This window comes from Emys orbicularis (assembly GCF_028017835.1).
Source record: "Emys orbicularis isolate rEmyOrb1 chromosome 12 unlocalized genomic scaffold, rEmyOrb1.hap1 SUPER_12_unloc_2, whole genome shotgun sequence".
Lineage (NCBI taxonomy): Eukaryota > Metazoa > Chordata > Testudines > Emydidae > Emys > Emys orbicularis.
This window is the reverse complement of record NW_027045137.1, coordinates 88,776-155,915: the sequence shown is the minus strand read 5'-3', so window position 1 is coordinate 155,915 and position 67,140 is coordinate 88,776. Positions and strand designations below refer to the sequence as shown.

Below are 67,140 nucleotides of genomic sequence, written 5' to 3'. Positions count from 1 at the left end.
GGAATACAGTCCAAGACAGGTCTTGCAGGCACAGACAACAGGACCCCCCTCAGTTAGGTCCATCTTGGGGTCCCAGGGCGCCCCAGCCCCCATTGCGAGGTCAGAGCCCCGTCTGCCTCCCAGCCAGCTCCTGAGACTCTGCCTTCAGCGACCCCTCCCACAGCCTTTGTTCAGTTTCCCGGGCAAAGGTGTCACCTGGCCTCTAACCCCTTCCTGGGTTCTCATGTTACATGCTCAGGTATTCTCCGTCGGTCAGTCTCCCATCCCCCAATGCAGACTATCCTAGCCACACTCCCCTGTCAGCATTCAAAGACTACATTAAGAACAGTCCCAGTTCGTCACATATGTTAAACCCCTTTATTGCATCTTGTGCACCAATCACATCCTAGCATTACAAGCACTGCAATCCCAAGCATAGCAACAAATATTAGTGGCTTTCAGCTTCAAATTTCTGCCTCAAGGCATCCCTGATCCTTATGGCCCTGCGCTGCACCCCTCTAATAGCCCTGGTCTCTGGCTATTCAAACTCAGCCTCCAGGCACTGAGCCTCTGTGGTCCAGCCCTGAGTGAAGCTTTCACCCTTCCCTTCACAAATATTATGGCGTGTACAGCGTGCGGCTATAAGCATAGGAATATTGTCATTGGCCAGGTCCAGCTTCCCATAGAGGCATCGCCAACGGGCTTTTAAACGGCCAAAAGCACACTCAACAGTCATTCTGCACTTGCTCAGCCTGTTGTTTAACCGCTCCTTGCTGCTGTCAAGTTGCCCCATGTATGGCTTCCTAAGCCACGTCATTAAGGGGTAGGCGGGGTCTCCCAGGATCACAATGGGCATTTTGACTTCCCCTGTGGTGATCTTCTGGTCCAGGAAGAAAGTCCCTGCTTGCAGCTTCTTGAACAGGCCAGTGTTCCGAAAGATGTGTGCGTCATGCACCTTTCCGGACCAGCCTGTGTTAATGTCTGTGAAAAGCCCCCGGTGATCCACAAGCGCCTGAAGAACCATTGAGAAATACCCCTTGTGATTAATGTACTCGGTGGCTATGTGGTCTGATGCCAGAATTGGAATGTGTGTGCTGTTGTAGGAGCAGCAGTGATCTGTATGCTGTGTATAACCTGTATGCTCAAAAGGTCTGTTACACTCCCCGCCCCTTGTCTCCTCTCCCTCTTTGAATAACTGTGAAGTGGCTTTCCCCCACCCCTCCCTCCTTGAATGCTTGTGGGATGCATGGGCTGGTTGAACAGCTGGAAGATCAGAAGAGCTCCCAAGGTGTCTGGGACTCTAATTAGGCAGCGCTCACACACCCTATGCATGGACACTGCATGGACACTGGTTGAGCTGGAGTGTGACCAACCAGACGCAGCCAAGTCATCTCTAGTCGTAGGCCATGAAGAGCAGGTCCTTAAAAGGGGAAGGGGCCATGTGCTCAGCAGTGCACTCACAAGCTTGTACCTCCCGTGAAGGCGCTTCGCCCGGACCACCTGGCCAGTGGTTTACTGCGTTGCATTCCATTGTGCCTTGGGAAGACTTACCTTCATCACACCCAGGGTCGGCTCCAGGCATCAGCCCAGCAAGCAGGTGCTTGGGGCGGCCAAGGGGAAGGGGCAGCACGTCAGGCTGTTCGGCGGCAATTTGGCGGCGGGTCCCTCTTGGAGGGAAGCACCTGCCGCTGAATTCCCGCCGAAGAAGAAAGCGGAGCTGCTGCCGGAGTGCCGCTGATCGCAATTGCGATCACGGCTTTTTTTTTTTTTTTTTTCCTGCCGCTTGGGGCAGCAAAAACCCTGGAGCCAGTCCTTATCACACCATCCATTGCTGCGCTGTGGGACACTTACCTTCAAGGATCCTAACATCTCCAGTGCCATGCTTGTCCTGGGAGTGTGAGTATGCGAGTGTGAGTGTGACCCCCCCACACACACACACTTCTTTTAAGCTTAGCTATCAGTATAATAAACGTCCTGCTTTCTGCCAAACTCTGGTGGGTCATTAGTCCTCCCTAAGCTTACTAGCTGGCCCAATTTCAGGTAACATGTGCCATCTATCGCCCCTCTGCAGTTAGGGAAGCCCATTTGTGCAAAGCCATCCACAATGTCACGCACATTACCCAGAGTTGCGGTCTTTCGGAGCACGATGCAATTAATGGCCCTGCGCACTTCCATCAACACGAGTCCAACGGTCGACTTTCCCACTCCAAACTGGTTAGCGACCAATTGGTAGCAGTCTGGAGTAACCAGTTTCCACAGTGCAATCGCTACACGCTTCTCCAATGACAGGGCAGCTCTCATTCTCATGTCCTTGTGCCGCAGGGCTGGGGAGAGCTCATCACACAGTCTCATGAATGTGGCTTTCCTCATCTGAAATTCTGCAGCCACTGCTCGTCATCCCAGATGTGCATGACAAAGTGTTTCCACCACTCAGTGCTTGTTTCCTGAGCCCAAAAGCGGCGTTCCACTGTGATCAGCACCTCCGTGAATGCCACAAGCAATCTCATGTCATAGCTAGTACGTGTGGCGAGATCAATGTCACACTCCTCTTGCCTTTGTAGTTTAGGGAATAACTCCACTGCCACTTGTGTTGGTCAGAGCGAGCAGCATTCTAGTCAGCAGTTCGGGATCCATTCCTGCAGTCTAAGAAGCAGGAAGCGCAGTACACAAACCATTGAAAGATGGTGCCAAATCCGGACGAAAGCACAGGGATTTCTGGGATGCAAAGCAATGCATCACGGGGCATTGGGACAGGATCCAGGATGCTGCACGACCCCATCCACCTTCCCACAAGTCTTAGCGGCAGAAGAGAAAGAGGTGCTCTGTGGGATAGCTGCCCAGAGTGCACCTCTCCGAATACTGCTGCAAGTGCCGCAAGTGTGAACACGCTATTGCGCAGGCAGCTGACAGTGTGAACACAACACAGCGGTTTCCCTTCAACGCTCTCTGAGCAGTGCTGTAACTTTGCCAGTGTAGACGTGCCCTCAGTATCTTTGTTGCTTGCAGCATAGGTGGGGGGCAGGAGAAAGGCCTTGCATGGCCCCACAGTGTTCCATTTTATACTCTCAGTCCATGTGCTTGGAAAAACACAAGTCCAGGCATGTCTGGGAGGCATTGCTGAGTCTCCAGGCCAGGTTGAGCAGCAATCCCCCTGGTGTGGCCTCATGCAGGTGAGTCATTGCATTGTAGCTCCCTTGCTGGACAATGGCTGTTGATGGGCTGTTTCACACCCCGCCCGGGCGTTGATTACTCTCCTTGCTGTTGCCTCTGGGGAGCGAATATGTGGCTGATTCCCCAATTTACAGCATGTTTTAGTATAAGGGGGTAGCCCTGTTAGTCTGTATCCACAAAAACAACAAGGAGTCCATGCATCTGAAGAAGTGAGGTTTTTACCCACGAAAGCTTATGCCCAAATAAATCTGTTAGTCTTTAAGGTGCCACCGGACTCCTTGTTAGCATGTTTTAGTGACAACCATACAACACAATCCTCATAACTTTGCATGTATTAAAGATATGCATATATGGATAGAGAAATGACCTTCAGCAGATCATAATCTTTCCCCTGATACCTTACAAGGCATGCTTTATATGTAATATCACAATTATATACAGATGAGGAACCTGGGGGGTTACAGGATGCTCCCCCAACGTACAGAATGTCACAGTCCCCACGCCCCCTCACAACTTCCCCCCGCACAAGCCTCACACCCACACCTACCCCCACAAGCCACACACACACACTCCTCTCACACATATATATCATAGAATCATAGAATATCAGGGTTGGAAGGGACCTCAGGAGATCATCTAGTCCAACCCCCTGCTCAAAGCAGGACCAATCCCCAGACAGATTTTTTTATCCCAGTTCCCTAAAGGGCCCCCTCAAGGATTGAACTCACAACCCTGGGTTTAGCAGGCCAATGCTCAAACCACTGAGCTATCCCTCCCCCACAACACCCACAACTCCCCATAGACAGACTCCCCCACAGCCCCTTCACAATGCCCTCATTTACAGCCATACAAATACCCCTCACAACCTCTCCCATGTATACAGAAACACTCACCCCTCACAGATCCAGACACCCCTCAGACTCCCCCCACACAGACCCCCCCCCAATTCCATCCCACACGTGTATAGGCACACACAATTCCCCGCCCCCCATACACACCCTTCAGTTCCCCAGCCATGTGCAGCTGCATGGATAGCCCCCACATCCTCCCACCCACACAGACACCTGTCATTCATTCCTTTCATGCAGGTATACACACAGACCCCTCCCAATCCCCCTTCCACAGGCTCACACACACCTCTTGCATGTCCCTTTGGGTTGTGCACATCCTTCACACATTTCCACAACATGCACACGCTTCCCCAAGACACATTCCTAGAGAGGCACAAACCAGCCTCATATTTCTCCCCATACACCCCCTTAACACCCCCCCCATATGCACAGACATGCCCCTCACCCCCCCCCCGAAGATGGATGCACATACATGCAGATATATGCACATCACTCACCAGCACACCAAACACTCCCACGTGCCTCAGCAACTGCTTAGTAACCTCCTGAACTCCATCCTAAACCACAGAGAGGTTCTTCCCTTCTGGAGCTTGCGTAACATGGGCAGTTGGTGCCAGGGAGCCATCGGAGGTACAGGTCCTTCGGGCACTTCAGTTGTCTGCCTCTGACTCACCAGCTCCAGGGGTCATAGAAGAAGAGGAAGGATGTGGGAGCAGGGAGAGTGAAGGAGGCTGTGTGTATGGGGAGTGAGGTGTGGGATGGGAAGGTACATGCAGCCGCTAGGGAGTCCTTTGGGGAAAAGAGGCTGTAGAAAGAGGTATCCTAGGAGGAGAGTGGCGGGGGGGGAGGGGGAGGCTGAGATTGTGTGAGGATCCTTGGCAGTACTGCAGGCTGAGGCTGGAAGTGGGTCTGCACTATGAGGCATCAGCACAGTACGGGCTCCGCTGGGCACTGCTGTCTGGTGCATCAGGGAACAACATCAGCAAAGCCCTTCTTCAAGCACCAAGGCCCCAGCACAGACACACTGGGGTCCCTGCAACAGACCTCCAGCCCAGACACAGTCCCCCCTCTTCCCTGCCCAGGGTCATCTCCTACCCCCAGTTCCTGGTGTCCCCTGGTGACCTCAGCCCTTGTCACTCTCTTCTGCTCTCTAGACTCACAGGCTCCCTCTGGCAATGTCCCAGATGGGTACTGAGTTGGAGAGCCCATCCCTGGAGCTGTTCTCCGCCCCCACCCCCCAGCTAGTGCTCTCCCGTGATCCCAGTTGCATGAAAGGAATGCCCCAGGGGTGAGGGGAATTTGCTCCTCTGCTTAACCTCATGCTGCACAAGGTGTCAAGACCCCCCTGGCCTTCCCTCCTCCTGTCCTAATGAGCTTACACAGCAGAGGATTACAAGAGCTTTACGCTCTCCTTCCAGACTCACACTGGCATTGGGCAGAGCACCAGGACAGGAGACAGTGACAGGCAAGGTGAGATGGAGCAGAGTAAAAATGCAGGGCTGAGACAGCAGGGAAGCTGTAGGTTGGGACCGCGAGGCACTGCAGAGCTACAGGGGAGCCCAGGGCTGGGATAGGAGGAGAACTGTGGGATGGTAGTGAGGGACATTGGTAGAGCTGGGGTCAGACTGTGCAGCCCAGGGTGGGGAGAGTATGGGGACTACAAGTCATGAGCAAGGGGCACTGGCAGAACTTAAGGGAACCCCGGGCTGTGTTAGCAGGGAGCTGCAGGTCAGGAGTGGGGTATTGACTGAGCTGTGATCAGGATACGGAGCCCTCGGCTGAGAGAGCAGCGAATCTCTAGGTGTGGAGTGAGGGACCTTAGCAGAGTTAGGGGAGCCCTGGGCTGGAATAGCATGGGGCCTGTGGGTTGGGAGCGAGGGGCACTGGTAGAGCAGTGGGGCATGGAGAGTCCAGGGCTGGGAGAGCAGTGGCCTTCTGTGTCTGGACTGAGAGGTTTCAGCAGAACTGGGGTGGAGGGAGCCCAGTGATGTCTGGAGGAAGCTTGCACAGAAGCTGGCTGTTCAGTCTGATTCATGTCAGTGCTGTTCCTCGTGCCACATCCCTGCCATTATACCCCCATGCCCTCACATGGGCGTGACTGGGCTGTGGATCTTTAGGGGGCTTGCACTACTTTCTGGCAGATGGTAGCAGATTAGCTGGGAAGGAAATCCTCCTCCACAGCTGCCAAGACAGCTCTTTCCAGGGACAGAGCAGTCAGCAGGTTGGGAGGGGGTTGTGAGTGAGGGGGAGAAGTACCCACCAGCTGGGGTGGGGGGGCCAGAAGGAGAGCCTTATGCAGGATTAGTGCTGCTCCTCGTGTCTGGGGCAGGTGCCTCACCTGGGGACAGAGCAGACAGCGCAGATGTGGGACCTGGAGTGGAGGTCCAACCAAAGAGCTGAGCTGATCCCCCATCCCACCCCCAGAAGCACAGCAGAGGGAGGAAGCCACCTTGGTATCCCATATATCAATGGATATGTGAATGATTTGCCCCAGGCTAATGAGGCAGCTGCAGAGCCAAGCCCTGGTGGTCTTTCCCCACAAGTGTCCAAGCTGCAGCTCTGCCCCCTCCAGGCTGGGTTCACCCACTGTGGGACATGACTGGGGACTGGACCCCTGAGGGCCACCTGTAACTGCCTCTCTCCCTGCCTTCCAGACTGTGCTTCGCCTGCTGCTATGTCACTACTCCTGCTGGATGAGACAGCCGGAGACCTGCCTGTCAGAGACAGCAGCCCTCAGCCCTCAGTGATCACAGCTATTCAAGGTCAGGGCCACATCACAACAACAATGCAGGGATCCCAAGGAAGGGGGGGCACAGGGACTCCTTCTTTGACCTCCAAGGCCTCCTCCCTCACCCATCTAACCCCCCAATCCATTCTGCACCCCCTCACCCATTCAACCCTCCCTGATCCCCCTTCCTCTTCTCCTATTCCCCCTCATCTACCCCCATCCTCCTCACTTTCACTGCTGTCCCTGGGCTCATCCCAGCACCCCCGCTGCCCATGACAGAGTGATGCTCTAACTGCTTTCCTGGTGACTTCCTAGATGTGTCAGCCATTGCTCGTCCCACGAAGGCCCGTGGGCTGAAGACCCGGATGAGAGGTGAGCAAAGGGGCCCACCCCACACAGACAGTGAAGGGATTCAGGGTTGACACAGGCTGAGGTAGATAGCATGGCACACTAGAGAGGATGAGCCTGTACCCCCACCAGCACCCTATGTCACCACCCCATTCAGAGGGGGCAATGGGGCACAGACAGGGTACTTTCCCCAAGCACAGCTCTCTGCAGAAGACAGGTATCCCCCAGTCCAGAGAGGCAGTCTTTCTCAGGGATACAGTCCATTTCCCTGAAGTCTGAGTTCTTACTGGGGAAGTGCCTTTTAATGTGCCCACCTTCCTACAACAAAAACATATGGACCCACCCCCATCCTAGCTCCTGCCTGCTTCTGCAGCCGGCAAAACACCAGCCAGAACTTCACCAGTTGGGGGTGAGGGCTAGCGCTGCCTCCTTGTTTGGAGGAGCACAGCCCGCTCAGACAGACAAATACCGAGCTGGGGATCCACACCACAAAATGGACACAAACACTCAGTTTCACATCCCCTTTTGTACAACCTCCATCACAGCCCATAACAGACCCCACTTCAGTTCCTCTCCTACCCCCACTGCTCCCTGAATGACAATCTTTAGTCTAGAGTCAAAGCTGCCCTTCCCTCAGCTGTTAGGCCTAACATTGTGCTGTCTGCTAGCTTCCTAACTCTTCCTCCTGTGACTGCAGCCATGTGGGCCCCACACTTCCGGTGTATAATGGCCAGACTCTCAGCACAGGCCCTCTTTCTCCCCAAGGAGCTCAGTGCTTAGTTCTTTCTTTAAAACTGCAACCTCAGCCTCCATACCCTCCAGCTTCTCGTCCTTTTCTCTAATGGGCTGGCTCTGCAGGAAGATTTAGCTATAGCTCTTCCTCCCGCAGCAGCCACTGCTGCTTCCCATTCTCTTCCTTTACCCCTCGGCAGGCCAGGTCTTGCTTGCTCTCACTGACTGGTGTCCAAGCCCTGTCCCTTGAGGCGCTCCTGCAAGCATGCCACTATCGGACTCCGTAGATGGTTAAGTTCTGTCAGCCATGGGAACCACCTTCAGATCTTTCCACTCATGAACTGAGGTGGGGATTTGGGGCTGGGTTGCCTTCTTTTCCTCACAGAGGCCCAGCTGGTCCTGTGCTCCTCTGCATTGATTCCAACCTCACAACTGCTTGTTTCTGAGCTCACAGCTAGGCTCAGACCCCACTCCCCTCCCAGAACTCTGGAGAAAGCCCAGCAGTCCTTGGTCCTAGCCACTAGCCCTAGTCCCTGTAGAGTAGAATCTGTGCAAGCCCCTTGCCCCTCACTCCCTGATGTTGGGCTTTCAGAGCCAGTGGCATGGACATGGCAGCATGTGAGCCAGATGAACCGGGCAGAGCTGGAGGATGGGTTCCTGCGTCTACATGACGAGAACCTGGTGCTCAAGGAGTTTGCCTGCAAGCAGGAGGACAGGATCAAGAGGTACCAGCAGGGCCCCATGAAACCCATCACCCTCACCATTAGGATCCTAGGCTCCCAGAGACATGGTGGGGCAGAGGAGGGTATGCAGGGCTTGCAGAGGGAGCATGTGTAGGTGTCTGTGGTGATGCAGGAAGGGAGCCTGGGATTAGAAGATTCACAGGGAGTGAGTGGGTCTGTGCTCCCCACTCCCCGGGGGGATGTGTGTGTGAGACTCCCCCACAAGCAGGCACAGGCTGAGGGACGCACGGGGGGTGGGTAAGATAGGGACTGTGGCAGCGTGTGTGCGGGGATGGATTAGACGGAGGTTCGTTACTTGTGCTTCCTCCCCAGGCTGGGCACGAAGCTGCTGAGACGTACCCATGAGCGGGCACAGGTTGAGGGTCAGCTGGGTGCCAGGGCCAGGTGGTCAGGCCAGGACCTGGAGAAGTCCTTGGAGGAACTGCAGGAGCAGGTGTGGGACCTGGAGCGGCGCAATGAGGGGCTGCGGAGTCGTCTGCTATCCTACAAGCAGCAGCTGCAGCTCCAGGGGTGCAGGCGCCACTGGCCCTACGGCTACGTCCAACCCCGGGTGGACACCGGACTCCGGCAGGTTCACACCTCAGGCGGGAGGGTGACTGAGAGACATCACAGAGGTGAGGGGGATGGAGCAGGACAGGGAGTGGGGGAAAAGCACTATTCCTAGGGGTTGAAGGGCCTGGATCCTGGGGCAGTGCCTCCCCAAGAAAAGGGGTGGGAGCCCAGGGTCTGAGAGATCCCCTCCCTGAGAGCCGGTCTGGGGCAGCAGAAGCTCTGGTGAAGAGCCCAGGGGATGACCCATCCTGGCCTCTGGGCAGGCCCTTTCCCAGCTCTGCTTGTGTATTGGAGTCAGCTCTCAAGTGAAGGGAGTCTGCTGGCCTCAGCCCAGTCCCCTAGGAATCCTTTGCCCCTACAGGTTTAGCATCAGGAAGACACAAGGCCTCATCCCACCTTTTTCTCCTGTGCAGGGATGCGGGTGCACGTTCCAGAGGCCAGACCTACCCACACAGCTCCCCCAAGATACAGAGACCACATCACAGAGGGAGTACGAGCGGATATGGAGAGACTATCTGTCCCTCCCCCACCCAGCACCATGGAAGGGGTAGCAGCCCCTGAATCCCAACTGTGAGTGCCTCCACCACTCCACTATCGTCCACAGCCCCATGTCCTCTCCCTCAGATACCTTCCCTCCCTGGGTTCTGAACCGCTGATGGGCATGCTCAGGTGTTAGCCCCATTCTGATTCTGGCCTTGTTTTTAAAAAGTTCATAACTGTTCCCATGTTCCTTAGGCATTTCAGCCACCACCTCTGCTAAGGGTCCACTGAGCTGCAGCCTCAGCTCTACCATGTACTGGTGAACACAGATCCAAACCCTTGGATCTTAAAACAATGAAAAATTAATCAGGTTCTTAAAAGAAGAATTTTATTAAAAGAAAAGGTAAAATTTCTCTCTGTAAAATCAGGATGGAAAATAACTTTACAGGGTAATCAGATTTAAAGAGCCCTCTAGCCTTAGGTTCAAAGTTACAGCAAACAGAGGTAAACCCTCTAGCAAAAGGAACATTTACAAGTTGAGAAAACAAAGATAAAACTAACACATCTTGCCTGGTTGTTACTTACAAGTTTGAAATATGAGATACTTGTGTAGAAAGATTTGGAGAACCTGGATTGATGTCCGGTCCCTCTTAGTCCCAGGAGCGAACACACCCAAAAACAAAGAGCACACAAACAAAAGCCTTCCCCCAAAGATTTGAAAGTATCTTGTCCCCTTATTGGTCCTTTGGGTCAGGTGTCAGCCAGGTTACCTGAGCTTCTTAACCCTTTACAGGTAAAAGGATTTTGGTGCCTCTGGCCAGGAGGGATTTTATAGTATTGTATACAGGAGGGCTGTTACCCTTCCCTTTCTAGTTATGACAGGGTGCCACACCCCCACCATTACAGACTGCTCTGACACTTTCTTACTTGAGCACACCAACATGTACTTGCAATACAGTTCCTCAATCCCTCCACCACTAGATCCAGACCTCTGCACTGTTGTCCAGCTTTCTGGCCCCTCATCCCAGGGGGTGCATTGCAGGTGGAAGGAGAATTGTGGGGTGCTCAGAGAGCTCCCTCTTGCCAGGCTCTCCCAGCTTAGCAACTTCTATTCCAGAATCCAGCAGGCCTTTCCTGTGCTCTTTTCAAACCACTTGCCCATTGGCTAGTGAGCTCATTACCTTCCCAACCCCACTGGCCCAGTAATCAGGCACAGCCCTGACCAGTTAGACCTTGAGGGGGGGACTTAATTGGTGCTAATAGTGACCAGAGTGGTGCTGCAAGTGCTCTCTCCGTGCTCTGTCAAACTTCCTAATCCTGCAGTCTGCTTGCCAAACTTGCCTTCCAGCCCCCTGCTCCCTTTGTAGTCAATGTGGTATCACCCTAGCACCTGTGTCCTCTGATCCTGCCCCACACTTCCTTAGGGGTCAGTGCGTCAGCCCAGGTCCCTGCTCCCCACAGATCCCACAGCCTGGTGTTGGCAGAGCTGGAGCCTGAGTCACAATGCCTGGCATGGGGGAGAGAGATGGACCTCGATGGGGCCCCGTCCCAGCAGTACCACCAGCAGGCCCTGGAGCATCGGTATGGCACCCCTGCGGGTGCCCCCTGGGCGAGGGGGTGGCTCTGCTGGGCCTGGGGGAGAGTGGGGGTCTAGGCCTATATAGCCCTGGCGGGAAGAGGAAGTGACTCCGATTATCTTTGGGGCTGGACAGGGGAGAGTAAGGAAGGGGGGGCTGTGCCAGGCCCAGATGGTCGGGGGAGAGGTTGTGCCAGGCCCAGGTTGGGGGCGTAGGACAGCTGGAATGTGGGTCCCCTGCAGGGATTGCTGCTCTAGCTCAAGCCACCCACTGCTCCCCTTGCAGAGCCGCCATCCGGGGGAATGTGGAGCTGATCCGGCTGCAGCGGCTCCTGAGAGAGCGGAGCTGCGAGCTGGCCGTGACCAGAGGCCGATTCACTGACCTGCAGGAGGTGAATTAGTCCCAGTCCTGTGCCACCCGGGGGGGGGGGGGGGAAGGGGAGGAGACAAAGACCCCCCCAGCTGTCAGTTCCCCTGCCTGTGCCACCCGGAAGGGAGGGGCGGGGGGGAAGAGGAGAAAGACCCCCCCAGCTGTCAGTTCTTGTGCCACACAGGGGGAGAGGACAGAAAGACCCCCAGCTGTCAGTTCCCTTGCCTGTGCCACCCCAGGGGAGAGGAGAAGAGACACTCCCAACACCTAGGCCCCTGCCTGTACCACCTGGGGAGAGATACCCGAGCACCCAATGTGACCCCCCCACCAACCCACCCACCTGTGGGGATGAGTAGGGGCTTAGAGGGGAAGTTCTCCCTTCAGCCAACCCCATGGGGAGCTCCCGCCTTCACCCCCTCATGTCTGCGTCTGTTCCTCCAAGTGGGATCAGTGAACCTGCTTCCCGGGGTTGGGAGTGCAGGGGCGGGCGGGGGGGGGGGGGGGGGGGGAGGCAACAGCTCTGAGGGCCACTGGGAGAAGCCAGGCCCAAAGCCCTCCCAAGTCAGCGCTCAGCAAATAATAGGCTCCACATAGCAGCACTGATGCAGCTCTGTGATTTCTCTTCCCAGGCGTATGAGAGCCAGCTCCAGCAGGTAAATACTGATGTATGATGGGACCCCTCCCGCCCCAGAAGGGGAGAGTCTCTGTGCTGATGTGACAAGAGCTCCCCCCCAGTACCCTACTGGGACCCACTCCCCAGCAGGCAGGAGCTCTCCTGCCCACACAACCCTGATGGGACCTGCCCCCCAGCCCCCAGGAAGGGTGCGCCCCTTTTCACTGATGGGACAAGAGCTCCCCTCCCCCCGCTGGGACCCGTCCCGAGGGCATTGCACTCCAGATGGGGGGGCTGGGGCAAAGAGAGTCTCTCTGTATCCAGCCTCCACCCCCTTGTCCCTGGGTTCTCGCACTCGGTTCCGGGTCCCTCCATCCTGGCGGCCCTGCAGCAGGGAGGGGCCGGCGTCCCTCTCTCCTGCCTGTGCTGGTCTTTCTTCCTTCCCCTCCCTCACCAGAATCAGGAGACGTTGCGAACCAGCAGTGAGGCCCTCCTGGCCCAGGTGGAGGAGCTCACTGTGCAGCTGAAGGCGGAGACGCAGAAGGTGTTGGCGTTGGAGAGCAAAGTGGAGAGCGTCTCATTCCTGCAGGGGGCGCTGGAGGAGGTAGGGAGCCCCAAGCCCTGGGGACCCCTTTTTCCCTACTCTGAGGCCAGCTTCCCTGAAGTCAGTAGGGGGGTCCCTTTCTAACCCTAGAGAAAGAGCCTGACAGGCCCACCCCCCATTGGCTGGGGGAGCCAGGTCTGGGAGCTGATCTCTGTCTCTCTCAGTTTCAGGAGAGAATCAGGTCCCTGGAGAAGGAGCGAGACCTGTTGAAGGAGGATTATGATAAATTGCTGGAGAGGTGAGACTGAATGTGGCCGAGCCCCGCACCATGCAGTGGGACTATGCCATGGTGCCCAAGGTCAAGTGAGCAGTCTCAGCCCCCATTGATCCCCAGAGATGCCACAGCCTGGGGTCCAGTCACACCAGATCTGTCTGAGGCCTGCTCAGCCCCCTCTCTGGGCTCCATTCAGGGTCGGACTGCTGGGGCTGGGAGCTCTGGCCTGCAGGAGATAGGCAAAGGTCTGGAGCAGCCCCAGAGTCTGCCAGAGACAGGAGACTGATCCCAAAGGGCTGACCCTGGAGGATGGGGGTCTTGGGGGAGAGCCTTAGGAAGCCCTCTCCAAATCTGTTGTACAGTGTGTGTGGGGGCCTGGCAGAGCCATAGGGACACCCCCTCACCCTCAATCTGCCATGCCTGGGTGGGGCCTGGCAAAGAATTGCCCCAGCTATGCAGAAGCAGCTCCCAGGGCCCTGAGGGCTCAGGGCACCATGTGTGCTGGAGCCCCTCATAGAGGGTTGGGGTTTGTGGCCCTTGGGGTAACACTGTAGCATTGCCCCTCTTGCTGCAGCAGTCTGGCCTGTGAGCAGCGGCATGGGAACATCTCACGGCTGGAGGAGCAGCTGAGCTTGGAGCTGGCAGAGAAGAGGGGGCTGATGGAGGAGCTGGCGCAGGAGAGAGGTGAGGGGGCTGGCAGGACAGTGCGGGAAGGAATCTTAGTACCAGCACAGGGACACGGGACTGAAATTGCAGCTTCATCCCAATGGGGAGTTCTTGTGTCACCATTGACTAATCCCTCTCACTGGGGTGGGGGCATCACACGTGCACTGCAGTCGGGGGGGAGGGGTGCATGTGGTCTGGCCACGTGACACCTGAGGGAGGGGGTGGATCCTTGGTGTGCAACACGTGTGGTGGGGGGCAGAATGTGTCCCGGTCACACGGGGCCAGGGCCTGCTCTGTATCACAACCAGTTTGGTGACCAGACCTGACTCCTGTCTTGTCCCCAGCTCGGAGTGAGGAGCTGAAGCAGGAAGTGGAGAGGGGGAACCAAACTCCAGAGCAGAAGCCTGATCCGACCCTGTCCCAGGTGGGTACGAGCCAGGGAGGAGCCAGGGTTGGCTAATCTCCCCAGGCCCCTTCGTGGGGTGTAGTAGGTGCCCCATCCTCTAGCAGCATTTGGCAGGTAAAGGGCATAGAGCTGGGGCCTGTGCGGGGGGCGTTGGGGGTGGGGTGGGGCTGGTCCCTGTGTAGAGGAGTCGGGGGACTGGGCTGGTCTCACCCGTCATGGCAAGTGCAGGGAAGCCATCTGTCATGGCAAGCACAAGGCCATATGTGGGGGAGTCAGCAGGTCTGGAGTGGTCCTTCCTCTCATGGCGACTGCTGTGTGCTATGCAAAGCTTTTGATACGGTCTCCCATAGTATTCTTGCTGGCAAGATAAAGAAGTATGGGCTGAATGAATGGACTATAAGGTGGTTAGAAAGTTGGCTAGGTCATCGGGCTCAACGGATAGTGGTCAATGGCTCCATGTCTAGTTGGCAGCCGGTATCAAGCGGAGTGTCCCAAGGGTCGGTCCTGGGGCCGGTTTTGTTCAATATCTTCATTAATGATCTGGAGGATGGCGTGGGCTGCACTCTCAGCAAGTTTGCAGATGACACTAAACTGGGAGGAGTGGTAGATACGCTGGAGTGTAGGGATCGGATACAGAGGGACCTAGACAAATTAGAGGATTGGGCCAAAAGAAATCTGATGAGGTTCAACAAGGACAAGTGCAGAGTCCTGCATTTAGGACGAAAGAATCCCATGCACTGCTACAGACTAGGGACCGAATGGCTAGGCAGCAGTTCTGCAGAAAAGGACCTAGGGGTTACAGTGGACGAGAAGCTGGATATGAGTCAACAGTGTGCCCTTGTTGCCAAGAAGGCTAACGGCATTTTGGGCTGTATAAGTATGGGCATTGCCAGCAGATCGAGGAACATGATCATTCCCCTCTATTCAACATTGGTGAGGCCTCATCTGGAGTACTGTGTCCAGTTTTGGGCCCCACACACAAGAAGGATGTGGAAAAATTGGAAAGAGTCCAGCGGAGGGCAACAAAAATGATTAGGGGGCTGGAGCACATGACTTATGAGAAGAGACTGAGGGAACTGGGATTGTTTAGTCTGCAGAAGAGACGAATGAGGGGGGATCTGATAGCTGCTTTCAACTACTGAAAGGGGGTTCCAAAGAGGATGGATCTAGACCAGTGGTTCCCAAACTGGGGTTCATGAACCGTTACAGGGGGTTCTCAGGAAAAAATTCCCTAATGGCGGACAGAGCTGTCCCTAGGGACAGTGGGCAGCACGGGGCCAGCAGCCCGGAGCCCTGGACTTCCAAGAGCTAAGCAGATCAAAGCAAGCATCTCTATCACACTGAGAAGATATAAACTTCAAGACTTATAAGAAATGGAAAGGGAGATGGATACTTTTTGCTGTTTTTTAAATTAAATAGGCAGCTAGTATTGTTTTTAAAATTATTATGAAGAACAAGTTGAAGCTTTGTTGTAACGTGCGTTGTTTGCCTGGATTGCTCAAGCCCTGAATGCTTGTGTAGGAGGAACTCTTTGAGTTGGCTTCTTAAATGCCTTCCTGCTGTTTCACATCTGATACTCCTTGATGAAACATAGGAGCCTTGTCTTATAACAGGCTTATTCAAAGTGATACAAGCTACAAAAGTCAGATCTTGGAAGAGTGTTGCCGTTTTAATAATGTAATAAAAATACTGTATTGCTAAATAATAATTAATAAGTGTGTAATAAGCATGTCATAAAAACAAATTTTATATTTCCAAGATCACTGCTTTTATAATTTATACTCAGGTAAAGGAGAAAATCCCTGTAAATATTCATTTTTAGGAGTGGGTTCACGAGACTTGACATTTTAGTGAAAGGGGTTCACAGATTGTTAAAGTTTGGGAACCACTGATCTAGACTGTTCTCAGTGGTACCAGATGACAGAACAAGGAGTAATGGTCTCAAGTTCAGTGGGGGAGGTTTAGGTTGGATATTAGGAAACACTATTTCACTAGGAGGGTGGTGAAGCACTGGAATGGGTTACCTAGGGAGGTGGTGGAATCTCCTTCCTTAGAGGTTTTTAAGGCCCGGCCTGACAAAGCCCTGGCTGGGATGATTTAGTTGGGAATTGGTCCTGCTTTGAGCAGGGGGTTGGACTAGATACCTCCTGAGGTTCCTTCCAACCCTGAGATTCTATGATTCTATGGAGGGGGAGTTAAGCGTTTAGGGAGGCTGGGCCGGACCCCGCCCCCATCATGACAAGTGCTGCGGCCTGTGCTGGGAAGACAAGGGGGGGCTGGGCTGGGACCACGCATCCCGGCGAGCGCTGGTGCTACACGCGGGGGAGTTGCAGCCTTGGGGACTGTGGTGCTCCTACCTCATTCAGCAGGGTGGGCGTGGCTCTTTTCTGTTCACTCCTAGCCCATCTCCCGCCCATTTCCCTACAGCCCCCCTGCCTTGATAGGCTCCCCACCGAGACCGAGCAGGAGGAGCTGTTCCCCCATCAGAGCCTGAGCCGGAGACTCCGTGAGACAGAAGCTGCCCATGCTGACACCATCTTGGAGCTGGAGAAAACCCGGGACATGCTGATCCTACAGCATCGCATCAACCGGGACTATCAGGTGGGGAAGGTGGTGGTGCAGGGGGTGACTGACCCCACCTGGGTGCTATGTCAGGCTGAACTGTGGGATGAGCTGCTGTGTAACTGACCTCATGTGCTGTCAGGCCGAGCTGGAAGGTGTGATGGTGCAGGCTGAACAGGAGAAGAGGGGACATGAGGAAAAGCAGCAGAAAATGGCGCAGCTCCTGGATCTGCGCAGCACTCGCATCCGCCAGCTGGAGGGTAAGAGCAGAGCCAGCCCCACCTGCCCCTGGAGCAATTCTTGCCCCTGCCTCACTCATGACCACTGCTGGAAACAGAGCTGGGCAGGATGGGCCTTTGTCTGGACCTGTGCTCGCGTTCCCTGCCCCAAGAGGCTGTGCCAGGTCCCTGCATGCCCATGGCACTGTTCAGAGCGGGAACTGGCCCCTCAAGAGCAGCTGGCTTGCTGTACAGCACTTGGGCTGGCAGATGGCTATGCTGGGCTTGTAGCAAGAGGGGGGAAGACAGCAGACGGGCAGTGGGTCACTCCTGTCAGGAACGGATAGGGGAGGGGGACTTGTACAGGCTATGCCTTGGGGATAGAGGGGGGAGAAGATGGGGACATGCCCACCCCCACAGGCCCCATCTCCTCCCCCAGAGCAGCTGAAGGATGTGGCCTATGGGACACGGCAGCTCCCACTCCTGCCGACTGAGGGTGATGTGGACGTGGAGGAGGTCAAGGCCCCGGTGCTGCGGCGTGGTGAGAACCTGTTTGAGCTGCACATTGCAGGGGCAGTGCTGTCAGGGGAGGCACTGCAGCTGCTGGGGGAAGTCCAGCCCGTCACCTTCTGCACCTATGCCTTCTATGACTTCGAGACACACTGCACACCGGTGGTGCGAGGGGCCCGGCCCCGCTACAGCTTCACGTCTCAGTATGTGATACAGGCTGAGCCCCTCTTCCTGCAGTACCTGCAGAGGGCTGCCGCCCGCCTAGACCTGCACCTGGCCACGGCTACTGACCACAGCACTCTGGCTTCCTGTTGGCTGCGCTTCCGGGAGGTTCTGGGGAGCGGGGAGCGCATGCATGCCACAGCGATGCTACATGGTAAGAGCTTTCCCTCTCCACAGTGATGCTCTACGGCAAAGAGCTCCCTGTGCCCTCTGCCATGGCAGCTGCTCAGTGAGGGCGCCTGGCCTTGTCAGTGCCACAGCTCAGCTGCATGCACAGTAAAGGCTCTCCAGCCATGGGAGTGTATACGCTCATCTTCCCTCCCTGGGGCCAAGGCTCGCCCTGCCCCAGCCCTTCTGGCGTCAGCTTGGGGAATATGCCAGGTTTCTAACCATTCTTATGTCCCTGTGGCCTTCATGTCCTGTTACCTACTGCCCTAATTCCTTCTCGCTCCCCCAATCCCTATCCCCCGGCCTTTGTCCGTCCCCCCCCCGCATGTCCCCCCCGCCCGCTCCACACCCTCTAGGTCCGAGCGGCGAGAACTACGGGATGCTGGAGTATTGGATGAGGCTGTGCCTGCCCATGGAGCAGACCATACGGCTGCATTGCGAGCGCACCAAGGCCTTGGGCTACTTGTCAGCCTGCATGCCCCAGGCCAGAGCTGCCCAGCAGAGCAGGCAGCAGGACAAGGAGGGGGTGAGGAAGCAGGGGCGTGCATGGGGGAGGAGTATGTGAGGGTAAATACACACACTCTCACTGAAGGAAATGCACCCCAGAAAGGGGGAGTCTTATAGGGCCATGCCCACTGGTACAGGATCCCTGTATGGACATATGCCCCCACAAAAGGGGCTCCCCATGGTGGCACACAACCACAGGGCCTCATAGGGATATGTGCTCCACACTAGAGCTCTCTGGCACATGTCAGAGCAGGATCCCTGTAAGGGAAGCCTCAGGCACTCTGGAAACTAAAGTGCCTTTGTCATGGAGTGTGGGGGAGTTCGGGCCCTGCACTCACTTCCTGCGATTTACGTGACTTTCAGCCAGCCAGTAAAACGGAGGATTTATTAGACGACAGGAACACAGTCCCAAACAGAGCTTGTAGGTACAACCAGGACCCCTCAGTCAGGTCCCTCAGGGGGGAGGGAGCTTAGACCCCAGCCTTGGGGTTCCCTCCGTTTCCCCCAACCGCTCCAAACTGAAACCCCCTCCAGCCATCTCACCCAGCCTTCCCCCGGCTCCTCCTCCAGCCTTTGTCCAGTTTCCCAGACAGAAGGTGTTACCTGGCCCCATCCCTCTCCCGGCTCAGGTATTGTTACTCAAGTAAAGTCACCCCCTGCTATTCCATCCCCCATGCAGACAGTCCCAGTAAAACTAGACAACATTCCCAGGTCAGTTTGCCCCGCTCCCTACTGTGTCACAGCCTTCCATGTGGCAAAGCCCTGATTTCTATGGGATGCACTCTAGGCCCTCTGCTCACGCAGTTACCAGCCTTTCTCAGTCTCCCCCTCTAGGTCCTGGATGCTGAGTGGCTGTGGAATGAGCTGCAAGTGCAGATTGTAGGCTGCACGGGCCTGCGGGGTCGCTGGCTCAGCACCCAGCCCAGCCCCTATGCCATGTACCGCTTCTTCACCTTCCCTGACCACGACACGCCCATCATCCCCTCCAGCAACAACCCACACTTTGGAGACCTGCGGACCTTCCCCATGCACCCCACAGCTGAACTCGACTGCTATCTGCGTCTAGAGAGCCTCTGGGTGTACATCTTTGATGATGAGGATACAGAGCCAGGCAGTTACTTGGGCAAAGCACAGATCCCCCTGCTGCCTCTGGCACGCGGGCACTGTATCACAGGTGAAAGCCGCTGGACCCAGATCCTCTATTGCTCATGAGGCACATAGCTGGGCACAGTTCCCCTGCCCCTGGCCTCAGTGCCTTGTGCCCAGAGCCCCACCCCCTGTGCCCCCTTACGCCTCCATTTCTCTACTCTGCAGGAGATTTTGTCCTCACCGACCCGGCTGGGCACCCCAATGGCTCCATCAGCCTCAGCCTGGAGTGGAAGCGTCGGTACCTGCCCCCGGGGGCCGCCCTGCACCAAGCGGCCTGGGCCAGGAAACACCAGCGTGAGAGACCCTTGGAGCAGCTGATTGAGGAAGAAAGGGCTGCACTACACAACCAGGTACAGAACGACCCAGCAGCCCAGAATTCACACCTGCCCCATACAATATCACCTTCCTGGTGAGGGGTTTAGTGAGTGAGGGCTGGGAGTCAGAACTCCTGGCTTCTAGCCCCCGCTCTCTCTTTGCCATGCGGGGTGCTGCTGCCACTCCTGCACCCCAGTAGAAAAAGGAGCAGGTTAGTGGGAATGGGGGGAAGCTGCCAGGCTTTGGCGTGACTGTGCTGTTCTGACCCCTGCTCAGGCCCGGCTTGCTCCCAGCATCTCGCCATCGCAGCCTGAGGGCCAGAGGAAGAAGCTCCATATCTTGGCGGTCAAGGCTGATGGATGCAGGGGAAAGTGGGGAAGGTGGAATGGGGGAGCCAGCAGTCAGACTCAGCCTAATCCAGTGCCAGTATCCAGTGGCTACACCCTGGAGGAGGGAGAAGAGGTGGCTCCGGTGGGAGATACTGCCGAGGTGAGAGCTGGGGAGAAGGGAGCAGGAAGCAGGCAGTGAGGGTGCAGCAACCCAAGTCCCCTGCCCAACGCTCACCCCACACCCTGGGTAGTCAGTTATTTTTTGTCAGGGTCCAAATTTCTTGGGCAAGTACAGTTAAGATCCAGACTCCAGAGAAACAGTTTTCACATCACAATAACAATAAGTACATAAAAAGATACAATGGTCTGTTCATGAGCGTCTGGCAGTCTGGATTTGGTCCGCAGGCTGCCTAGTGCCCCACACTGAACCAGCATCCAACAGGGGGCAGTAATAATGGGGCTGGGCCAGAGCTCCCCAGGCAGTGAGCTGTTCCCTGAGCCTGATGGGGTTTGTCTATGCAGGGGACACTGGAGGGGAAGGAGGCCCAGGCTGGCGAGGAGGAAGCAGAACACTCAGCTAAGGACGCTGAAACCTCTGCCAGGACCCAGCGCTTGGAGCCCAAATCCCTTGCACTGGACGTAGGCTCCGCTCCTGAGGACATGGGTACCAGCTCCTGCCTCCCATGGGGCACCCAGCTGTCAGTGCCAACTGGCCAGGCTACCCTAGGGCCCTGCTCAGCCCCTCATGCTGTGCCAGATCTGACTCTAAAGGTCACACTCACCCATCCCGAGGTGGCACAATGTAGAGCCATAGACAGGGGCATCCAGCCATCCAGCTGTGGATTGGGGCTCACTGTGGTGGTGGAGGGCGACATGGCCATCCAGCTGCAGAGCAGGGTCCCTGTGTGAACAAACTTAGAGATGGGCATAGGTGCAGCCCTGACAGCTCTCACTGCAAACAGCCCCAAAGCAGGCTGCAGCCATACTCTTCATGGCCCATGGTCCGGGTGGGAGGGCAGGGGGCGGGCAGGTCCCATTCTAATTCCCCTCCCAGTAACAAGTACTCTGTTCCTGCCAGCCCCCGAGGAGGCCAGTGAGCCAGCGCTGGAGAGCAGCAGCGATGCACAGACCACAGACAGTGACGAGATTGTGGTGGGGACCAGCCTGGGGAGCCCTCCAAAGGTGGTAATGCCCCCACCCTGAGGCAGTGCTGGAGGAGAGGGTGCACAGACCCATGGGGGAGGGGGGGGAAAGCCCTGCCAGGTACAGGAGAATCGGGCAGCTACAGCTTGTAGTGACATTGCTGAGCCCTGCTGGGTTCCAAAGTGGGGTGAGTGGGGGGAGATGGGAGCTTGGCTTGGCCAGCCTCCCCTCCCGTGCCCCCCCACAAGAGTTTGGGGCACTGCTTCCCGCCCTCTCAGGCCCTGTATGACCTGCTCTCACCTCATCCTGTCAGGACATGGAGCGGATCCACATTGAGATCGTCTCTCTGAGTCTGCACCCTGAGGCTGAGGCCATGGCCAGTGAGCACATCCAGCAGCTGTACGTGGAGTACCACTTCCCAGGGGTGCCCCTGGCTGAGACGGAGACCCCCCTGTCCCTGCGCAAGCCCCAGGGCAGCGAGGAGATCTACTTCCACTTCAGCAAGGGTGAGCTGCCGTGGGGAGGGTCTGGCTCTCGCCTGTCCCACAGCCCTTCCCCCCCCAGAGGCGGGGCAGGAGTCTCATGCCTTGTGGGGACAAATGGGTGGAGAGAGGAAAAGCATCTTCCCCCGCCCCAGGACAGGGCTCATAGCTAGGCCTTTGGGCCAGCTGTACAGTGGATAACTCCAGGCCCAGAAGCGCTGTTGATGGGAAAGGGAGGCCATGACTGGTTTAATAGCGCCCCTTTCCCCAGCCCCCTCCCAGGGACTCAGCTCCCCCACTGACAGTGCAAGCTGGCAAAGGCCCCACTGCCCCAGCTCATGCTGCACCACTCCATGGGGTGCTGAGCAGCACAGCCCAGGCCCGCCCCAGTGGGCTCCCTCCCAACAGGGAGAATGTGGCGCTGGGGGCTGGACCACTAACAGCTTGGGAACCGGAGCAACACTGGGGAGCTTGGAGATGGGTCGACTGTCACCCTCTGACCCCAGGTGAGCATCAGCTTGTTGCCCTGACTCCTCCCTTTAGTGCCCCCCCCCGAGCATTGCCCTCACTCCTCTCCTTGGTGCCCCCCCACCCTTCAGTGAGCATCGCCCTGACTCCTCCCCTTGGTGCCCCCTGCCCCCCCGAGCATTTCCCTGACTCCTCCCCTTAGTGCCCCCCACTGCCCAGTGAGCATCGCCCTGACTCCTCTCCTTGCCCCCCCCAACTGAGCATCGCCCTGGCTAACAGCCTTGTGCCCCACCACAGTGATTCAGCTGGACACGGAGGGGGTGAGCAGCCAGCGGGAAATCCTCTTCTCCATGTTGCAGGCAGAGGAGGCAGGGCAGAGCTGGTGAGCAGCCTGGCTGGGGACAGGATTCCAGTCCCTTCCCCCTCCCCTCCCCGTACAGGCTCTTACAGAGCATGTTCCTGTAAGCGCCTGAACGCTGCGACCACTATCCGCCCTGTGCTTGTTCTCTGTCCTGGGTGGAGCATGTGCAGGGGAGGGCTTGCAGCACATGTGGGTTATATAAGAACATGCACTGTAGGTTAGAGAAGGTAGCTCACAGGAACGTGCCGGTCGGTCTGTGATGGTCCTTAGCTCTTGGAGGCGTTTGTTTCACACAGGCCCAGCGTGCCCCCTCCCCAGGCAGCTCTGTCTCCCGCGGACGAGCTGTACACTTCCCGAGAAGGTTCCCTGGGCCAGAGCAGCAAAGCTGGCAAGCACAACCCTCCTCCCTGAGGTTTTGGCTCCTTGAGATCCCCTGTGCCCCCGGCCCATGAGCCCTTCAACTTGGCTTTTCTATGGGGAGCCAGGCTAGGATGGGCTGGCTGCAGGTGCAGGATCCAGACCCACTGCCCCCCATTGCAGGCTGCAGTTCGTGGTGGTGAGCGAGCCCCTGCCTGGGACAGGAGGCGAGTGCGAGGACGTGGGCTTTGCCTACATAGACCTGCGTGAGATCCTGCTGACAGGCAACGACGTGCTGGAGCATGACCTCGATGGTGAGTGACGGAGCCAGCAGCACCCAAACGAGCGGTCTCCTGTGCCCCTGCATGCTACCTGCATGAAAGGGGGCCAGGGGCCTGGCCACTGAGCTGGGATCTATACCTGGGAGCCAACCGCCCTCCAGGTCCTGGGAACTGCAGCAGTGCAAGTCCTGTCCCTTCCCAGGGCTGGGGGAGGCAAGTCCTACACCAGGCCCAGCCAGAGAATGGCCCTGGAGAAACACGGACCCTTCCCCTCACCTCTGCTCTCTTACCCACTCCCGGCAGTTGTCAGCCCTCAGGACCGCTCTGCCATCGGGAGGCTGAAGGTCTCTGTGGAAGCAGCTGCTGCCCTCTGCACCATCTATTGGGAGGGGAGACGAAAGGCTGAGGAGGAATGAAGGACCCATCAGCTCCCACAAGGCATGCAAGGACTTGGCACAGTAAGGTTCAAATGGGGACCTCCCCCCACCTCAAAGCTCACTGGTGAAGGATGCCGCCCCGCCTGAGCACTCAGCACATGACTCAGATTGTGAGCTCCTCGGGGCAGCGCCTGGCCTGTCCCTGCTCTGTCTATACAGAGCCTAGCACAAGGGGGTCCTGGGACATGCCTGGGCTCCCAGGTGCTGCCGTAATACAAACGGCAATAGGTGACCAGCGTCCCATCCCCGCTGACTGAACAGACTCAGCACCTGGAAAAGGTGAACTTACAAAAAAACATTTTATTGTTTCAATTCTCCAAAGTCGAAAATCCAAGAGCTACCGGCTATGAAAAAAAAATTAGAGCCCTCCCCTGCCCCATCACCTCCCAGTGGCCTCCCTCACCAGCAAGGGCAGGTGATGGAGGCCCATGGGAGATGACATGATAAAACCCCCCAAAACAAAAGCATCTCTCCTGCCAGAGGCTTGACTTGGCAACTGAGGAAACGAGATAAATACGGGACAGAGCCAGGCGAGTAAAAAACAAGAAGCTGGATCTTCTCAGGGCTAGACCACTCCCCCCATGCACCCCGCTCCCGGCAGGGCTGGGCCACTCCCAACCCCTCCAATGCTGAGGAAGGCAGCAGTAGGGATGGGATGGACCTGTAGGCGCCAACCCTGCGCAGTCTCCCCCCAGCCTTGGTTACCAGCACCCTGAGGATGAAGTCCGAGACACTCAGAGATCCTCTGCGCTGGCTGTCTCTCCCCAGAGCTGTTGGGAAGGAGGGGATGATTCCATCGCCAGATACTCCCAGGGGGAGAAAGCACCAGCCTGCGCCATGGCCATGCCTACGCCTCACAGGGGAATGTGGGGGTGACTAAGGAGGGACCCCAGGAGGGAGTGAAGGGGGTGTGGGGAGCACATCACTGACATCAGCGTCCTTACTCCGAGAGTCCTCTTCATTGGCAGTGCTCATGTCCATGGTTACAGGCAGGCGGGGCCTGGAATTCTCACAGCTGATTGGTCCGTACAAATGGCCAGAAAAACTCAAGAAACAAAATGGGGAAAATTGAAAACAGGAAAAGACAAAAGTTTGTGGGTGAGGCATGGTGCCCCCCCAACCCTGGGATTGGCTGTTGAGCAGGGTCTGGTGCCCCAGGCTTGGCCACTGGAGAGGGTCAGAGTTCACTGCCTACTTCCTCTTCTTCTTGGGGGGCCCCGAGCTGCGGCCTGGGCTGCGGCTGTGGGAACTGCGGCGGCTGGAACTGTGGGCTGGGCCCTTCCTCTTCCTGCTCAGGCTGCGGCTCTGCTCCTCCTCTTCCTCGTACCGGCTCTCCCGGTCCGCTAGGGGAGTAAGACGCGGGTCAGGGCATGGCTGTGTAACCCACCCTCCTCCATCCACCCAACTGCTGGACGGGTGAGAGGCTGGGTACCTATCCCCACCAACACCCTCCACTACCAGCTCTCCTGTCCTACTGCAAGGCAATAGGAGGTGCAGGGCTCTGTCCCCTGCCACCATACCCATTAGGGGTCAGAGTGAACAACGTGCCACAAGGAAACCCAGATCCCATGGCCCTGGTGTGCATTTGGTGAGATGTCTCAAGGGCTGGCACTCACCTTTCCTGGCCTCTTCCTCCAGCTCGTCCCAGTCCTTCCCACTCTCCTCCTCGCTGCCCATGGATTCCTTGGAGTAATCTGCAAATGGAGACACGAGCTCAGAGGATGGCCCAGTGTGCAACCCCGCCCCCCAGCTCAACCCTCTGTCCAATGGGGGGGAACTGTCCCCCTATACTGGAACGACAAGGGTCCCATCCCCACCTCACCCCACCCCTCAGAATGGGAGCACAGGTGGGAGGGGAAATCAGGCAGTGTGTGGAGGAGAAGGGAGGGCTCCCAGGAGAAGGGGGTAGGGGTGACTCCCGCTGCCCAGCAGTTGAGTACTCTGCCAGGTGACCCCTCAGGGTCAGACCCCCAGCGCAGAGGCTGGTGCCAAGAACCCCTCCACCCCCGGCCTAAGCTGCAGGGGCCTCCTCACCTGATTCCTCGGCCTCAGAGGAGTAATCTTCATCACTGTCCTCTTCCTCCTCCTCATACTCATCCTCCGACGGGTTAAATGTCTCATCCTCGATCTCTGACTCTGACTCCCCGACCTCGGCATCACTGCCCTGGGGAGAGATCCCAGCCAGGAATCAGGACTCCTGGGTTCTATCTCCAGTTGTCACTGATTCACTGGGTGATCTTCAGTGATTCCCATAAGTCATGGGGGCAGAGAAGTGGGAGTGAGATCAGATTAATTAATGTTCATTGGGCTCAGATACTGGGATGTCCAGAGGAAATCAAAAGAATCCCCCCCCCCCCCCAACTACCATCCCTTTGCAGGGGCCCCTCCCCTTTGCGAGACAGAGCCCCCACCACCACCCTCCAGGGGAGTCAGAGTCCCCCCTCCCCCCATACCTCTCCCTCGGGCTCCAGGAACGACCAACCCCCCTGCTCGAAGAAGCCCTCAGGGTCATCCACAATCGTCTTCATGATTTTGGTCCAGTTGAGGGACTGCACCCCCTCCGTGTACTTCAGGTCACAAGAGCTAGGGAGAAAGGAGAGATCAGTATCGGGTCCCGGGGATGAGGGGACTGGGGGGATGGTATCAGGAGGCTCCAGAGTGGATAAAAATTGATGATTTAAAATAAATAAAGTCAGATTTTTTATTTAAATAGGATTTATTTTATGTAAAACTAAACAGGTTTACTTAAAAAAAATAAAATAAAGCTATTTAAAATTATGACAACCTATGTTAAGGCCTAAATTTACTATAATCGAAAAAATATTAAATTTAATATAAATAATCAGTAAATGTTTGCTACCAACTTTTAAGGAAAGTTAAACCACTGAACTGGTGGAAGTAGCTGGTCAAGCACTTGGAACCAGAGTTTGTTGAAGGCCTAACAGGCTTTTAATAGCAGTAGCCTCTTCTGCAAGTGCAGAGAGAATATTTTCTTCATTTCAGTGCATTCAAAGTTCAGTTCAATGACTAGTTTTCAAAGTTGAAAAACCTACTGGGAATTGGAAAAGCTTCCTTTGCTTAATTGGTTTTAAATGCAAAACATGTTTAGATAAACTTTGATATACTTTTTTTGCATGTATCCAGCACATTAAGACAGTTTATTTAACTAATAAAAAAGCATTTTACAATGGTTTTGTGCATTTTTAAATTGAATTTGAATTTCTATCCAAACAGAGCCTGACATTAACCAGAAGTAAAAAATCATCTTCAAGATATGGATCAGTCACCATATTCTCACAGAATAAAAAATGTAAAATTAAGAATCTGAATGACATGTAAATTGCTATCATTGCTTAAAAAACTGTGTATAGATATAGCTAGTATGTCCTCCTGGGTAGCAAAAAGAACTAAATGTAGTGTAAAGGCGGTATTCAGTTGCAGATCAACTTGTTTTAATGGTTACTAGCCAATGAGAATCAACCTTTCTTTAGGGGGAAAAAAACCCTAAAAAGCATGAATGCAAAACACGATTAAAAATTGATTTAAATCATGATTAAAAACTGGTGATTTAAATTCCCTTGATTTAAATCAGAGTCCTGGTGTGTGTGGGGTAGGCACCGGGAGAGGCGGCCCGGGGGCGGAATCCTCGGTGGGGACCCATTTGATGACGTTGGTGGGTACAGTATGGAGGCTGGGGGATCAGGATCCTGGTGAAGTAGGTCTCAGTGGAGGGGTTGGGGGGGGTGTCACTCCTCAGTGGGGACCCGCCAGTAGATGGAATTGGTAGGTATGGTGGGGGATCGGTATCCTGATGAGGTAGGTATTGGGGAGGGGGACGATGGGGTCACTCACTTGAGCCACTCCTTGATGGGGTCGAGGGAGGCCACAGGGATGGCATTGATCATGGTCACTTTCTTGCTGTAGTCCTTGTAGACGATGACCATGTCAAAGTTCTTCAGGTGGAACTGGACCCGCTCAAAATGAATGAGCTCCACCTCGTCCAGCGTCACCACGAACGGAGGCTGGAGGGGAAGGGTGGGGTCAGGCCCAGAATAGAGAGCCTCCCACCAGCCCTGGGACAGAGACCCCCTGCCAATGGGGCCAGTAATCACAGGGGACGGAGCTGCACTGCATCCCTTCCCACCCTACAGTGCCAGCGCTTGCCCTGAGCTCCGCCCACCCCCATAAGCACCCAGGCGGGTCCCTTGGGACACAGGTTTGTGCCAGGCGCTGAGGAGGGCAGGGACTGGGATGGGGCACAAACAGGTCCCCCATGGACACTCACCCACTCAGTGCAATTCACCAGGGCACTGCTGGTCGGCTGGAGCAGACAGGTGCTTCTGTAGGGGGCGCCATTGAACCTGCCAGAGAGAGCAAAGCCCAGGTCAGTGAGAGCCAGACCCAGCGTGGGGGGGAGGAGCGAGGGGGCAGACTGAGCCCCTGGTGGGCATCTTGTGACACAGACTGTGTCCATGGGGCCCAGGGCCACAAACCCCCAGGTCCTGGAAGGGCACCTCCATGTCCCTGATCCCTCCCAAAGGTCCCGCAAGGGCACCCTCCAAGCCCTTACTCCCCGACAGGTCCTGGAAGGGCACCCGCCATGCCCCTGCTCCCCCCAACCCTAGGGGTGCTGGAAGAGCACCTTGATGCCCTAGTTCTTCCCCTTACCCCAGGTCCCGAAAGGGCACCTCGAACTCCAGCTCCTCCTTGGTCAGAGCCTCCACCTTCTCGATGAAATTCTTAAAGGCCGTTTTCAGCTTGTGCCTCATCTCGCGCTCCATCTGCATGGGGCACAGGGACATCAGCCAGGATCCCGGGGAGAGACCCCCCTTCTGAGCCCCCCACCTACTCCCTCGCCTCCATCTGCATGGGGCACAAGGACATCAGCCAGGCTCCCGGGGAGAGAGCCCCCTAATGTACCCCCTCGCCTCCATCTGCATGGGGCACAGGGACATCAGCCAGGATCCCGGGGAGAGACCCCCCTTCTGAGCCCCCCACCTACCCCCTCACCTCCATCTGCATGGGGCACAGGGACATCAGCCAGGATCCCGGGGAGAGACCCCCCTTCTGAGCCCCCCACCTACCCCCTCGCCTCCATCTGCATGGGGCACAGGGACATCAGCCAGGCTCCCGGGGAGAGAGCCCCCTAATGTACCCCCTCGCCTCCATCTGCGTGGGGCACAGGGACATCAGCCAGGCTCCCGGGGAGAAAGCCCCCTAATGTACCCCCTCGCCTACATCTGCGTGGGGCACAGGGACATCAGCCAGGCTCCAGGGGAGAGAGCCCCCTTCTGAGCCCCCCGCCTACCCCCTCGCCTCCATCTGTGTGGGGCAAAGGGACATCAGCCAGGCTCCCGGGGAGAGAGCCCCCTAATGTACCCCCTCGCCTCCATCTGCGTGGGGCAAAGGGACATCAGCCAGGCTCCCGGGGAGAAAGCCCCCTAATGTACCCCCTCGCCTACATCTGCGTGGGGCACAGGGACATCAGCCAGGCTCCAGGGGAGAGAGCCCCCTTCTGAGCCCCCCGCCTACCCCCTCGCCTCCATCTGTGTGGGGCAAAGGGACATCAGCCAGGCTCCCGGGGAGAAAGCCCCCTAATGTACCCCCTCGCCTACATCTGCGTGGGGCACAGGGACATCAGCCAGGCTCCAGGGGAGAGAGCCCCCTTCTGAGCCCCCCGCCTACCCCCTCGCCTCCATCTGTGTGGGGCAAAGGGACATCAGCCAGGCTCCCGGGGAGAGAGCCCCCTAATGTACCCCCTCGCCTCCATCTGCGTGGGGCACAGGGACATCAGCCAGGCTCCCGGGGAGAGAGCCCCCTAATGTACCCCCTCGCCTCCATCTGCGTGGGGCACAGGGACATCAGCCAGGCTCCAGGGGAGAGAGCCCCCTTCTGAGCCCCCCGCCTACCCCCTCGCCTCCATCTGTGTGGGGCAAAGGGACATCAGCCAGGCTCCCGGGGAGAGAGCCCCCTAATGTACCCCCTCGCCTCCATCTGCGTGGGGCACAGGGACATCAGCCAGGCTCCCGGGGAGAGAGCCCCCTAATGTACCCCCTCGCCTCCATCTGCGTGGGGCACAGGGACATCAACCAAGCTCCTAGGGAGAGGAGCTCCCTAACGTACCCCCTCGCTCTCCAGCTGCAGTGTCAGCACAGCCTCCTAGGGACAGAGACCCCTCAGCCCAGTCCCCCCTCATCTGGCACTCAATCTGCAGGGGCAGCAAGGTCAGCCTGGAGGCTGCCCCCCCCAAATCGCAGCGTACCCCGGCCCCACATCTCACCTGCTCGGCGTAGAGGTCGTCGCGGTCATGCATGTGCTGGTGCTTGCCCAGGTCTGTAGTGATCTCGCCCACCTCAGTGTAGAACTGCACATCCGTGTGCCGCTTCTTCCCAAACATGATGGCGTTCTGGGGGAGTGGAGGGGAGGCATGAAGGCTCCACTGTCTCTCACACACCACACCATCCCCCAGGTCAAACCCTGCAAGAGACCTCCCCAGCCCTGCACAGAGCAGGGCAAGACCAGGCCAGGAGGTGGTTCCTGGGGGCGCAAGGCCCTACCTTGAGGTGGAAGTGCAGCACGATGATCATCTCCCCGTCGCAGGGCTGGAACAGCGCGTGTTTGATGTTGTTGTACAGAATGTCGACCTTGTCTCCTCGCACGGATGTGAAGCGGAAACCTGCCCAAGAGACAGACAGTGAGAGGGGACCCTTGGGCTGGCACTGAGCGGGCTGGGGAAAGGGCCCTACCATTGACGTGGGCCTCCAGCGAGCCTTGCATCCTCTTCTGGGCGATGTTGGGCCGGATGTACAGGTCCTTTAGCTTGGGGTTGCTCCGGTTCAGGTTAATGATGAGCGAGTCTTGCTTAACTATGCCCTAGAGAGACATGAGGGGAGCCAGGGAGTGAGATGCCGCGGAGCACAGAGCCCCCCGGGTCTGTTAGTGTCTCTGCCCGACACCAGGATATGGGGCCAGCTTTCCCCAGGCTCACCTCCTTCTCCTTCTCCTCCGCCTCCCGTGTCTTGTAGCGTTTCTGCACCTCCTTGATGATGCGGAAAGCGTTCTGCAGGTTGAGTGCCGGCACTGTCTGCTCACCCGGCGTCTTCATGTTGGAGGCACGATACGTGCTGGGGGAGGCGCGGTGAGCAGTTACTGGGCGTAACAGCACTGCATGTATGCAGCCCCTGCCCCCACAGGGCACCAGGGCGCCCAGCCCCCACAGGAAGCTGGTGCCCAGTCTCCCTGCTGCCCCATACAGCAGGCTGTCAAGCTCCCCCATGTACAGAGGCCAAGAGCCCAGGTCATACAGCCAGACTGTGCCAGAGCCAGGAGTCCCGAGTCTCAGCCCAGCCTGGGGCTCGAGGGGGCTGTAGGGCAGGGGTTGGAGAGCCCCCCCGGGGCAGCACGGGGACTGGGGAAAGTCATCCACGCAGTGGGCAGAGGGTGGGGGAGGCAGAAGGGGGCACTCACATCTCCTTGACGAAGGTGGCCTCGGGGTTGGGGAAGATGTTGCCCTCGTTGCGCCCCAGGGCACTGCCCGGGCAGTAGAAGTTGATGCGCAAGTAGGTGTAGTCACCCTCCACCGACATGCTGATGTTCTGCACCACGGGGAGGTGGGGGGTCAGTCAGACTGTGCGCCCTGAATGCAGCTGGGGCCTTCTCTGTACCCCACAACCACCTGTAAACCACCCCCCTCCCCAGCTCCACTCCCCAGAGCTCCTGCCTGTAACCCCCCCACTCCCCAAGGCAACTGCCTGTATGGCCCCTAGAGACAGGGCCTCTGGGGGAAATGGCCCCCACTTTCCTTCGAGCTGAAGAACCAACACCCCCCTCAACCCAACAGGTTTCCTAACCCCCTCCCTGCCCCGTGTGCTGAGGAGTCACCTCCGTGCTGACGGTGGCCATGTAGAAGCATGCAGGTTCCCCATTACCCAGCCCCCCATACCTTGATGGTGGCGATGTGGAAGGGCGTGGCGATGCCAAAGACTGGCATGATGACAGTCTCGTATTTCTTGTCAATGTAGATCTTCATCTCCCGGATGTGTGGCTCCTTGGGCATCAGCGATGGGTTCTTGTAGGAGACGTTCGATTTGCGGGCCCTGGGCGGGGTGGGGGAAAGATGAAACACCGCACAGCCCCCCCCCCCTCCCCCCCAATATCCAGCAGGCACACACAGCTTCCCTCCAAAACACAGCACAGGCCCCCGGGCCCCCCGATATCCAGCAGGCACACACAGCCTCCTCCGAAACACAGCACAGCCCCCCGGGCCCCAGATATCCAACAGGCACACACAGCTTCCCTCCAAAACACAGCACAGGCCCCCGGGCCCCCCGATATCCAGCAGGCACACACAGCCTCCTCCGAAACACAGCACAGCTCCCCGGGAGCCCCCAGATAACCAGCAGGCACACACAGCCTCCCTCCGAAACACAGCACAGCCCCCCGGGCCCCCAGATATCCAGCAGGCACACACAGCTTCCCTCCGAAACACAGCACAGCCCCCCGATATCCAGCAGGCACACACAGCCTCCCTCCGAAACACGGCACAGCCCCCGGGAGCCCCCAGATATCCAGCAGGCACACACAGCCTCCTCCGAAACACAGCACAGCCCCCCCCCCGCCCCGGGTCCTAGATATCCAGCAAGCACACACAGCCTCCTCCGAAACATGGCACAGCCGCCCGGGCCTCCCGATATCCAGCAGGCACACACAGCTTCCCTCCGAAACACGGCACAGCCCCCCGGGCCCCCCGATATCCAGCAGGTACACACAGCCTCCTCTGAAACACAGCACAGCCCCCCGGGGTCCTAGATATCCAGCAGGCACACACAGCCTCCTCTGAAACACAGCACAGCCCCCCGATATCCAGCAGGCACACACAGCCTCCCTCCGAAACACGGCACAGCCCCCGGGAGCCCCCAGATAACCAGCAGGCACACACAGCCTCCCTCGGAAACACAGCACAGGCCCCCGGGCCCCCAGATATCCAGCAGGCACACACAGCCTCCTCCGAAACACGGCACAGCGCTCCTCGTCCGGCACCACATCTCCAAGGAACCGCAGATCACCCACAGATACAGCGCTCAGCCAGCCCCTCTCTCTCTCACACACACCCCTCCCCGACAGGTAGCACACCCGAGGCCTACTCCACTTCTGGATCCACTCCCTTTTGGATCCACTCCCTGCCCCTCCGGGCTCCCCTCCCACTCACTTCTAGAGTCACTGCCCTCCCTGCCCCCCGAGTTCCCCCCCACTCACTTCTGGATCTGCTGCTCGCCCTTCTGCTCCGTCAGCCGCCGCTTGGCCTCCTCGTTGAGCTGCATGGCCAGCTCTTTCTGGTGGGCTCGACGCTTCTCCTCCGCCGTCAGCTCATTCTGGGGGGAGCAGGAATGCGAGTGAGGCCCAGACCCCAGCTCAGCAGCCCAGCCACCGCCCTGCCTTGAGCCAGCCCGCAGCCATAAGGACGACTCATCCCCAGCCCCTCCCTTGTGGGAAATTAGCCCCCCTGGCCCCCTCTGAGCCGCAGGACCCCCTGAAAGGTGTCCCATGTCCTGCCCAGCTCCCCATGGCAGGAGGGGAACCGCACCCGCGTCCGCTCCGTCAGCAGCGCTGCTGCTCTGGAGCTGCGCCCCAGCAGGTCTTCAGCCTCGTCCTTCTCCTCCTCTTCCTCCTCCTCGTCTTCGTTCTGTGGGAGATGGACAGAATGGTCAGAGCTGCTGCCCCACCCTTTACACCTCTGCCCCAAAGTTGCCCCGCAGCCTTCATCCTCCACCCCCCTGGAAGGGACGTGCTTGGAATTACGCTGGGGATGTTCGCTGCCTTGTATTCTGCAGAACATCAGACCAGAGGGTTGTAATGGTCCCTTCTGCCTTGGGAACCTACAAATCTATGAAATTTTGCCATTTTGTCCCACAACGTCTCCCCAGTGCCACTCCCACCCAGCACCTTGGGGACCTTCTGTCATCCCCTCCCCTCGTCCACGCAGAACTCACTGCCCCCGAAGCATGGGAGACCCCCATGCCCTGCTCTGATATCGGGTCTGCCTTCCCCCCACCTCTCCCACACCCCCAGCCTCACCTTGAGGAAGATGCCAACGTTCTTGACCTTCTTCTTAACAGAGGTGAGGATGGTGGCCGGGCCGTCCTTGGAGAGTAAAGAGAGAGTCAGAGGGGGGAGCAGATGGCAGCCCATAAACCCACATGGGGGCAGAGACACAGAAAATACTCACCCTGTATGCCCCCCCTGCACCAGCAGTGCCCCCCAAATAGCCCTGTGCGCCCCCCCACACCCACCAGCACAGTGCCCCCCAAATAACCCTCCGGCCCCACCCCCCACACCCACCAGCACAGTGCCCCCCAAATAACCTTGCGACCCCTCCCCCACCTCATCCACTAGCACGGTGCTCCCCAAATAACCTTGCGACCCCACCCACCTCATCCACCAGCACGGTGTCCCCAATGAACAGTGCATATGTTCGCTCCTCTGGTTTCTTCCCCTCCTTGTTGGTCAGGTCGGAGAAGCCCACGTTGATGCTGAATACCATCCCTGCCAGCCAGATGGGAAAGGGGGTGACACAGCTCAGAGAGGTCCAGGCTGGAGTGGCAGGGCCCGGGGGACATGCAGGGAGGGCAGCTGTCGCCAACCAGTCCACATGCACAGGGAGCAAGGCGCACGGAGCTACCCCCTCCCCTCATAGACTTTAGGGAGAAGGGCTGCATGGGGTGTGTGTGTGTGGGGGGGGGGGTGCAGGGCCTGGGTACCTGACTGTGAGGACAAGGGGGTTTCTTCTCATAACTGAGCTGGCTCTGAGGGCATGGGGATGCGATGGCATCAGCGGGAAGGGATCTGTGTGTGTGTGTGGGGGGGGTGTCTCGTCGCCTCACCTTTCTTGAGCCGGTGCTGGTTCTTGCTGTTGATGACGAGGGAACCCTCTCTGAACTCGATGCCCATGGCAAATCTGGGAAGAATCCAGCGGGCAGTTGCGTTACCCATAGCCACCCTCTGGCCCCGGCAATGCTCCCCGCCCCACAAACCCGGCGCATGTCCCTGCCCTACACTAGGCTTGGCAGGGATTGCAGGCACCACTCCAGCAGGAGCCTGGCGCCTCGCCCCTAAGCCAGGCTGAGCTGTGCAGGCCCTGGGCGCATGGGGGCTGGGCTGCAGCTGGAACCCAGATCAGGGTTCTCTTCCCCTAGGTTCTGGGTGCTCATGCTCAGCAGACTCAGGGGGCAGTGCAGGGTGTGCGGTGCATGTGGGTTTGTGTAGTGGGGGTTGGGGGGCGGTTTCTTACCCCAGGTTCTTGGTGATCTTGTTTAACAGCTCTGGCTTCTGCTTCTTCACCACATCCATGACAGCAGCATAGACCTCACACAGCTTCACGCCTGGGGGAGTCTCAGCATGAGTACGAGGCAGCGCGATGTCCTCCCCTTCCCTCCCACGTGGGCCAGGGCAGCATCATGCGCCGCCCCCCTCCACTGGGGTGGGACAGTGCGACATCCTCCACCGCCCGCCCCTCCACCCATCAGACAGCATGACCCCCCCCCACTTCCCCAGCACCCCCCCACCCCTACTCACCATGCCGCAGCTCCTTGAGCAGCTCCTCCTGCAGCTGCAGCAGAAAGGTGTAGTTGTCCTGCACCTCCTGGGGTGGGTCCACCATGAGTGTGCGCACCAGGTTGGAGCAATAGGATTTGTAGCGGATGCCCATGGCGCAGGTGATGGCCCCGAAGTGCATGTGGTTCTTGTCGCTGGGAGATGGACAGAGAGAGGCGGATTTCGGGGGGGCGCTAGTCATGGGCTGGGCGTGGGGTGTCTGGGGGCTGAGCCAGGAGTCCCTGGAGCTTGGAAAAGGCAGGGCCAGAAAGACCAACCCAACCCCCCGACTCCTCTGTAGAGACTGTTCCCTTTCAGCCAACAAGTCTCCAGAATTGGGCGGTTCTGGGGCAAGCAAGGCCTGGCCCTTGCCCTCATCTGCCCGCTCAGCAGTGGTAGGGGTGGGACGGCTGCCTGACGCTTGTACTGGGGTGGAGGAGAGGGCTAGGAGCCCTGCGGGCACTGACCTGACAACGCTGAACTTGAGGTTGTAGTTGCCGCCGCTCTGGATGATGGGGGGATAGCACATCTCCACCGTGGAGGGGTCAGCCCCTGACAGGTACTTCTTCTCCTCGATGGCCTTCTCCACCGACTCTGCCAGCTTGCTGTGCCGCACTTTCTGTGGGGCCATGGAGACTTGGAGTAGGAACAGCCAGACGGACCGCAGGATTCGCCAGCGTCCCAGGCCCAGAACCAATTCAACTCTCAGCTGTGGCTCACCCCCTTCCAGCCCCCCCCCCTGCCCCCCACCAGGCCCGCCCCCCGCCTCGGCCCGCCCCCACCTCCCAGCCGCAGCTCACCCCATACCAGCCCCCACGTCCCAGGCACAGCTCACCCCACCGCACCCCTGGGACCTCCCTACTCTCTCACCTCGTCAGCGTCAACAATCTCCATGACCCGCTCCTTGAAGAATTTGTTAAAGACCTCAGAGGTGATGGCAGCCGCTTTGCGCATCAGGTTCAGTTCCCCATCCTCCTTCACTGCAATAGTGTAGGCCACAACTGCGCTGATATCGACCTGCTCCAGAGACAGGGAGGGAGTGAGGAGGGCAGGTAGGGCTCCCCACATCCCTGCCTCAGCGTAAGGCCACAACCGCACTGATATCCACCTGCAGAGCCAGAGACGGGGGAAGGGAGGGGAACGCTCCCCCCCACCCATCCTGCCCCCCAGCTCACCTTCTCGAACCCCTCCTTGCTGAGGCAATCATTCCAGCTCTTCATGAACTCCCCGGGGAACTTGTCCTTGCTGAAGACCCCGATGCGCTTCCCGTTCTTGCTGCCCTTCAGCGCCTCGATCATCTTCTCAAAGTTCCCCTTGTTGCTCTCGTTCTACAGGGGGCAGGGGCAGGATTAGTCCCCCAAGACGGGGGAGTGGCATTAGGGAGGCGGCAGGTTGCATCACCAGAGCCCGTTTGCTACCCCCAGTCCTTCAGCCTGCCTCACCAAGCAAGCCATGAGCGCAAGGCCCTCATCAGCTCTCCCTCCAGTCCAGCCCACCACACCATCAATATCCCCCAATTCCTCCATAAGCAGCAACCTCAACCTCCTCCTAGCCCAGTGTGCACAACCTTCAACTTCCCCCGACTCCCATGGGCTCAACCTTCCCGTAACTTTCAATGGGTGCAGGACAGGGCCCTCATATTCATTCCACAACTCTCCACCCCTCAGCATGCACCACTCCAGCCCGGTCCTGACACCCCGCCGCGCAGCACCCCCAGCCAGCCGCGCAGCGCCCCCAGCCAGCCCGGTCCGGACACCTTGCCGCGCAGCGCCCCCGGCCACGCCCAGCCCGGTCCGGCCACCTCGCCGCGCAGCGCCCCCGGCCACCTCGCCGCGCAGCGCCCCCGGCCACCTCGCCGCGCAGCGCCCCCGGCCACCTCGCCGCGCAGCGCCCAACACACTCGCCTTCTCCCGCACGAGCAGCGTGATGGCCGGCACGCCATTGGCGTTCTCGCTGCCTTTGCTGTTGGCAATCTGCTTCAGGAACTCCACCTTCTTCTTGCTGGCCATGAACAGGATCTTGTCCTCGCAGAAAACCATGATGGTGTCGGTGAGCTCGTAGCCAAAGAGCCACGTCTGCGGGAAGGGGAGCCGTGAGGGAAAGGAGTCACTCCCTCCTTTCCCCATGGCTCCCCATCAAAGACTCCCCCCCACTCCCTGTGAGTGCTACCCCAACTTCCCCTCTGCTCAGCGCTTTCCTCGTTCTCAGCCTCAACAGCATCCTCCACGGATTTCCCTCCTACTGACCTGCAGAGCAGTGGACTTGGCATAGACAATCTCCTCGTCCACCCCCACCGAGACCACGATGGCGTCGACATTGGCATAGTCATCCTCTCCCTTCTGCAAGGGAAGCAGAGGGAAATGAGGGCTGGGGTCTCTCCCCCAAACCGTGTCATGCTAATCAGAAAGGCTCATTTGACCTCTCTGGGCTCTCAATGACCTGTAGCCTCGGAGGGGCAGCCCAGGGCTTCGAGGGGTAGGGAACAATCGTAATGTTGTGATACGAACCTGGAGGGTTCTCAGAGGACAGAGCAGAAACCGAAGGGGAAGGTTGTGGACGGGCAATGAGGAAGGAAGAGCGGTTAGCAGAGATGAATGTGAAAGAATACAACAGCTGACTACAAAATTAGACAGAGAAGACTGTTTAGCCTAAGGTAGTTAGGGACCCAACCTGCAAATCAATGACTGCTGGGCACCTAACTCCCTTTGAATATCCTAGCCTCTCACTTGGGCAGAGATGGCCTAAGTTACCTGAGAGATTTGGATACCCTACTCCCATCAAAGTGAACAGAACTGGCACCCAAATCCCCTAGGCACGTTAGAAAAGCTGAAACTCATGCCACATTTCTAGGTTCTGGGTAGCAGAGAAAAGCCTGGGAATGTGACTCACGTGCTACCCAAAGACCTAGAAACCAAACAGCAAAAAAACAAACAAGACACTAAAGTTCATTTAAAAAAACAAATCACCATTTTAGGGCCATCTCGTGATTTTGGAACATTGGGGGCTGGCAAAAGAGCCCAAAGAATCAGCTCACCACTAACAACCCCTGGGCCCCCCAAATCAAGGTGGGAGCTTCTAGCAGTCCAAAGTATTTATCCAGACCCCATTCCTGTAGTATCCGAGTGTGTCGCAATCAAACATATTTATGCCCATGTACCCCTGCGGAGTAGGGCAGCGTCCCCATTGTACTGGGAGGCTAAGGGACTGGTCCAAGCTCTCACAGAGAGTCGGTGGCAGAGCAGGAAGTTGAGCCCAGCCCCCCAGAGTCTCAGGCACCCTTTGATCTTAACACAGCTCCGGTGGCTGCTCCACCTTCAGCTCTGTGCTTAGATCACAAAAGACTTGGGGAGGCCTCTTCTGTGCAGCAGCTAGCGCGATGGTGCCCCAGTTCCCTACTAGAGACGGCTACATGTGCAATAAACACGGGTGGGGGGGCTGCAGAGGCAGCAGAGCTCAGAGCTGGGCACGTCACCACTAGCAGCCAGCGGGACTCCTCATGGGTAGGGAGCTCATTGCAGCATGGTCCCTCTCTATGGCGGATGAGAGCATTATGTGGGGTGGGAAAAGAGAACCCCTATACTCCATAATGGCCCCTCACCACTACCAGTGCCGAAGTCCCCCTGCCACGGGGAGCCCTTGGGGCTAATTCTGAGCAGCGACTCCCGCCCCCAGATGCGCTGCCTTGCTCCCAGGCTGGAAACAGGAAAACAAAGTTAGGGGACAACCTGTGGGTGAGGGAGAAGTTAGGGCCCCCCGGATGTTGGGGTGGGTGGGCCAGGGTGTGTCTCGCCCTTCTGAACCGAGGGGACTGTGCTGTGGGGCCCAGGCCTAGCCCCAGCCAGCGGGGGGAGGTCGCTCCCTGAGAGGAAAAACTAGGGGGTTCTCTCAATCCTGGGGGCATCGGGGCTGCACCTGGGGATTTCTGGGGGCTGGGCCTTGGCCCGGGGGAGGAAAAGGGGACCCCCAAAGCAGATCCAGGGAAGGGTTCCCCAGCAGGGTCTCCCCAGAGGTGTTACAGGACAGAGAAGATCCCTGGCTGGGGGGTGCTCAGGCCCGAGAACCCAGGAGTTTCTGCATGGCGGGTGTCCCGGGGTGGGGGTCCCCATGGTAGTTCCCGGTGTCTCAGGGGCAGGGATCCTGGTGGAGGATCCCGGGGGGGGATCCCAGAAGTGGGGTTCCAGGAAGTCCCGGAGGGTTGCCGGGGGGGGGGCAGGAATAAGCGAGGCCGGGGGGGATGGGGGGCAGGGAGATACCGGGGGCCGAGTCCCAGGGGGCCGTCGTGGGGGGGGCAGGGATAAATGAGGCTGGGGAAAGAGGAAAGGTCCCAGGGGGGCTCTCGGGGGGGGGGGGGGCGCGCTAGGAGGTTCCAGAGGGGACAGGGAGGTCCCGGGGAGCGGGGATAAGCGAGGCCGGGGGGGGAATGGGGGGCAGCGAGGTCCCAGGGGGGCTCCCGGGGGAGGCAGGGATAAGCGAGACCAGGAGAGGAACAGGGAGGTCCCGGAGGTATCTCGATCGGGGGGGGGGGGGGGGGGGGAATGGGGATAAGCGAGACCGGGGAGGTCCCGGGGGGGAGTCCCGGGGGGCTGCTGGGGGGGGCGGAGATAAGCGAGGCCGGGGGGGAGGGGGAGGTCCCGGGGGGGCGAGTCCCGGGGGGCTGCTGGGGGGGCGGAGATAAGCGAGGCCGGGGGGGAGGGAAAGGTCCCGGGGGGGGCGAGTCCCAGGGGGTTGACGGGGGGGGGGGGGAGAAATAAGCGAGGCCAAGGGGGGGGCGGCGGTCCCGGGGGGGCGAGTCCCGGGGGGTTGACGGGGGGGGGCGGAATTAAGCGAGGCCGGGGGGGCGGCGGTCCCGGGGGGGGGCGAGTCCCGGGGGGCTGCTGGAGGGGGGGGGCGGAGATAAACGAGGCCGGGGGGGAAAGGGGGAGGTCCTGGGGGGGGCGAGTCCCGGGGGGTTGGAGATTAGCGAGACTGGGAAGGGGAGGTCCCGAGGGGGCGAGTCCCGGGGGGCTGTTGGGGGGGGCGGAGATAAGCGAGGCCGGGGGGGAGGGGGAGGTCCCGGGGGGGGCGAGTCCCGGGGGGTTGACGGGGGGGGCGGAGATAAGCGAGGCCGGGGGGGAGAGGGGGAGGTCCTGGGGGGGGCGAGTCCCGGGGGGTTGGAGATAAGCGAGACCGGGAAGGGGAGGTCCCGAGGGGACGAGTCCCGGGGGATTGCTGGGGGGGGCGGAATTAAGCGAGGCCGGGGGGGAGGGGGAGGTCCCGGGGGGGGCGAGTCCCGGGGGGCTGTTGGGGGGGGCGGAGATAAGCGAGGCCGGGGGGGGCGGCGGTCCCGGGGGGGGCGAGTCCCGGGGGGCTGTTGGGGGGGGCGGAGATAAGCGAGGCCGGGGGGGAGGGGGAGGTCCCGGGGGGGGGCGAGTCCCGGGGGGTTGACGGGGGGGCGGAATTAAGCGAGGCCGGGGGGGGCGGCGGTCCCGGGGGGGGCGAGTCCCGGGGGGCTGTTGGGGGGGGCGGAATTAAGCGAGGCCGGGGGGGAGGGGGAGGTCCCGGGGGGGGAGTCCCAGGGGGTTGACGGGGGGGGGAGAAATAAGCGAGGCCAAGGGGGGGGCGGCGGTCCCGGGGGGGCGAGTCCCGGGGGGTTGACGGGGGGGGGGCGGAATTAAGCGAGGCCGGGGGGGCGGCGGTCCCGGGGGGGGGCGAGTCCCGGGGGGCTGCTGGAGGGGGGGGGCGGAGATAAACGAGGCCGGGGGGGGAAAGGGGGAGGTCCTGGGGGGGGCGAGTCCCGGGGGGTTGGAGATTAGCGAGACTGGGAAGGGGAGGTCCCGAGGGGGCGAGTCCCGGGGGGCTGTTGGGGGGGGCGGAGATAAGCGAGGCCGGGGGGGAGGGGGAGGTCCCGGGGGGGGCGAGTCCCGGGGGGTTGACGGGGGGGGCGGAGATAAACGAGGCCGGGGGGGGAAAGGGGGAGGTCCTGGGGGGGGCGAGTCCCGGGGGGTTGGAGATAAGCGAGACTGGGAAGGGGAGGTCCCGAGGGGGCGAGTCCCGGGGGATTGCTGGGGGGGGCGGAATTAAGCGAGACTGGGAAGGGGAGGTCCCGAGGGGGCGAGTCCCGGGGGGCTGTTGGGGGGGGCGGAGATAAGCGAGGCCGGGGGGGAGGGGGAGGTCCCGGGGGAGGGCGAGTCCCGGGGGGTTGACGGGGGGGGCGGAATTAAGCGAGGCCGGGGGGGGCGGCGGTCCCGGGGGGGGCGAGTCCCGGGGGGCTGTTGGGGGGGGCGGAGATAAGCGAGGCCGGGGGGGAGGGGGAGGTCCCGGGGGGGCGAGTCCCGGGGGGCTGTTGGGGGGGGCGGAGATAAGCGAGGCCGGGGGGGGAGAGGGGGAGGTCCTGGGGGGGGCGAGTCCCGGGGGGTTGGAGATAAGCGAGACCGGGAAGGGGAGGTCCCGAGGGGACGAGTCCCGGGGGATTGCTGGGGGGGGCGGAATTAAGCGAGGCCGGGGGGGAGGGGGAGGTCCCGGGGGGGGGAGTCCCGGGGGGTTGACGGGGGGGGGGAGAAATAAGCGAGGCCAAGGGGGGGGGTAGGGGAGCAGGGAGGTCCCGGCGGGTTCTGCCGGGCCGTACCTGCCAGTTGCCATAGAGACGCTTGACGCGGCGGTAATAGGCTTCGCGGTCCAGGCTCAGCGCCATGGAGACTCCGGCTCGGCTCTTCCCCGCGCTCCAGGCCCCGCCGCGGCCCCTCGCCCCCGGAAGCGCCTCCTGACACCCCGCCTCCCGGGACCCACTTCCGCTTCCGGGCCGGCGCCTCGCGCCCGTGAGGATTTCCCCCCCCCCGCCTTTTTCGCGGTTTCCGCCACCTCCTCCTAAAACCGCGCGGCCCCGAGACGCCCCGCCCCGCGCGCACCGGGCACGTGATCCCGCCACGCATGCGTAGCCTGGACACGCCCCTTCCCGCGTGATCAGCAGGTGGTTACGCCGCCGCGCGCCCTCAACCACGTGACACCCTGGCTCCCACGCGGAGCCCCCCCCCGAAACGTGATGCGCTCTCAAGAGGGGAGCGGCCGAGGGCCCCCCCCGTGGGCTATGGTGGGGTGGGGCGGGGGCCTGGCTCGTCTCCCCCCTTTTGGCCCTGGAGGAGGCTGGGGCAGGCAGCCCAGGCTGCGGCTCCAGCGAGGGGCAGTCTCAGGCCCTGACCCTGGCCGAGGAGGGGGAGCAGCGCCCGGTGCCTGCTCGCACCCCCCACCCCTCCCCCACTAGGCCCCACCAGGGGAAGGTGCAGCAGGAGGGAGCCAGACACCAAGTCCCATTTCAGAGCCAGGCGAGCCAAGGCCAGGCCGCTCACAGGACACAGCTGCTGAGAAACCAGGCAGAGACTTGCTCCCTCTGCCCAGCCTACAGTTCCTCCACGCCCACCGCATACCCCAGGGTTGGGGGATTTTTTTTTTTTTTTGCACATTTTGTTTCTTTTATTAGAAAAAAAAATCCAACTACAGGAAGCGCTAACCCAGGCTGCCCCACCCGCTCCAGCCGCATGGCAGTCCCCCACAGGGTGCCGGCCCCACCCCAGCAGCCCCTCCCCACCCCTGCCATATTACACAAGACATATTACATATTTATATAAATATAGCCCCCCTCCCCCCCATACAATACAGCATTGGGCCCTGCACCGCTGGGGCTGCCACCCCTTGAAGGCCAAGTAAGGAGCAGGGATGCACGTTGGCCGATAATGGTTGGGAGGTGACCCCAGCTGGGGCCTCATGCTGGGGTGCAGTTTTACTGGCCAAGCCCACATACATCTAGCCCAAGGAGGCTCCCCTGCCCCAGGACAGGGTCTGTGCCCATTCCCATCACCGCAGGCCAGGGCAGAGTCCCCCACTCTGTACCCTGAGCCCCAGCAGGGGAAGAGGATTGTTTGATGGATGCTGAGGGCCCCCGTTAGGGTCGCTCCAGCCATCCCCCACACAGTCAGTGAGTTCCAGTACCCTCTTCCGTCTGTTCAGCTCAGTCGCCCCCATCATTAGCACCATCACTGGAGTCCGAGTTGGCTGGCATCATGGGGTCATCGAGCAGGGAGAAGTCCTGCTCTGAACTGGCGTAGCCCTGAGATAAGTCATCTATCTCATCCTCCTCATCCTCCTCTTCCTCGTCAGGCTGCGGGTGCCCCAGGGAGCCCAGGTTCATGTGGGGGCCTGGGGGATAGCTGCCATGGCCCAACCCTGGGTGCAGCAGGGATCCAGAGGAGGAGGCTGTAGGGAAGGGCATGTAGGGAAGGGAAGAGCCAGGGGCTGGTCCAGGGTGGAAGGGGCTGTGTAAAGACAGGGGCCCCATAGCCCCCAGCTGGCTCCGCCCGGCCCCACCCATCAGGGATACCATCTTGGACAGCTCCACACCAGCCCGGCGACCCCGTGGCTGTTTCAGGCCCCCCTCACATTCCAATGGCCCTGGCAACAGCCGGCTCATCACAGGGTCAGTCACGAAGCCCTGGGAAGGGAGAGAGAGGGGAGGAGTTAGTGCTGCAAGGCTGCCCCCCTCCCCCCCCCAGTCCAGTACCCAGTACTGCTATGGGGCTAGCCTGCCCCCAGCAAGGACAGTAGATCCCTCTGCCCAGCAGTTAGAGATCCCCCTCACTGTCACACCCCGCTCCCAAGGGAGCAGACACCATGACTGGAGGGATCTGGGGGATGAAACCCAAGGAGAGTCCGGGCAGACACGGACCCAGCCTCTGGGCCCTGCCCTTGCAGGGGGTTAGAACAGGCTGTATGAAGGTGAAGGGTAAAGGTGATCAATGGGAGGGGGCCAGGTGAACGCTGGATGAGATGGAAGGGGGTGGACAGGGAGGGGTTAGCACCTGCCTCTCACCTTCTTGCCGTTGTGGGAGCCACTGGCCCCAGGGCCCCGCTCCAACCCCGGCAGGCAGCTCAGCTCCACGGTGCCTGTCTTTTTACACCGGTGCCACTTGTGCTGCTTGCGCCGATCTTCCATGTACTGGGAGGTGGGAACGGGGAATGACACACAGGGATCGGGGCAAGAGAAAGTGACAACTGGTTATTCGGCTCTGGCTCTGCTTCCCCAGGCGGAGCAACTGCTCAGGGCCCCACCTCCCTGAAGGGCCTCTTCCCGACAGCAGCCCCATGACACCAGGGCGCAGTAGCTGTCAGAGCCTCCCTCTATTTGGGGCCTATCAGAGTCCATCCCCAGAGGGGCCCGGACCTGCTGAACACTCCTGGAGTGTGAGGGGGCAGTTCTGGCAGATCACATGGCGGGGGGGGGGGGGAAGCAGCACCAGGGAGGAAGAGAGGCATGTGTGCATGTCCGTGTCCAAAGCCCATTTCTCTCCCATCTCCAGACCGGCACTAGGGAGCAGGAGCCCAGGGTGAAGAGGCAGGAGGGCAGGAAGCTGGGGCCCGAGGGCTCCGGGCTCTCCGGCATGGCCCTGACAGAAGGGAGGGGCGGGGTGACACTCACAGCCAGGAAGCGGGGGTCAATGGCAAAGTCAGGGTGTGCATGTAGCCAGGCCTCCAGATCAGCTCGGCGTGGGGCCGCCTCCCCCACCAGCAATGTCCCATTCGCCTTGTGCACCACTGGGATCCGGGCCTCCAGGTCGATGTCAGGGCCCCGCAGCCCTTCCAAGCACTGCAGCTCCAGCTGGGGCAGACACCCCCAGTCAGGAGAGTGAGACCCCACAGAGCCCCCCCAGCCAGGACAGAGACCCCCCCAGCAATCCCACCTCCCCAGGTACTACAGCTTCCATGAAGGCAGACACCCCTGTGCATACAACCCCCCACAGCCCTCCCAGGCTCTGCAGCTCTTGCTGGACTCAGAAACCCCCCACCCCCTCACCTCCACCAGCTTCTTGCTGCTCTTCTTGTGGCCTAGCGGATGCGGGTGCCGCTCATGTAGAGCACCATTGGGGATCAGCTTATGCTTCTGGAACGTCAGCTTGATCCCCTCCTCCTGGGGGAGACACAGGGTCAGCATGGGGGCCGGGAAACGGGGGCCAATGCCACCCCAGCGTGACCCCCTCCCTCCCCCGACTGCCCCAGACCCACAGGGGAGCAGGCACCTCAGGTCTCCATGAGAAGTGAGTTTAACTCATTCCTCCCCAGGGCAGAGCCACATGCACTGCTAGGGAGATGTCGGTATTAGCATGGCAAGTCATCACAGGCACCACCTTTGGAGAGACATCCCCCATAACCCCCGACCTGCCCCCCCTCCCATGGGACTGGCACCCCCAAACCTCCACTCACGTCCTTGATCTGCACAGTGAACTCCTTCTCCTCGGGGCTGTGCCGGAGCCGGGTGTACAGGGCTGGCGCTTCCTCCTGGGGGCAGGCATGGGGAGCAGGCGAGCTGGCGTAGTCACCTGGCAGCCGGGGGGCAAGGTCTCCCCCATGGCCACCGCAGAGCTCCTGGCTGCGCTGACTTGAGGGCCACTTCCCTGACAGCACAGCCTGGCACACCAGGTCGATGCGGTTAATGAGCACCCGGTCCTGGGGGAGACAGGGGTGTCAGTATCACTATGGCAACCACCCCATTACAATGAGCCACGTAACCATGGCAACCCTCCATTCCCGCCCAGAACTACAGCAACCCCCCAACAATACCGGCCTCGTAACCATGGCAACAGCCCACCTCCTCCCCCACAGAGCCACAGCAACCTCCCCATCAAAACCTGCCATGTAACCATGACAACCCCCACAGAACCTACCCCCAACCCCCCCAATGGCCCCACCCAGCTCCGCAGATGATTGGGGCTGGGTTTGTGTCCCCCTCCCCCAGCAGTACCTTGGGCCACTCGTGGGCACGCTGCCGCTCCTGCAGCAGCAGCTCCGGGGCAGTGGGCTGGGGAGAGTCGCCCTCCTGGGAGGTGGGCAGGGAGAGCAGGGACTCCTCCTCGGACAGCTTCCCCCCGCACGGCATGGTGCCTGGGGGTGGGGAAAGAGGGGGGTGGTGAGACGGACACCACACCCCCCATGGACAGCTTCCCCCGCAGGGCACCAGGTGTGGGGAGAGATGGACATCCCGCCCCCCCCATGGACAGCTTCCCCCCGCAGGGCATTGTGCCTGGGGGTGGTGAGACAGACACCCCACCTCCCATGGACAGCTTCCCCCCGCAGGGCACCAGGCCTGGGGGGTGGGGAGAGACGGACACCCCGCCTTCCATGGACAGCTTCCCCCCGCAGGGCACCATGCCAGAAGGATGGTGAGAGAGAGACGCTCCACCCCATGGGCAACTCCTGCCACAGGGCATCGTGCGTAGGGGGTGAGGGTGGGGGGAGACAGAGGATGGTGAGAGACACCCCCACTCCCCACTCCTGCCACAGGGAGACGGAGGCCTCCTGCTTCCCATGGCCAACGCCCATCCTGCAGGCTGCTCTGCCTGCAGAGAGACAAGGGTGAGGAGGATGCAGAGACGGACCGACCCGCCCCCACAGATGGGCCTGCCTCCACCCCCACAGGGGCTTGTCCCTCAGGCCAGGGGACTTCCCTGCACTCCAGAGGGGAACACCTTGATATCGGGGGGGGGGGGGGGGGGGAATTACTGGCCTTTAAGGGCTTCTGGAGGTGGTCCAGGAGGGCACCCCCACTTCTCATCACAGTCACTGGAACCGGGGGGGGGGGGTGGTGAAGAAGAGACCTGGCTTGTGGGGTCAGGTCACTCACCCTCGTTTGCAGTCAGAGCTGGCTCAGGGAGACCCCTACCTCAGTCTGGGTACAGGGAGGAGGGGTATGGGGGTCCCACACTCCACGCGGTCCTCAGAGCAGGACAATGACCCGGACGTGGAGGGCAGAGGGGATCCCTGGCTCAGGGAGGGTATGGGTGACCCAGAGGGGATGGGGTGGAACCCCAGGGGGAGGGGTACAGGGGGTCCCACACTCACCCCTCTCGTCGTCGCTGTCCTCTGAGCAGGACGACGACGACCCGGATGTGGAGGGCGAGAGCTTCCCCAGGTCGAGCTCCGAGTCCGAGTCATCAGCCGAGTCAGGCTTGGGGAGAAGCACAGGCAGCAGCGGGGCTGGCAGCTCGGGCGTGGGGGGCAGGGGGGAGGCCGTGGCTGCTCCAACACCCCCTGCAGGGGGTTGAGGCGTCCCAGCCCGGCCATGCAAGTAGCTGAGGCGGGCGGCCAGAAAGGAGAAGTCGGGGTCCTGCATGATGGTGGTGTCGGTCTGGCTCAGCCCATGGCGTGCTGCCCCCTGCAGCAGCTCCCCGTCGTGCCGCCCGCACTCCCACCAGGTGGGCAACTCAGGGCCCGGTGGCTGGCACAGGGCCAGGCGCTCCTGCAGCAGCGGGTGGCACATGACCTGCTCCCGCAGCCGGCGCAGCAGGTCCACGCGGTACAGCGTCCTGGAGGCCCGCTCCTCCGAGATGGGCTCGATGAACAGCGTGGGGTCCGGGGACTCTGCGGGGAGAGATGGGGGGGGAGGGGTCAGAGACTTTGGGAGCCCAGAACCCCAACATTACCCTATCCTATGCCCACTCAGGGCTGCTGGCAGACAGACACTCACCGTCGCTGGCGGCCGGGGGCAGCCAGCACAGACAGATGGACAGACACACATTTACCGTCACTGGCTGCCGGGGGCAGCCGGCACAGATGGACACTCTCCGTCGCTGGCAGCCGGGGGCAGCCGGACGGACAGACACACTCACCATCGCTGGTGGCCGGGGGCAGCCGGCACAGACGGACAGACACACTCACCGTCACTGGCGGCCGGGGGCAGCCGGCACAGACAGACAGACAGACAGACACACTCACCATCGCTGGTGGCCGGGGGCAGCCGGCACAGACGGACAGACACACTCACCGTCGCTGGCGGCCGGGGGCAGCCGGCACACCTGCCGGCACATGGCCACAAACCCATGGAAATACTTGGTGAGGCTTTCGTCTGTCTTGCGGTCGAGCCGGGCCAGCGCCCGGAAGCGGCCCCAGTGGAAGCGCAGCGTGTCAGGGTCGTACTCCACCCCGAAACTGGACACCACGCGGTAGAAATCCGACTGCTCCCGACGCGTCCACCTGGGGGAGGGGAACAGGAGAGCCTCAGCGGGCCCGTGGACCTGAGCCAGTCCCTGGGAAGATGCACCTCTGCCCCAAGCCCCCCCACCCTCGCCCCAGATCCCAGAACCAGGGCCCCCCCATCCTAGAGGCCTTTGGTGGCTGCAGGGTGCGTGTCCCATGTCCAAAGCACCCCCTGGAACAGGGTGGGGCTCCCCCCTCCGGCTGCATGTTGCCCTGGCCTCACCGCTGCTGCTTCTCCCGGCGCACCATCTCCTTGAGCTTGCAAGCTGCCTCGCAGCGCCGGCGCCGCCGGTCCCCCCGCTCTGCGGCTTCCATCTTCAGCTGCTCCTGCTTGTAGCTGCGCTGGCAGGCGGTGATGAGGCGCCGCAGGCGGGCCGTGAGCACTGAGCCCGGCGGCCAGAACAGGTGCCCGGGCTGGGCCGGCTGGCCTGCAGGGGAACAACAGGGGTCAGAGCCCCCCCCAGTGCACAGACCCTGCACCTCAACCCCCCAGCTGGCCTGCAGGGAGACAACAGGGGTCACAGCCCCCAAATGCACACAGACCCTGTACCCCAAACCCCTCCCAGCCAGCCCCAGCCTACACGCTACGGGACAGTGCCTACTTTAATCCTTTCTGTGCTCCAGCCACCCTCTTCCCCACCCCCTTACCTTCATCCCCATCCACCACCGAGATCTCCTCGTCCAGCAGCATCAGGGGATCACCCTGGGGGTGGGGAAGGAGAGACATTAAGGACTGGGAGTATTGTGCCCCTCAGCCATGTCACCTGCTGCCTGCCCCAGACAGTGACAGATGCCCCCAGGAGCCAATGGGGGGCTGGGTTATGGCGGGGGGAGCAGGGGGTCTGTGGGGATGGGGAACCCGGTGGGGAGAGGGTAGAGGGGGACAAGGTGGAGCGCTGTGGAGAGGGACCTGAGGGCAGAGGGGGACCCCGGGGCGAGGGGGTGGCTAGGAGTAGCTCTCACCTCGTCGTCCTGCTCCTTGGCCGGCCCGGACAGCGGTTTGTATTCGGGGTCCTCGCAGTCTTTGTCAAACTCCGCCCTGAGGCCCATGGGAAAGGAGGGGTTAGTGACCCCCAGGAACTGCCCCCAGCTGGGCCCCCTCCACAGCCCCTGGGGGGCTGGTGCCTCAGAACTCCGTGAGGAGCAAGTTTAACTCATTCCTCGCCAGGGCAGAGCCAAGTGCTGCTGGGGGGTCGGTATTAGCATGGCAAGTCATCACAGGCACGCCCCTCCGGACAGGTTACCCAGGCCCCGCCATGTTGGCCGCCACTCACCCCCCCACCCCCGTGCCCAGGCCCTGCCCACTAGACTCGTCAGTCACCTAGACTAGAGGTTCTCAAACTGGGGGTTGTGACCCCTCAGGGGGTCACAAGGTTATTACATGGGGGGTTGCGAGCTGTCAGCCTCCACCCCCAAACTCCGCTTTGCCTCCAGCATTTATAATAGTGTTAAATACAAAAAAGTGTTTTTAATTTACAAGGGGGGGGGGGTGCACTCATAGGTTTGCTGTGAGAAAGGGGTCATCAATACAGAAGTTTGAGAAACATCATTCAACCCACCCCCGTGCCCAGGCCCCACCCCTACCCCTAGACAGTCACTCACCCCTCTCCCACATCCAGGCGGTGCTCCGCGGCGATGGCCTTGTCATCGGGGCGCCCGGCCTTCTCCAGGAAGCAGAGAGCGGGGTCAGCTCGCATGGTGTTGTACTTCTCGTAGCCTGCGGGGAGGAGGCACAAGTCAGGGGTCAGCACCCCACTGCCCTCTCTGTGCGCACAGACACACACTGGGGCCAGAAACAGCGTTCCCTGGCCCAGCCACTCTGGGACTGTTCACTCCCTTCCCACCGCATGCACAATTTACCCCTCCCCAAGTGAGACCCCCCCTCCCCCTGTGCTGCCAACCTTGGGGAGTTGAGTCCCCTACACCCACCCCCACACACGCACCATGCTTGAAGACCCCAATGAGCAGGGACTTGTCAGCCTCAGCGTCCCACCAGCCGGTTGGCACCTCCAGCTGCTCCACCAGCGGGAACCAGATGTCGATCTCGCTGGGAGGAGAGGGGGCAGAGAAACAAGTGAGACGCAGGTCCAGACGCAGGGAGGACAGACAGACGAGGGGGCAAGAGACAGGGACGGACCAGGGACAGGGCAGCAACGAGGGGCGTGGGGGGGAGGGGTAGTGGAGCACAGCGTGGGGGGGCAGAAGGTGCATTACCTGGCACCAGCACCAGCCAGCACCTTGCTGGCCTGGTCCCCAATCACCTCCTGGCGCAGGTAGTACAGCATCCGCACTCGCAGCAGCACCCTGACAGAGACACATCACAGGGTCAGAGAGAGCACTGAGCCCATGCTGGGGAGTAAGATGCCTGGGCCCCATCCCCAGCCAGGGGAGGGCAGCCCGGACCCCTAGGTCCCTTGTACTAGTGGGGTGTGTGTGAAGAGCCGGATGCCTGGCTCCCTTACTTGTACTAGTGATGAGTGTGTGCGTGTTGTGGGGAGCCCAGATGCCTGGGTCCCTTGTACCAGTGGCGTGTGTGGGGGGGGAGGTGGGGGGGAGAGAAGGAGACCTGGATGTCTGGGTCCCCTGCTTGTACTAGTGTTGAGTGTGCGCGCTGGGGGGAGGGGGCCTGGACACCGGGGTCCCTTACTTGCACTATTGGTGAGCGTGTGCGTGTTGGGGGGGCCTGGATGCCTGGATCCCCTGTACCAGGGTGAGCGTGTGCGTGTTGGGGGGAGCCCGGACGCCTGGGTCCCTTACTTGTTGCACTGGTGCTTGAGGTGTTTCTTGTAGCTCTCGTCCTGGAAGAGCGTGTCGGGGTTGTACTTGCGGATCCACTCGGCTTTGTGAACGTCGAACGTGCTCTGGGACTTCACCTTCTTGCCCTTGCGCCCCCGGGGCACGGGGATCGACAAGCCTGGAGGACAGATGGACAGAGAGGTCAGACCAGGGCGGGGGGCTGGCGGGGCGTCGCACCCAAGGGGCTCTATGGCTCCTCTATCAGGCAGGCGTGCAGGGAGCGAGCTGGGGGGTGGTCTGGGAACCCTCACCCGAGTGGTTCTGAAGCTCCTTGGCCTTGCCGTTCTCAGCCGGGCTGATCAGGTCCCAGATGAAACCCTTGATGTTCTCGTCGCCTCGGTAGTGCAGCAGGCAGTAGACCAGGATGGCACGGCAGATCGTCTCCACGTCCCGCTCTGACAGGCGCCGCTTGAACCGCCCGTGGGACAGGATCTCTCGCCAGCGGCCCCAGCTGTGGGGAGCCGCACGGGTCAGCGCTGGCCCCGAGACCCCTCCCCCCAGTGTCCCCTGGCACGAGGAACCCGGCCATACCAAGCCCTCAGACCAGCACCTGCAGCCCTGGGGGACTGGCTGGGTCAGCGCCAGCCCCGAGACCTCCCCCAAATATACCCCCCAGTGTTCCCAACCATGAGGAACCTGACCATACCAAGCCCTCCTACCAGCATCCGCAGCCCCTGGGGGACTGGCTGGGTCAGCATCGGCCCAGGGAACCCCCAGACAAGCCCTCCTCACCCGTAGACCAGCAGGTGCTTCTCCACGCGGAAACAGTCCGTACGCCCGTATGAGTGGTGCAGGGGGTGGTGGCGGTCATGACGCCTGGAGCGTGGCCGCTCTTCATCCTCGCTCTCCAGGTCCGAGAATTCCACCAAGTCGTCGTCCTTCAGGGTGCTGAAGTGCCGGGTCTGCTTCCGCACGCGCGGCGTGTCGATCACCAGGTTATTCTGGGGAGGGGAGGGATGGTTACACCTGGGGGGGGGCAGCACACAGGGAGAGCTGCCAGCCCAGCCCCCAGAACCAGCTCCTGCTGTAGGAGAGCAGCTCTGGGATACGCCCCCCACCCCTCTGGCTGGGAGAACCTCCTGCTGCCCAGACCCCCTCTCCAAGGTGGCTCTGGACACATTCCCTTTCAGGACAGATTGGGGATTTCGGGGGGCCCAGGGAAGCCTGGGAGTGAGATCTAGAGCCAAGGAGCTGTGGGGGCTCACAGCACAGTGGGAAGCAGCCTCTCCTCCTGGTAGGGCTCCGACCCGATGCCTATCCACATTACTGGGGCGACTGTGTCTCTATTTGCCCAGCCTGCTGTGGGGATGGGAGGCTCTGGGGTCCCTAGCAACCCCCCTCCCCCACCCGATGCTCCCCAGCCCCTCCCCCCACAGCTGAAGAGGGCACGTTCCCCACCCCCAACACCCGCTCGAGCGCCCGGTCCCATGCCCCCTCGGGCCCACTCCTCTCCCCCAACCTTGCTGTTGAGCAGGTCCAGGTCCAGGTCCGCTTTCTTGGCCCATTTCTGCCAGAAGTTGGGGTCGTCCAGGGCGATATCTGTGCGGTTCTCCGAGGCCACGAAGCTTGCCTGGTGGAGGGAGCCAGGGGGTTAGTTTTGTGAGTGTGTGTGTGTGAGAGAGAGAAGGGGGGGGGGGGTGGTAAGGCGGCGGTGGCGCCCCTGGATCTCCAAGCTACAATGTGCCATGTGTCTAGCCATCCCATGTGTCCCTCCGCGCTTCCATTCCCCACCCACAGGCTGACCTCCGAGTGTGTCTGTCTGTCCCTCCCACTGGGATGCAGGTGAGACATGCCCCGCAGGTCAGTGGGGAGGTAGAGCTGGACCATGGTGAAGGGGGAGCTCCTGCACTCTCTCCAGAGGGGGGTGTTGGGGGTATCTGCAGGAAGGATCTGCGCAGGGGAACCGGGGGTACCTTGGCAAAGGTGGAGCCCTTTCCCTCACTCTCAATGGTGATAGTGGTCGTACGGCGCAGCAGGATCTGGTCAATATCCTCCTCACAGAACTTGGAGCCCTCATCGTCCTCCTCCATGATGGCAGCATAGGCCCCCTTGCGCAGCAGGTCCTCGATCTCCTTCTTTGAGAACTGCTGGATCTGGGGAGGGGAGGGGGACGACACACCGTTCACACAGGTACCCCCAACGTCACAGCCCCCTCAGCCTCCCGGAACCTCCTCCCCACCATGCCACCACCCCAGCCCACGGGTACCCCCAACGTCATAGCAACCCTCAGCCCCCCGGAACCTCCTCCCCACCATGCCACCACCCCAACCCACGGGTACCCCCAACGTCACAGCCCCCCACCAGCCCACCACCTCCTCCCTGCCACCCGCCTGAGCCCACCAGTCCCTCGCCCTGGGGCCGGATTGGAGCCATGCCACGGCTCCCCGCGTGCTCTCACCCCGGCGATGCTGCCCTCGCGCCCGCTCATGGACTGCAGCACGGCCTTGTCCAGCCCCAGCTTGAGGCTGGCCTTGTCGAACATCTCGCGCTCGTAGGAGTTGCGGGTGATGAGACGATAGACCTTCACCGCCTTGCTCTGCCCGATCCGGTGGCAGCGCGCCTGTGCCTGGGGAGAGAGGGGCATCAGGGCGCCCGGTGCATTCGGCAGGGGGAGGAGCCGGTGTCTGGGGTGCGGGACCCAGAGCGTGCTGAGGGGCAGGGAAGGGGAGTAGCTAAGGGACAGTGGTTGTTGGGCCCCGGAAGTGCACAGGGGGTGGGACAGCCCCAGGGGATGCTCAGGGATGGGGCAGGGTTGTGGGGTAAGAGAACACTCAGGGACCCCAGAGTGGGGGAAGACACTGCAGGGAGTACAGGAAGAGAAGGGCATGACCCCCTCGTCAGCTCTTGGAGGCAGCACACAGTGGGGCAGGGTCCCCAGTACCTGCAGGTCATTCTGGGGGTTCCAGTCCGAGTCGAAGATGATGCAGGTGTCGGCTGCCGTGAGGTTGATGCCCAGGCCGCCCGCCCGGGTGCAGAGCAGGAAGACGAAGCGGTCCGAGTCAGGCTTGCTGAAGCGGTCGATAGCGGCCTGCCGCAGGTTCCCCCGCACCCGTCCGTCAATCCGCTCGTACAGGTACCTGCGAGGGAGGGGCCAGCACCGTGTTTACGTAGTGATGGAACTCCATGCCCCGCTGCACCCCCGGCTTCATTACCACTGGCCCCGTGACACCCCTTCCAACCTACCACAGCCTGTGTTGATGTATGCCCTACAGCAGAGCTAAGGTCACCCCTGCCCCCGATCCCATCCCCTGCTGGGGGGGGAAGCGTCTGTTCACACACAGGCCCTAGAATAGCAGGTGCCCTCACCGCCTCTGGATGAGGTAGTCCTCCAGGATGTCGAGGCAGCGCACCATCTGTGAGAAGATCAGCACCTTGTGGCCGCCCGCCTTGAGCTTGGGCAGCAGCTTGTCAATGAGCACCAGCTTGCCGGCCGAGCGCACCATGGCCTGGAGGTGCAGGTCATGGGGCACGTAGTGCGGGCAGGAGTCCCGGAACTCAGCCAGGATCTTCTCCTCTGCGCCTGACGGGGAAGGAACAGGTGGGCACGTTACTCTGGGGCCCAGCATTCCCCCCACCCGGCCCCAATGAGATGCCCCCATTGCAGGGACGGGCGCCGGCAGCGAGGGGGCAGCGCTGCCCGAGGGGGAAGCCCCCGCCCGGCCCCTCACCGTTGATGAGATAGGGGTGGTTGCAGCACTTGCGGAGCTCCATCATGGTGTTGAGCAGGTTGGGCATGTTGGTGTGCCCCGCCCCCTTGGACAGGAAGGAGAAGTTCTTCTCCAGGATGGCCCGGTAGTATTTCTTCTGGATGTTGGTCAGCTCCACCTCGATGATGGTCTCCTGCTTGGGCGCCAGGTTCTTCTCCACATCCTCCTTCAGCCGCCGCAACATCATGGGCTTCAGGATGGCCTGGAGCTTCTGCACCTGGGAGCAGGGCCGGGGCAGTCAGCACTGGGGCGGTGGGGGTGGGAACACGACCTCAGGGTTGGGGGAGGAGGTCAGCACATGGGGGAGGAGCCCAGGGCCGGGAGAACAGGGGGCTGAGGTCTGGGATTGAGGGGTACTGTCAGTGATGGGTGTTGTGAAGAAGAGACAGAGAACAGGCTGGGATAGGATGGGGGCAGGGAGTGGCGTGTGCGGGGTAGACAAGAGGCTTGGGGCGTGCAGGCGGGGTGGTCTGGGACAAGGCGTACGGACAGGAGTCGAGGTGCTTGGGGCGTGCAGGCAGGAGGGTGGGGGACGAGGGGCTCGGACGGCGGGGCAGGCTGAGTGGCTCGGGGAGGGCAGGGTGGTGCTGCGCCGAGGGGCTCGGAGAGGGCAGGGCGGTGGGGCGCAGAGGGATTCAGGGAGGGCAGGGCGGTGGGGTGCGGACGGCGGGGACGAGGGGCTCGGGGAGGGCAGGGCGGTGGGGTGCGGTCGGCGGTGCGCAGAGGGGCTCGGGGAGGGCAGGGCGGCGGTGCGCAGAGGACGAGGGGCTCGAGGAGGGCAGGGCGGCGGTGTGCAGAGGGGCTCGGGGAGGGCAGGGCGTGGAGACGGCAGGGCGCTGGGGTGCGGACGGCGGGGGACGAGGGGCTCGGGGAGGGCAGGGCGCTGGGGTGCGGAGGGGTTCGGGGAGAGCAGGGCGGTGGGGTGCGGAGGGCAGGGGACGAGGGGCTCGGGGAGAGCAGGGCGGTGGTGTACAGAGGGGCTCGGGGAGAGCAGGGCGGTGGGGTGCGGAGGGACTAGGCATGTGGATGGGGGATACCCGCCCGCCCTTACCTGCTCCTCTGTCTTGAGGTCCCCAAAGTCCTTTAGGAACTCTGCCTCGGAGGGGAACTGCGAGGGCTCCAGGAAGTGCAGCAGGCTGAACAGCTCCTCTACCGTGTTCTGCAGCGGGGTGCCTGTCAGCAGCACCTTGTGCTCCTGGCATAGGATAGGGCGTCAGGGGGCAACCCCATGCTACCCCTACCCCCAAAGAGCCCCACGGAGCCTCCTAACCTCGCACGGCCCCCAGAGGCAGGGCCCATGCCTCACAGAGCCCCAAAAACCCCACTCAGGGCCCAGCTCAGGGCAGGAAGCGCCCACAGAGGGAAGCCCCCCGACAGCTCCAGCCGAGCTCCACCACAACCACCCTTCCCCTCCCCCAGGGTTCCCCCCCGCCCCACCTCCCGGACACCTCTGGGGCCCCAGTTGTCCCACCAGGTCCATGTGCTTGAGGCTGTCCAGCAGCTTGCAGTTGCGGTTCTTGAGCCGGTGGGCCTCGTCGATGATGACACAGCGCCACTCGATCTCCCGCAGCTCGGGGCAGTCCGACAGGATCATCTCGAAAGTGGTGATCAGCGCGTCGAACTTGTAGGCACCAGGGATCAGCCGGCCCTGGAGGGGGGCAAGGGCAATCAGATGATGGGGGTGGGATGGGTGGGCCACATCCCAGAACAGCCTCCCCACAACATGCCAGGGCAGGAAACCCACCTCCTGGGGCCGTGAGACCCTCTCCCCACACCCTTCCTACCTCTCCCTCCCCCGTACCCCAGAGACCTGCGCCCTTCCCAGAGCCTGCCCTGCTGGGACCCCTGCTCCTCGCCCAGGAGTCCTTGCATTCCTGCAGCACACGTGCATGGGTGTCCACGCCCCTGTGCGTCTGCCCCTCCCCCCCGTACCCGGGAGTCCCTGCAGTAGACGCGCGTGTGTCCGTGTCCACGCCCCCGTGCATCTGCCCCTCCCCCTCGTACCCGGGAGTCCCTGCAGTACACGCGCGTGTGTCCATGTCCACGCCCCCGTGCGTCTGCCCCTCCCCCCCCGTACCCGGGAGTCCTTGCAGTACATCTCGTACTGCTGGATCATCTGGCGGGAGGCCAGGCTGCCATGGTAGACGATGCTGTTCATCTCAGTCCATGTGTTGAACTCGCGCTCCCAGTTGGTGATGGTGGAGAGGGGAGCAATGACCAGGAACGGGCCCCGGATGCCCACGTTATAAACCTCCTGCAGGAAGGCAATCGACTGGATGGTCTTCCCCAGCCCCATCTCGTCTGCCAGGATGCAGTTCTGCCTGTGGCGGGAGAAAAGGGGGTCAGCATCCCCCCAACTACCTCCTCCCCCCCGCCCCAGCCCCTCTGCCGGGCTGCAGTTCTGCCAGCTGAGTGGGAGACACAGAGCTAACCCCAGCCTCACCTGCCCCCCCCAGACCCAGCTCACCTGTTGTACCAGTTGAAGAGCAGCCAGTTGACCCCCTCCAGCTGATACTCCCGTAGCTGGTTGCGGTTCTTGTACTCGTGGGAGAGCTCCAGTTTTTTCCAGGAGATGGCCTGGGGACGGGCCTGGCGGGACAGGGGGGACACCATCAGCATGGCGGAAAGAAGCCCCCCCTACACCAGTGACGGTGGAGAGGGGGCTGCCCAGAGGGGAGACAGGTGCTGTCACTCACCATGCCTGGGTGTTCCAGGTGCCTGGGAGGCAGCTTGGGGAGAAGGGGTGATGGCAGAGCTGGTTTGGGATGGGGGGAGGCAGGTGGGGGCTGTCACTCACCATTCATTTAAGCGGGGTGGCTGGAGCCAGGGTAGGGGGTGGAGCCACAGCTGTTACTCCTCCTGCCTCTGAGCTCAGGGCCTGGATACATTTGGGCTGAGGGGGCGGAGCCGGTGTCTGATGGGGTGGAGCTGGGGGCTGTCACTCATCACGCTGGGTAGAGTTGCCAGGCATCCGGTTTTTGAGCGGAATGCCCGGTTGAAAAGGGACCCTGGTGGCTCCAGTCAGCACCGCTGACCGGGCCATTTAAAGTCTGGTTGGCTGGCTCCTAGGCGGAGGGACAGCCACGGTGGCTCCATGTGCTGCCCCCGCCCCGGCTCCGCAGCTCCCATTGGCCGTGAACTGCAGCCAATGGGAGCTGCAGGGGCGGCGCCTGTGGGAGGGGGCGGCGAACTGCGGGTGCAAGCAGCATGCAGAGCCATCTGGCTGCCCCATGCCTAGGAGCTGGACAGGCCGGTCGTTTCCGGGAGCCACCTGAAGTAAGCGCTGCCCGAAGCCCGCGCCCTGAACCCCCTCCCACACCCCAACCCCCTGCCCCAGGTCAGAGCCCCTTCCTACACCCAGAACCTCATTTCTGGGCCCCCCCAGGAGCCCTCCCTGCATCCCAACTCCCTGTCCCAGCACGGTGAAAGTGAGTGAGGGTGGGGGAGGGGGGATGGAGTGGATGGGGCCTTGGAGAAGGGGCAGGGCAAGGGTGTTCGGTTTTGTATTATTAGAAAGTTGGCAGCTCTAGTGCCGGGAGTGGGGGGGTGGGGGGGTGGAGCCAGAGACTGTCACTCACCACGCGTTTGAGCTCAGGGTGCCGGGCCTGGATGCGTTTGAACTCACGGACCTTCCCCTCGTCCACGTCCTCCTTAAGCTCCCAGGTACTGTCCTCATAAGGCAGGGAGCACCACTTCACCAGGTAATAGATCACCGGCTGCGGGTACAGGGACAGGCCCATGGTCACAAGGGGCTCCCACAGCCCCCAGCCCCCACAGCTCATCCCCGCCCCACCGAGAGTGTCAGCTCTCTCCAACCAGGCCAGGGCCATGTGCAGGGAGGGGAAAATTGGGGGGAGGAGGTCCCCACTGGTGCCTGTTCCCAGTCCCCAACCCCGGAGCGAGTTTCCTTGGAGCTTCACTCCAAGCCCCAATAGCCCCCCATAAATCAGGGGGGTTTGCAGCCCCAGAGCCTTGGCCTCTGCCCCAGACCCCACTTCCCCCCCCACACCTCACTGTCCCAGTTTCCCCTTCCCCACACAGCTAAACCCTCCACCCCACCCTGGTCACCTCTCCGTTGTCCTTATCGACACTGTGAGACTCATCCAGGATCCGGTCGACCTCCACGTAGTCAGGGTTAAAAGGCTCCTCATCCTGGGGAGGAGATGTACATAACTCCCCTCGCCCTGTCCCCAGTCTCCCTGAGGGCTGGCACTCACCCACACACCCCGTCCTGGCCGGGGACCCCCAGCTCCCACCCTCCCAGTCCTCCACTGCTGCGGGGAAGGAGCCAGTCCCATGGCTGCAGTGCCAAAGGGACCCCTGGATGCCAATGGGCAGAGGGCACAGCGGGCAGAGGGCTTCACAGGGGCCTCCTGGGTCAGTTAGGTGTGTCAGAGCTCACCAAAGGGTGGCAAGTGAGGTCTGTACTGCGAGCCGGCAGCCCACTGGCCACCAATCCTCGGGAAACGCACGTACAGAGAACATTTATAGAGTTCCGGGTCTGTGCTGGAAATTATGTTCCTAAGGGCTTGGCGTTAGGGTGGCAACACCCTCGGAAACGCTGCTTTCAGGCCAGCGGGACCAGACACTTCTCAAATACTCAGACTTTAAGGCCAGGAGGGACCATCGTGACCGTCTAGTCTGACCTCCTGCACGTCGCAGGCCCCAGACCCTCACCCACTCCTGTAACAGACCCCACACCTCTGGTTGAATTATTGTCGTTCTCAAACTATGGTTTAAAACTTCAAGTTACAGAGAATCTGCCATTGACACTAGTTTAAACCTGCAAGTGACCCACGCCGCAGAGGAAGGCAAAACACCCCCAGGGTCTCTCTGTCTGGCCATGTGGTTATTGTCTGCCTCACAACGTGCACCTATCTGCGGAAGAGATTGCAGCATCTACAGGAATGACAGACAGCGGGGGTGTCCTGTATAGGAGGAACAGCCGAGGATTTCTGCTGTACCTCGGAGTGCAAAGCGACGCACTCCAGTGCCTTCACCTGGGAGGCAGCCAGCCAGGGTCACAGGCAACCTGGCCGCAAAGTGCTGCAAAGAATCTAGGTGAGCAATACTCATCGAGACAGGAGAGTCTCTAGCACAGTCAGTCCAGGCTCTGGAATGGGTGGTGGTGTTTCATTTTCTAGTCACCCTCTCTTTCCAATACTTTACTTACTGCAACTGGAATCTCTACGCTTTGTTAATGAAACCATATCCTCATTTTCACTACTAACCAGAGGTTCTCATCCTAGTTACCATTGCGGGCTGCATATGTAGCTCTGTTTGTTACATAGGCTGCCCCCCACACAATAGATACACTACCTGCATGGCCCTGAGGGTGTCACACGGGCCGCAGCTGCGTGCTGACTGGGCCGTGGGCTGAGAACCACAGCTCTAAATGTATCCAAGTGCTGTGCTGAGGGAGCGGTGATCTGAGGGTGTCCTGCCTCTTTGGGAGCAGCAAGTCCGTGGATGCTGCGAGTGGCCAGGGGAGGCATGGAGGGCCCAGGAGCTGGGGCATGTCAATTGCTAACCGATACAGTAACAGTGGGGCAGGCGAGGCCCAGAGGGCAGTGCTTGTGTTGCCCATGGAGTTGGGGTGCTGGGTTGCCCTCACGCTCAAGGCAGGGGGTAGCGAGGGGCCTCACAGCCTCGGGTACCCCCAGGATGTGTCACCTCTGCTCCGACCCTGTGGTCCCCCCATGGCTTACACCCACCCGCTCGCCCCCTGGTACCTCGTGGAAAAAGTGCCTCATCTGGGTCATCTTGGTCTTGAAGCGTTTGAGTTTCTGGTGGATTCGCTTGTCCTTCTCCAGCTGGGAAATGGTGGCCCATTCACAGTGCAGATACGAGCTGGAGGAAGGGCAGAGGGGTTAGACAGAGACAAACGGACGGACACCACATGAGCGATATTATACCTGGCCAGAAACTGGAGTTTGAATTCCGCGCGTGGAAATTCTGACAGTGCGGAGTTTTCTCCATTCAGAATCTGAACAGAAGCAGAAATTTCAGAATCTCCAGAGAAACAAACCCCCCGAAACAAGTGTGACCCATGGGCATGGAAACCTGCAGTTTCCATAGGGTGAAGGTGGAGCCTTATGAAGTGATGGTTTCAAGTAGTCTCATTTTATATGAAAACAGACAACACGATACGTTGTGCTGGCGGGCGTCGACAGCGGCCATGTCCCACAGAGCTGGTGGTGCACCAGCCATCCTTCAGTCAAGCTAAATGGAAGGAGCAGTTCAATGCCCTGTTAGGTAGTGACCGCTGGGAGCAGTAGGAAACCATCCCCCCAGGCAAAAGGTCTGGCTGCAGAGGCAGGGTCTGGGGGCTGACTGGTAGCAGAGCTCTGCGTGTGCGAAAGCCGGAAAGCCAGCAGAAAGAAGTGATGCAGCGAGGAGTATGGCCTAGGGAGGGAGCTGAGACATGGAGCTCCTTGGGGCACAGGACTGGCTGTGGAGGTAGGCCTGGAGAGCACGGGCCAGGAAAACTGCCTTATCGTGTCCCAGGGCACAGGATTGTGTGTTGGTTCTTTAGGACTGCAGCAAAGAGCAGACCTGACTATCACCAATTTCTCGTCATGGCCCCAGATTAAGAGAACCTGCCTGGGCCTTCAGGCCCCAGGATAATGTACATAAATGGAACATCCCAATTTGGTAATAGAAAAGTTGAGTCAAAAGAGAGCCAGTCAAAATGAAACACTTTTACTTCCTGGACATCCCTGGAACGAGAATCTTCTTGTCAAAAGTTTGGTTGAAATTGTCACAGAGCCGACACATTTTGGGGCTTTTTTTTTGGGGGGGAGGGAAACTATTCTGCTGAAAATGTTTCAACCAGCTCTAAAAGGCTCCCATGCTCCATCCTTTTGGCACCCTTGACCCTCCCCAACTGGGTGCTGGTGCCCACATGCGGTGCCAGTGGTGAGTGGCCACACCAGTGCCCCTGACACCCAGGGTCTGTGGCACTAGGTGCTCCAGATCCATCTGCCCCCCCCCCCCCCCCCAGGCCCTTGCAGGGGAAAACCAGAGCTGGGGAGATGCGGCTGCACCCTCCCCACACCACGCGGGGGCAGGTGGGGAGCTGGACTCAGAGCACTCCAGGGGGGAGTGGCGCCTAGACGCCTTGGGGAAGGGCATGACACCTACTAGTTCTTGTATTTGACGAAGAATTCCTCTGCTTCCATGAACTGCCCTGAGGGGAGCTGGAGAGAGAGGGGGTGGGGGGTTAGTGCTGCTGACACCCTGTACTCAAATCCCTGAACACCCCCCGCCCCTCCACCGAAGCACCCAGCTCCACCCTCCTCCCCTGTGGCCAGACTGCAGCCAGCACCCCCTAGAGAAGAAAGGCCCCATATCCCAGTCCTTGGTCCCCTCTTGCAGGATCTGGTGCCCAGGAGGCGTCAGACCCATCCTCACAGCGTGAGCTCTCACCTCCTTCTTCACCACCCGCATGGACAGCACCTTGTCTACGATGGCAGCATCCTCCTCGCTGGGGTTCTCCTGAGGGCAGGGATGGGAGAGATTGGGGGAGTGGGAATTACACACACACCCTGCCTTCCGACTGCAGACTGGGCCCTAGCTGCAGCTGCATCACACTTCACAGCCCGAACACCCTTGGGGCCCCTCTCACCCCACCCCCAGGCTTACACAGGAAAGGTGTAGGGAGCAGTGGTCCTGCTCCCCGCATCCCCCTGGGGCCCAGGCAGGTTGGGGCAGGGGACTCACCACGAAGAACTGCATGGAGGGCAGGGTCTCTCCCTCTGGCTCAGGTGCAGGGGGCTGTGGCGCGGGAGGCTGCTCGGGCCGCACTGGCCCCGTCACATCCAGCTCCTCATCCTCCTCGTCGTCCGTGATCTTGATGTCCAGATCCTCAGTGTATTTCTTCCGCTTCACTTGCCGGTTGGAGCGACGTTTCTGGGGGTGCGGGAGTGGGGCACGTGTTAGAGACACCCCAGGACAGACACTGCACACAGAGCCCGGACAGCGCCCCCACATACACACATAAGGGGTTAGAGGGCAGCGGGACAGACACACACACCCACACACACGGGGTGCAGGGCACAGCCCCCTGCCCCACTCACCCCCCCGCAGCAGAGATCACATTGCTCCCCTCCCAGGCAGGGAACCCAAGTGTCCGGGCAGCCTGTGTACCCAGGTCCCCCCGTGGGCAGTGCATCAACCCCCCCATACACCACGCACACCCCAGTCTCCTCACCTGGACGCTGCTTTCCTCCTCCTCGCGGGGGGATGGAGCTGGCATGGCCTCAGTGTCAGAGTTATCAGAGGAGGCGTTCCGCTTCCGTTTCTTCCCCACTACGGGGGTGATGGTGCTGGGGGTGGGTGGGGGGGATGACAGGGGACAGATAGGCAGAGTGAGGGGGGGCTGGGCTCACACCCCATTACGGGGGAGCGCGGGGGAAGGGAGGGCAGGGCTCCGCTCTGCTGGGCAGGCAGAGCCGCTGCCCACCTCTCGCCAGCATCCAGCACAGCTCCCACCCCAGCCCAGATCTAGCCCCAACTCCTCCGGCACTGGCTGCAGCTCCCAATACAACCCCCACCAGGGACCAGCCACCTGCCTGCACCCCCCAAGGGCAAGACGGGGTAGACGGGACCAGAGGGGCTGGGGAAAGGTGGGGTGGGGCTGGAACAGGGGAAGATGGGGAAACTCTCCAGCCTTCAACCCTGAGTTTCCTGTATCTCTGGGCTGAGGGGGTCAAGTCTCCCCTGGGGGGGACTGCATGATGAGATGGGGGCTCCGGACTGGGGGGGACTGTATGAGGGGTCTCACCTGGGCTTGCTGCGCCCCTTGCTTTTGCCAGAGCCCCCCTGGCCCCGGCCCTTGCGAGGCCTCTCCTCCTTGGGCCCCCCACGCTCGCCCTTGCGGCGCCGCTTGCGTTCGCCCTCCTCCTCAGGCCGCACACTGGGCAGCTCGTCCTCGTTCAGCACCCGGGGGATGTTCTGCTCGCCCCGAGCCCGCGCCCGGGCGATGGCTTCCGCCACGATGCGGTTCGCCTTCTCCTGCTTCTTCTGGTGCTCCAGCTTGCGGGTCTCCTCCGAGCCACCGCGTGTGCCATGGCTGGACAGCGCTGCCACCTCGCTGCTGCTCAGTACCTTCACCACGGAGAGCCCAGGCGAGCCGCCCTGGGACGAGCCAGCCTGGGGGGACGAGACCATCACCCCCTGACCCAAACTCCCCTCAGACCCCGCCTTCCCCCCAGGGAGCCGCCCTGGGACGAGCCAGCCTGGGGGGACGAGACCATCACCCCCTGACCCAAACTCCCCTCAGACCCCGCCTTCCCCCCAGGGAGCCGCTGTGGGACGAGCAAGCCAGTGGGAGGAGAGACCATCACCCCCTGACCCAAACTCCCCTCAGACCCTGCCTTCCCCCCAGGGAGCCGCCCTGGGACAAGCCAGCCTGTGGGGGGAGGGACCATCACCCCCTGACCCAAACTCCCTTCAGACCCCGCCTTCCCCCCAGGGAGCCGCCCTGGGACGAGCCAGCCTGTGGGGGGAGGGACCATCACCCCCTGACCCAAACTCCCCTCAGACCCCGCCTTCCCCCCAGGGAGCCGCTGTGGGACGAGCAAGCCTGTGGGAGGAGAGACCATCACCCCCTGACCCAAACTCCCCTCAGACCCTGCCTTCCCCCCAGGGAGCCGCCCTGGGACAAGCAAGCCTGTGGGAGGAGAGACCATCACCCCCTGACCCAAACTCCCCTCAGACCCTGCCTTCCCCCCAGGGAGCCGCCCTGGGACAAGCCAGCCTGTGGGGGGAGGGACCATCACCCCCTGACCCAAACTCCCCTCAGACCCCGCCTTCCCCCCAGGGAGCCGCCCTGGGACGAGTGGCCTAGGGGAAAGTCACACAATAGGGATGGGCCCAGGGAGCCTTCACAGACACCTTCACAGCCCCCCACCCTTGGGCAGCTCCCCCTAAGCAGGCTCCATTTCCCCAGCTCACCTGCGGCTGCAGCACAACCTTGAGTGGCACCGTCAGCCTCTGTCCCGGGCCGCCCACCACCTGGGCCTGCTGAACGGAAGAGACCGCCAGGGGAGGCTGCTGCCCTGAGGCACCCGCTGCCGGGGGCTGCTGCAGCAGCTGGATCTTCTGAGGCCCCCCAGGCTGACCCCCGGTGGGCTGCTGCACCTGCAGCTGGATGGTCACCACCTTGGCGGGCTGGCCCGGCACCCCCTTGGCCTGGCTCAGGGCCGCCAGCTGGTTGCCCTGCAGCACGATCTTCCCCGGCAGGTTGCCCAGCACCACGTGGCGCTGCCCGGGGGGGCCGCCCCCACCCTGCGGCTGCTGGAGCACCAGGGTGATGCGCTTCGACTCGCCCTGTGGGGGAAAGAGCAATTAGACACCAGCCTCCCCCCAGTGCCCCTACCCCACACCCTGCTCAACAGCCCCCCACCCCAGAGTGCCAGCAGGATGCGTGTTGACTCTTTCACACTGGGGTCAGACATGCCTGCCCCCCAGCCCCCTTACCTGAGCAGGGGCGGATGTCAGGGTCACAGCAGGTTTCAGGGGTGTTCCGCCTGCAGCCCCCGTGCCCCCTGCCGGGCTTTTCACGGGCTGCAACACCAGCTGCTTGACGGGCCGACCAGGCTGGACCAGCCGGTGCACAGTGGTGGGGCCGCCCGAGGGGGACACCTTGGTGGCCAGCACGGCATTGCTGGAGACGATGGAGACACCAGGGCGCAGCGGGGTGCCTGTCAGTACCTTGGCAAAGGTCACCTTGCCCCCATTGGCCGCCCCCAGCGGCTGGGCCTGGGCCTGGATCTGAGCCACATGGGCCCCCGTCACCGAGCCGCCGGCCGGGGCCTTCAGGATGACAATCTTGGGGGCTGACAGGGGGGCCGCAGCCTGCGGCAGCTGCTGCCCCCCAACAGAGGAGGACGACACCACGGCAGTGCTGGCACTGGACACGCCCATAAAGGGGTTCCCCTGCCTCAGCACCTCCTGCCCCTGGGGGAGCCCTGGCTGCGGAGGGTCCGGCTTTGGGGGGCCGGGCGTGGGATTCGGCTGCCCTGGCAGCGTCTCTGGCTGGACAGGCTCTGCGGCAGGGGGTGGCGTCGGCTGGGAGGGGTCCAGTGCCACCGGCAGTCCCAGCGCCTCTTCTATGGGGTCAGGCGGTGCCTGGGCAAAGCCTTCGTCCGTCAGGGAGTCCAAGCCAAAAAGGTTGGGGTCGTCGAACAGGTCCATGATGGGGTCAGCCATGGCGGGGGGGGGGGGGGGGGGCGGGGGGGGGAGAAGAGGGGGCTGTCACAGTGGGGAGGGGTTTGGGGCTCCCCTCCCCAACGAGTGTCACGATCAGGGCCTCCGCGGGTCACGTCAGTCAGCACCAGGCCTCATGGAGAAGGGAGAGTAGGAGTCCAGGTCCGGCTGCATGGGAGACACGGGAGGGGGGGTTACTGGATGCACCTCCAACATCTCAATCCCTGGCTCCCAGCTAGAGAGGCCAGATGCTCCCACGTACATGCCCATCCTCACTCCTGCCCCACAGCCCCCTGCCGTCCCAGCTCTGCCCCTTAATCCCGACCCACAGCCCCCTGCCGTCCCAGCTCTGCCCCTTAATCCTGACCCACAGCCCCCTGCTGTCCCAGCTCTGCCACTGCCCCAGTCTCCTGCTGTCTCAGTTCTGCTGCTGCCCCTTAATCCCGACCCACAGCCCCCTGCCATCCCAGCTCTGCCCCTTAATCCCGTTCCACAGCCCCTTGCCATCCCAGCTCTGCCCCTTAATCCCGACCCACAGCCCCCTGCCGTCCCAGCTCTGCCCCTTAATCCCGACCCACAGCCCCCTGCCGTCCCAGCTCTGCCCCTTAATCCCATTCCACAGCCCCCTGCCGTCCCAGCTCTGCCCCTTAATCCCGTTCCACAGCCCCCTGCTGCCCCAGCAATCCCGACTCACCGCCCCCTGCTTTCCCAGCTCTGGGCTTCTCCCATGTCCCATACACACATCCCAACTGAGACAGAAAAGGGGACACATATCCAAGAGTCCCCTGTCCCCAGCCATGGGGCCAGACACCCCTTCTTCACGCCTGAACAGCTACGAGTCCCACAGAGCAGGAGCAGGGACCCCAAAGTCCTGTCCCAAACCGCCGCTCAGTCCCACACCCTGCTTCGCTTTCACAGCACACAATAGCAGCAAGGATCCCAACCTGCCCTGCTGTCACCCCACAGAAACAAGAGACCCCCCCCACCATGCCAAAGTCCTCCCCTTGCCAATAAACCTACAATGACCACCAGCCCCCCCCCCCCTCCCAAACACACACGCACACCAGGGAAACAAAAAGAGGAGTTCGGGGCAACCCCAGAGAATCGGAAAGGTTCCAATGCAGGCCCCTCTCACCCCAATGCACCTCACGGGGTGCTGCACAGAGACTGGGGCCAGAAAAGGGCTCCCCGACAGCGTCCGAGGGACAAGAGGGCATTGAGCAGACAGAACTGGGGAAACCACCACATTGCTCCCTCCAACCCCACACGCTGCAGCCCCACCCAGCGTTCCAGACCCTG

General features: G+C 60.9%; 3 protein-coding genes and 2 non-coding genes across 5 annotated transcripts; 1 reads left to right on the top strand and 4 right to left on the bottom strand.

Moving 5' to 3' along the window:
• Positions 1-6,675: 6,675 nt before the first annotated feature.
• On the top strand, positions 6,676-23,521 carry RPGRIP1 (RPGR interacting protein 1). Its single transcript, XM_065422911.1, has 25 exons — positions 6,676-6,763; positions 7,045-7,101; positions 8,402-8,534; positions 8,865-9,166; positions 9,518-9,674; positions 11,046-11,165; positions 11,447-11,552; positions 12,160-12,183; positions 12,601-12,747; positions 12,912-12,985; positions 13,536-13,645; positions 13,972-14,051; positions 16,461-16,634; positions 16,738-16,855; positions 17,253-17,699; positions 18,070-18,239; positions 19,070-19,394; positions 19,535-19,719; positions 19,961-20,173; positions 20,536-20,677; positions 21,092-21,198; positions 21,470-21,662; positions 22,404-22,488; positions 23,008-23,138; positions 23,409-23,521. Exons 1-25 carry the CDS (start codon positions 6,676-6,678, stop codon positions 23,519-23,521), a joined length of 3,801 nt encoding a protein of 1,266 aa, XP_065278983.1.
• A 302-nt stretch (positions 23,522-23,823) lies between these two features.
• On the bottom strand, positions 23,824-41,843 carry SUPT16H (SPT16 homolog, facilitates chromatin remodeling subunit). The gene is made up of 26 exons (XM_065422913.1): positions 41,736-41,843; positions 37,378-37,470; positions 37,036-37,206; positions 36,307-36,459; positions 36,002-36,148; positions 35,599-35,750; positions 35,114-35,286; positions 34,830-34,920; positions 34,423-34,496; positions 33,972-34,084; positions 33,617-33,682; positions 33,126-33,224; positions 32,798-32,913; positions 31,485-31,638; positions 31,010-31,137; positions 30,531-30,666; positions 30,289-30,415; positions 30,100-30,218; positions 29,823-29,948; positions 28,211-28,323; positions 27,828-27,903; positions 27,395-27,564; positions 25,996-26,125; positions 25,577-25,706; positions 25,159-25,236; positions 23,824-24,885 (listed from the first exon to the last, which is right to left on the bottom strand). Exons 1-26 carry the CDS (start codon positions 41,799-41,801, stop codon positions 24,734-24,736), a joined length of 3,153 nt encoding a protein of 1,050 aa, XP_065278985.1. The 5' UTR covers positions 41,802-41,843; the 3' UTR covers positions 23,824-24,733.
• A 1,269-nt stretch (positions 41,844-43,112) lies between these two features.
• Positions 43,113-65,844, bottom strand: CHD8 (chromodomain helicase DNA binding protein 8). The gene is made up of 37 exons (XM_065422917.1): positions 65,113-65,844; positions 64,588-64,962; positions 63,416-63,783; positions 62,843-62,957; positions 62,353-62,541; positions 62,059-62,127; positions 61,774-61,829; positions 60,363-60,480; positions 58,699-58,782; positions 58,209-58,346; positions 57,098-57,219; positions 56,708-56,951; positions 56,102-56,278; positions 55,682-55,825; positions 54,592-54,847; positions 54,230-54,443; positions 53,805-54,000; positions 53,322-53,489; positions 52,837-53,016; positions 52,383-52,493; positions 51,656-51,864; positions 51,175-51,374; positions 50,885-51,041; positions 50,342-50,431; positions 50,071-50,174; positions 49,730-49,844; positions 49,091-49,166; positions 48,776-48,830; positions 48,351-48,555; positions 47,916-48,124; positions 46,994-47,512; positions 45,897-46,036; positions 45,359-45,601; positions 44,952-45,065; positions 44,577-44,756; positions 43,971-44,096; positions 43,113-43,592 (listed from the first exon to the last, which is right to left on the bottom strand). The coding sequence occupies exons 1-37, from the start codon at positions 65,842-65,844 to the stop codon at positions 43,113-43,115; spliced, it is 7,278 nt and encodes a 2,425-aa protein (XP_065278989.1).
• On the bottom strand, positions 45,171-45,278 carry LOC135894826 (small nucleolar RNA U6-53/MBII-28). The gene has a single exon (XR_010562395.1). It is a non-coding gene; the product is annotated as a small nucleolar RNA U6-53/MBII-28 (small nucleolar RNA).
• LOC135894827 (small nucleolar RNA U6-53/MBII-28) lies at positions 49,249-49,351 on the bottom strand. Its single transcript, XR_010562396.1, has one exon. It is a non-coding gene; the product is annotated as a small nucleolar RNA U6-53/MBII-28 (small nucleolar RNA).
• Positions 65,845-67,140: the final 1,296 nt, after the last annotated feature.

Excerpts from the sequence above, each read along its gene's own strand:
- RPGRIP1 (XM_065422911.1), top strand. The coding sequence starts at position 6,676 with ATGTCACTACTCCTGCTGGATGAGACAGCCGGAGACCTGCCTGTCAGA. Across the intron at positions 11,553-12,159 it reads GATTCACTGACCTGCAGGAG|GCGTATGAGAGCCAGCTCCA; the intron begins GTGAATTAGTCC and ends TTCTCTTCCCAG. Across the intron at positions 18,240-19,069 it reads GGCAGCAGGACAAGGAGGGG|TGGCTGTGGAATGAGCTGCA; the intron begins GTGAGGAAGCAG and ends CTGGATGCTGAG.
- SUPT16H (XM_065422913.1), bottom strand. The coding sequence starts at position 41,801 with ATGGCGCTGAGCCTGGACCGCGAAGCCTATTACCGCCGCGTCAAGCGT. Across the intron at positions 37,471-41,735 it reads GTCTCTATGGCAACTGGCAG|AAGGGAGAGGATGACTATGC; the intron begins GTACGGCCCGGC and ends CTTCCCTTGCAG. Across the intron at positions 37,207-37,377 it reads CCAAGTCCACTGCTCTGCAG|ACGTGGCTCTTTGGCTACGA; the intron begins GTCAGTAGGAGG and ends CCCTTCCCGCAG.
- CHD8 (XM_065422917.1), bottom strand. The coding sequence starts at position 65,844 with ATGGCTGACCCCATCATGGACCTGTTCGACGACCCCAACCTTTTTGGC. Across the intron at positions 54,848-55,681 it reads ACCTCAAGACAGAGGAGCAG|GTGCAGAAGCTCCAGGCCAT; the intron begins GTAAGGGCGGGC and ends CCCTGCTCCCAG. Across the intron at positions 44,097-44,576 it reads TTGACCCCCGCTTCCTGGCT|TACATGGAAGATCGGCGCAA; the intron begins GTGAGTGTCACC and ends CCCACCTCCCAG.